The following is a 53,005-nucleotide window of genomic DNA, read 5'->3' on the forward strand; positions in this document are numbered from 1 at the left end:
ATTCTAAGGGTGAAAAAAAAAAAAAAAAAAAAAAAAAGGAAAAAGCCAACAAACCCAACCACACAAAACCAAACAACAAAACACCAAAAAAAAAATCAAAACAACCCACAAAACAAAACAGAAAAACCCCACCCACTTAAGTGAATGTCAGATAATCTGATACACTCTGAGTTAGAAGCGAACTTTTGGGATGATTTCCCCCCACCCTCCTTTTCAGGAAAGCATATAAACATATAGAAATGTTTACCGCACCCTCCGAGAGTATAATTGCTGAGTGGGTAATCTCATCTGCTGGTATAGGAAAATACATCTAATATATCAAGCGTAAATAAGATATATTTTAGAACTTGCCCTCCTAAAGACGTTACATTAACAGTTGCCCTGGTTTAAATTCAGATTATTGTCTTTTGCAGTTTTATAGATAATGGATACATGCAATAAAATTCTATTTGAATATATATTCTATCTAACAAGACACACATAGTATCGATTTATATTTTCTCCACACACACAAGCACGCACATTGCAGGCGGCTTGTAATATGTTAGAACATTTCCAGCACTTGGGTATACTGGAGTACTTATCTAAACAATCACTCATTTCCTCCTCCTATCGAATGTCTAATTTGTAAAGAGAGTTAAAACACATTTACTTACTCATTTCCAACATCACCTCTATGGAACTCTTTAACTGGGGTAATAGATAAGTTTCTCTATTTACTCTGCATGTAGAGGAAATGCGGTTACACACACAGACAGCCGCAACTGTTCAACAGCACACATTTGACAGGAAAGGGGAGACTATTTTATTTATGTTTTAAAAAAGACTCAATTAAAAAAAAATAAGGAAAACAACTGCAATCTATGTTGTAAAAGAATAAAGCTCCGATCTACACAACTGTAAAAAAATAAAAGATTGCCAAAGCCCACCACAAGCAGAAAGCAGTTTCCCGGCGTGAAGAAACACATGCATACAGACAGACACATACGTACAAATACCTGCCGGCCAGCACCAGATGAATTACACTGGGTTCTCGTAAATATTATCCTCGGCATAAGTCCTGAGACACTATGGACAGAGCACTACAGCAGGGTGCCCTGCTCCCAAACCTCGGTAAAACACAACGGAAAGTGGTGTTCCCTGTTTGAGTGCTCAGCACTATATTGGGCTAGCTGATCGTGCTCTGGTTTGTATTATTTGTGATTAGATCTCAAAGTATACTTGTCTCACTACGCCTCGCTCTACCGTGGGACTCTGGCACTTGGTTACAGCGAGAAGGATGCAATTTTTATACGACTGTAAATCTGCAAGGTGACCTGAGCTGCTCAGCTGAAGTCTGTTTTTTTGGTGTGGTTCTATTAGTCTGCGAAGATGTGCTGAGGCAGGACCTCCAAAAGGCCTGTTCCATGTCTTTGTGGTTTTGTTATCATAAACAAGAACTCAGCCAAGACCACCAAGTGTTATCTTGCACACGGCCATTTCGACATTTTACTGCAAGATTTATGACTGTAATAAACAATCTCCGAAACCTTTTTTCCCCTCGATACTTCCCTTCAACCAACTTGTGGCATCATCCTAAGATCTCAAAGAAAAGGAGAGGAAAAAATAGGCTAGATACCTTTCTTCTTCTTTTTTTTTCCCTTCCCCCCCCTCCCCCCCTTTTTTTTTTTTTTTTTTTTTAACCCCCAAAAGGACCAAAGGCTCGATTTCACTGGAGGAGACTTTAATCAGCTAATAAAGGAGCAAAAGTTTCCTGGCCGAGGCTGGCCTAGGAGGAGGAGATGGGGACCCCACAGGAATTAAGTTGAGAGGGAGTCAATTTTCATGCACCAAAGAAGAGGCAAACTCATACATACCCAAAGAGGGGAGGAAAGAGAGATTCCCCCTTTTTTCTTGTGAAATAAGCAAGCACTCCTGATAACCCTCCACATGCGCAGCTAAAACGTAATTATTCCAAAAGAAAAAAAAAAAAAATTCAAGTCAATCTTTCTCGGTGCCCGTGCATCCTCCACCGGGAGCGGTAGGAAGAAGAATCGCACTAGCAGCCTGGTTTGAATTTGATTTAAACCATTTTGAATATGTTTAGCCCCAGCTTTCTCTCTTGAATGCGAGGCTGTCCCAAGTTTCAAAGTGACCGAAAAGTGACACCGTGTGCATTTTGTTTCTTATTAATCTTACACATTGACAGTCTTTGTTAAATAACAAGGCGTGCCCTTCACCAGGCGACATTTTCATATTTGTTAGACGCGGTGACCTGAAGTTCACCTCGGCCTTGGACTTAGTTTTTCTAAAAGGTCCATAACAGTGTCTTTTAGATAGCAGGGTGCTTTGCCCAGGTCACTACTTCTGAGGGAAAATTAAGAAAAAATCGCGGGAAAATGTAAACGTTATGGAATGTATGGACTGTATTCCATCCTTTGTTCCTGGGAATGACAGAGCCTCGAGGCTGCTCCTGCCTCCGCTGGCGGGAGCGCGCTTTTCCAGCGCTCGCTGCCGGGGCACTGCTCGGGGTTTCGCCCCAAGTTCAGCGTTCAGCAAAAGTGGGGATTTCTCCGGCACCGGGCCTCCTCTCAACAACGGGATGATTGGCAGGATTTTCTCCCTCTGTCCTGGAGCGGTTAAATAAACAGATGTAACATGTGCCCGGATTTTTAAATGAATGGTCTTTCGAGCAGACCATCCACGCCAGAGAGCAGTGTGCTGGATGCAGAGAGTGTAAGGACAGAATGAGTTCGTCTTAGATTATTAACTGTTCTCTAGGTTGTGACCCTTTTTCCTTTTTTTTTTTTTGTCCCCTTTTTTTTTTTTTTTAGGAATTATTTAAACAAGAATTCGGAATGGTCAATATTTATTGAAGTCAAAATTTCAACCTTCCTGAAAACGTTTTCACTGCTGTTATTTATTTATTATTCTAAATTAGATTGAAAATATGGAATTCGAGACACTAATTGTTTTGGTGAGAAGGCAAAGGATTTTCAGGCACCTAGTCTTGAGTAAGCCAGTTACAGAAACAGCTTTCGTTCTGGGTATATGAAAGGCGCATTGTTATTCTTGGAAACAATCTACCTCCTATTCTCCTACCACGCTGGCTACGTTTTTAAGCTCGACTCTTACATCAAATAAATACTCTGGGTGTGAAAGGTTATGCACTATCTCCAGCGAGGGCAGCCTCCCCAAACGTGCAATGCCAGGTCTTGCTACAAGTGAGCAATAGGAACAGCTTTGAACAACCCCGACACCCCGAATAAACGCTTGCATCACAGGCTTCATCAGGTACTTTAAGCAAAATCTCCAATAATCGCTTTGGCTAACCTTAAATCTACCGTCTCGCATATCTGTTCTCAAGAAACAGCACTCGCTTGCTACGATCCAGCTGTGTCTCTGGCAAATAATTCACACGTACCAGCTACACAGAGGCCAGTGTAGCCTCCTGCCTTGCGGGGTGCAATGGCAGCAATGCATAGATGGGAGTGAGGTGTGCTCTTTCATGGACTTCCTCGTAGCCTTGTCCCCTCCTCCACACATCTTACATCTGCTTATGAATATTTGAGACTATCCTTTCCCTCTTCCATTGACCTCTCATCCTCATAATTTCAGGCTGAATCCCATTTGCAGTTATGACCCCCAGAATTAAATGCCCTGAGCAGTATTGGCCAGTTCTCCCTAAACGCCTGACCCAGGAGCTAAAAATTCGGCGTGGAGACGGCACTGGGAACAAAAAATCCCAGCGATGTGGGAAGAACTGTCTGCTGAGGGGGGAGGAGGGGTGCAAATTTCCACTAAACTTTTTCTTGTGGGCAGTTGGTTTGGTGGAGGGAGGGAAACAACTCTCCCTGCTCCCCATTTCGCTGGGAACACTGCTGCCTCGGGTAATTCCAGCAGGCTGTGAGATCCTTCCAAATCACGGAGTGGTGAAGGGCGCTAGCTTCTCCGCAACATTTTCCATCGGTAGCAAAACACGTCCCTGCCACTCCGCATTTTAAAAGAGCTCCTTCTGACCAAACATATAACCCATATTATCTCCAGCATGTCCTGTTTAAGCACAGTTTACCGGTCACTACAAAAATGAGAGTAAAAACAAAGACGCGACTAGGATCGATACACGCGTTAATAGCTTCACTACTATCTTATCTTCCTGCCATTTTGCAAAGTGAGAAGGCTTAACACTAAACCTCTTAAAGCAGGTTATTATATCGTAAACAGGGATGAAGCATTTTGCTACCTGACTCTCGGAGGAGGCAGCATCCGCGGCTACTGTGGGGGTAACACTCCTGTTTACCTGCCGCGGCTGAACCCGAGATATTCAGACGCAAATGTGGCCAATAATTCAAGATGAAATACAACGTGTATTACTCTTGAAAAGAGGAATTTTCTATCCTTTCCTCGGTAATTGAGGTCATTCAGCCAGCAGGGTTCACCTGGAGTCCATACTGTGATACACACGTAACTCAAAGCTATTTTATCTTTTGTGCTGATAGTCAAGATCTCGGCTATAACATTGACATCAAACTCTGTCTAGGCGAATGACTAAGAGTGGTGCAAAACGTAAACTTTTGACCCTCAACTTTTTGACCTGCAGTTGTAACGCCCTTAACCACAAAGATATACAAAAGCTATGCAGCTTCTTTTAGGAGTAAGAGACTCGCACTGTTTGTTTCAATAGTTCTGCCGTTTCCCCCAGCTATTTCTAAGGCTTTTTTTTTTTCCCCCCCTTTATTTTGTTTTCATTGAGAAATCGGATCCTTTTGCATTTTTAATTATTGCCTTATTTTCCCCCCTTTCTTTCTTTTTTCTTTTTTTTTTTTCTTTAATCTTGCAGCATTGTAAAGTGCTGTTAGATCAGTTCGCACAGCCTTTCAGCAGCGTTGGAGGAAAGCCTGTTACTCAAAGGCGCTATATGGTTACAAATGCAGGTGAAATGTTGGGTAAGTTCTGGGCGTGAGGCTGGAAGGAATGCAGCAATGAGCGTTGGGGGGGAAGCTGCAGCTCTCTGTTGCGAGGGTCTTAGTCATTTCTCCTTGATTTAGGCATAAAGAAAGAACTCTAATTGTTTGCGAAGCCTTGCCTAGGCAAACGAGTTGACTGTGAACTTGGTCTAAAGCGAGCTCTGCTGGTGATTCCTAGGGTGTGCAGATTTATCTTTTCTGCATTTACTTAACCTGGCAGTGAACTGCACGGGCTGCCATTTGTTATCCAGAGACAGACTTCACCTCAAGCAAGGACTGTTCCACAAAATTGCAATAATTACCCAATAACCTTCATAGCAAATATTATTATTGAAAAGACATTTTTTTGGGGAGGGGATATAGGAAGGATTCCTTATGTGTGCTATAAAACGAAATCCTTGCAAATTTTACACGCTCTTTGTGTTGGATTTGATATTGTTGGTGCGTGTAGCTACTGGAACATGTGACTACGATGGTCCATGAGTATTTGCCTTCCAGAGACACATTAGTGAGGTGCTTTAATTTGAAAGGGATAATATTTTCAAAGATGACCAGGCGGCTGTGGGAGCTGTGGTTTTGCGCTCTAGCTAGCAACTCTAGCAACAAAATCAGGGAGATTTTAAGGGCAGTTGAGAGAGAGAGATGAGAAAGCAAAGGTATTTCTTAACTTGTTCAGAAGATTTACTTATCTCTGCGATTAATGCGTTAAATGTGTATTGGCGAGGAGGGAAAAGGAATTGCTCCAGTTTGAAATCAGAACCTCCTGATCCGCCCCTCCTGATCTGTTCCATTCAATTTCCCATGCAGCAGATTGTAAACCCCTCTATTGTCACCCTTCCACAAATACACACTTTGTAAATGTAAGGGAATGGCAGAATAATAATTTCCCCTTAATGTTCTGCAATTAGGGTTTTTGGAGGTTTCAGACAAGACGGCAGAATTGTAATTTACGGATGACTTTCCACTGGATTGTTATACTTCTGGTTTAGAGAAAGTTATGCCTTGCAAAGTGACTAGTTACATGCATTAAGAGAGTTGCCTAATCTTTAATTGGCCTTACGCTTAGGCATGACACACTACACTCAAGTATTTCTTTCAAAGGATTAGGTAAACTGTATTTCAAACTGCAGAACGCCACTTGCCGTGCCTGAAGTAAAACAAACTCGTATGCATTAATCCCCCTAATACAGCAGGGAAAAAAAAAAAAAGCTCGCAGATACGACCTCTCTCCTGATTCCCAGCGATTAACATCTATGACAATTTCCCTCGGAAAACAATTAGGACCTGGAAATATTTTGGTAGAGTTCGGCAGACCCGGGTTGCATGAATTTCAAATTTCAAAGCGGATTAGAGAATTATAATGCGTTTCCGGATTTAAATGGCTTCAACTGTCCTACTCAGGACAAGGCAGGGCCAGAAATATGGAGAAGTTGTCATTTCTAGCTAGCGGGTTTTTTTGGTTGTTGTTAGAAAGTTTCTTGAAGTACAGGCAGGTTTATGTGCTTGTGGACTTGGGGATGTTTTTCTTTCCTGTAGTTCTTGAATCTCCTGAATACTGCTTTAGGTGGAATATGCTCCAGAAGCCTCATTTAAAAATGTGGAAATAAGCGGTAGCAAATCTTTTCCCTCTAGACAATGAAAAATTACAGTTCATGACGATATCCAGGTATGTGTCTGTGTATTCACCAGATAACTCAAATAATGCAGTGTTGTTGAATGCTGAGTAATATCAAACTCTTTGTGTCTGGTACCATTCCGGTTTTCAAGCACAGGATTTTCCTTGGGAAAGGACCCTTATATAAATGAAGCCCAAACTTTCAAAGGCTTTTCATGCCTTTGCCTCAGACTATAAAATTTTATGGCACGGAGTATAATACACGCCTATCATATATAACTTTCTGCTATTCCAATTGACAAAAATGTGACAGCTAGTGGACTCTAAAATCCCCAGCTGTTTATTATGGAAATTATTTTCAAATGTGTATATGAATATGCACTTTTAACACCTTTCCTCCTTTTTTTTTTTTTTAATTAATGTGAAATAAATGCATATGTGTTTGCTTAGTGTTCCTAGGAAGGGTACACAGACACAAAGGCTTCAGACTCCATTTATCTTATGCAGCAGGCTGACTCTAAATATTAAATATTTGTAAAACTCTGAGATCTTTGAACTGGGTCAACCTTATATACTAACGTTTCTTTAACACTGAAGGCACGTAAATACAAAATAGGAATCAGTCAGCAATGCAAAGACCTTGCAGAGGTATACAACAACCTCACCCTCCTGTAAGCCTCTGCCTTTCTCTCCTTTTGGCTTGCAGCAGCAGATATAGTCTAAACTGCAGGATTCAGGGATAGCACTAGCACAGTAAAATAAAGCTCATCTCCCATTTCACATCCAACCACCATATTCTTTTGCAAACCTGATTTTATGATACATGAAGGAAAACAATACAATCTGCTGAAGCCCTGCTGTTCCAAACCTGAGCAGAGTAAGAGATAGTCACACCTGATTAGGAGAAAAATATCTATCTAGATTATATAGATGTTTAGGTATATTTTGCATGTGATTCTCATATCTCTTCTCTAGCCTGTGCCTGGGTCTTGGTCTACACTCCCCTGAGATCCATCGCCTAAGTTACAGCTCTGAGGATAAGGATCAGGCCTTAATGCAACCTAGAGAAAGTCAGAGTTCCTTTCACCCTTTCATTCAAGTCCTGGAAATTCAAAGACTAAAGTTAAATCCGGCCATAAAGTTTATTGCTGAGTAATCACACTCTAGTGAGAACAGTCCACTTAAAGAAAAAGAATGTTGAAGTAAACACGCAGCTGGGGCCTACCCCACAATGGCAGCCAGCAATATAAGGCAGAGAAAGAGAGCAGAGCTAGGGGGATATTTACAATCTTCAATAAACCAAGCTAGTATTTCATAATTTGCAGCACTCTAATGACCTGTAGTCCCTCGTATTAATGCTACAAGTTACAGTCAATTGGTTCGCTTAAAAAAAAAAGAAGAAGAAGAAGAAAACAAAAGTCACAAGAACATAGAGATGTATACACACATACACACCCTTTGTATACATAAACATACCACTATTAGACACACTTATGCACGTGTACAGCTCTCCACAGGCACATTGATTGATTTTTACATGCATGCACACGCGTACGTAACTGAAATGCCTTTATCTTTCTGTAATTGCATATAGGAACCGAAAGAAGTTACAGCAGCATTATCGATGCGCATACCCAAAGCACGCCACACGCACTCACAGATGGACATACACATAGCTAAACTTTATCAACAACCCAAGGCAGAAAATAGGAACCTTAAGCCTTCCAGTGCAGTTTGTGCCATTTTAATACTGGCTCTGATGTGCAACATATTTCACCAACCCAAAGATTATTGCCATATCAGCACACCTCCAACTCGATATCATGCCTACAGAAGACACTGCCCAGATAGTATCTATCCCTATCTATTTTGTTTTCCCCCTTTTTTAAATCGCCTGCAGTAACTACTCTGCTAAACAAAACCTCTCCAAACTTGGAGAGTCTATTGGAGCAAAGGAAGTAATTATTTTCTGCGGTAGTCAAAGTGATTAAAGCTAGGCCCCAAAATCCATCTCTGCCAAAGTCGCTTATTGTGGTTTACTTTGATTTGATCGTTAAAATAGAGAGCTATCTGCTGCGAGTGAAGGGATTGGGGGGATTTGCAGCGCAACCTGGATCATGTGTGGTTGATCCTGCTTCTCGGGCTCGGTGAGACCGTCCTGAAAAGCCCCAGGCAGAGAGGAAGGGAAAAAGAAAGAGAAGAAAGGGAAAGAGAAAGAGAAAGAGAAAGAGAAAGAGAAAGAGAAAGAGAAAGAGAAAGAGAAAGAGAAAGAGAAAGAGAAAGAGAAAGAGAAAGAGAAAGAGAAAGAGAAAGAGAAAGAGAAAGAGAAAGAGAGAATGAAAGAGAGAGAGTCGAGAGGCAGCAAGAGCGAGCGGGAGCCTCGGCTTTCCCACTGTACAAATAAACTTTAAGGAACTTGTGCACGAAACTTACCTTTGACTTGCAAGGAGTCATTTTTCATACAATATTGAGAACTTGTGGTTTGGATACTTCTGTCCCTAAACCTGACAATTTGAATGGCCAGGAGGCACACGTAGCCTGCAAAAGAGTCAAATGAAGTCCAGCGTCAGTGAGATTATATGTTATGTGGTATATAATGTTGGATGTCAACTCCCCAAAACCATAAAACTTACTTTAATGGCACCACGTGACTTTTTATAGCCAGTGAGCCTATCTGTCTGTGCTATGGATGATTTTACGATCTAATTCATAGACAAAACCCTATTCATTTGGCACCCAAATGTCATATAGCCGGAACTGAGGCTTATAAAGTTTACTGTTTTATAACTTTTAAGGGAAGGCATCAATGTAACCAGTCAGTAAATGTGCAAATCTCTAGTTGCTCTTAGAAGCTCAGAAGAGTTAACCATTCAAGCTCTGATGGGGTAAGTAACATTACGTTTATAGAAAACTAGTTGTAGCAAAGAAAACCAAAAATCTGTAAAGGGTGAAAAGTGGGAATGTGGCTAGCGAGATTTACTAAAAGACGCAGAGGGCTCGGACGTGGCTGTCCTGCAAATATACTTAATGAAACCACAGGAGAAATTCTAGAGCGATGCAAACACCTCTTGGAGTTAGCCGAGTGTTTTAACAAAGCACATGTTTTGTTTTGGTTTATTTTGTTCTTCAACCATCAGCAAACAACTAACAGTTGATTCACCCACAAAGGGTGTTAATTGTGGTTCCTGCGATGCAGCTTTTCACCTAGCGAGAAACCACTAAGGAGGAACTTATGGTCAAACTTCCAATTAAAAATACTGGTAGTGAACCATCGCAGCATCTACCACTTGCAACGTGCAGCAGGAGCCAGGTAAAATATTATTAAACACATTCTGCACGGGGTTTTTTTGTTTGTTTTATTTTGGTTTTGTTTTGATTTTTTTTTTTTCCCCAAAGGCAAATCAGGAAGCACAACTTCTTGCTTTGCACAAACCAGATCACGAATACTTTACAATAGAAAGTTTATTTTTTTTTTCTTGTTGATTTCCAGTCAGTTTAAAAAAAAAAATAATTAAAAAAAAAAATGATCACAGTTTGCTCAAACAGCCAGACTTTGACTATATTTGTAACTTTGTTCACAAAAAAACATACATCACAGAAGCTGCGCTTAATAAGAGCCACTTCTAAGAGTTCGTGCAAAGAGTCATATACAAAGGCACAGCAAGGACATACTGCTTGGAATCACAGTTTTCGTCACAGATCCACTATTCACTACACGTAGGACAAGTTCAGTTGATTTCATCATTTCACTTCTACAACAGCATTAATTACACAGGAATTATATAGGTAGTTTGAATAAAAATATTTTTAACAGCTTGGAGCTATACAGACATTAACACTTGACCACACATGCACAGTTAAGCAGGTTGAGTGCAACACATAACATTTGTACTAAACCGGGGGAGGGTTTCTTTCTCTCTCTCCTTTTTTTTTAACCTTTTTTTTTTTTTTTGTTATTTTTCCTTAGTTTTGTTTTGTTTTAACAGTTACTTCAAGTAACACAGCTCGCTTCATATAAATAAGTTAAAACATCTATTATTTTTTCAAGACAAAGCCATTCAAGACAAAGAAATGTACGATAAAAGCAGATCTACTTATACACGCGAGAGAATGGTAATAAACAGGCTCATGATTAAAAGATGAATAAGGGCGACAAGAACAGGGTTTCTTCACAGAAGTAACACAAGGAAGTTTTAGAAAGTCAACTTAGTACTGACATGAGACGCAGGGTCAGCTAATACTGCTCAGTACTTTTAATTGATCAAACGCTTAGGGACGGAAAGCCCCTCCTGCAGCTGCCATGCTCATACTTTTCAGCTTATTATCCTTTTTCCATTTCATTCTCCTGTTTTGGAACCAGATCTTTATTTGTCTCTCTGAGAGGCAAAGAGCATGTGCTATTTCAATCCTTCTTCTGCGGGTCAGGTATCTATTGAAGTGAAATTCCTTTTCCAGCTCCAGGGTCTGATAGCGGGTGTAAGCAGTCCGAGCCCTTTTCCCTTCTGGTCCCCCTATGTTGTCTGGAAGAGAAAAGTACATTATTTAGACTCTCAGCAGCCACTTGGTGCCCTCGTGTCTTACTGCAGCTACCAGCGACCAAGACCGTTATTCTCAGTCCTGCCTGGTTTTGTTTCTGATTTGGATAAGCGCTCAACAAGTTTCCCCTCCCAGCCCCTTTTAGGAAAGGCTTGGGAGAGGAGAATTTGGTGGTCTCGGTAAGTTTTCACTTGGATTTGGCGACAGATTTTTTTAAATTGAATTTTATTTTATTTTTTCTGAAGGCTAATCCTCCCACCACCACCCTCCCCCGCCTTCCTCAGATAAGCTGTTTTGGAGGATGCCTCAGCTGCTGGCTGGGTTTTCAGTGCTGGGAGAGCAAAGCCGAAGCGTGCAGCCGTTTCCCACGGCAGATCTGGGGAAAGCTCTGGGAGGCAGCGACCCTCCGTCTGCTCCCCCAGCACAGAGAGCTGGGCAGGTACCCGGGGCTAAAAGTTGCTCCGCTTTCCCGCGTCCCTCAAGCCCTCTCGCCGGAGTTTGGGGCGACTCTCCTCCCCTCCCCCACGGCTTCTCAGCAGTGCAAACTGCCCTCCTCGCCCTCTCCTATTCTCTTTTTAATATGGCTCGGCAAAATAAATGGGGTCAGCCGCGCCGTTCCCACTGGAGGATCCCCCTTCCAGAAGAGAGCCGGGAGCAGCCTCTGCTGCCGATTCCCCTTCGGGAAGCCTCTTTCTGCTCTCCTGCTGCCCGTCTGGAACTGGGCCGGCTGCCTTTTTTTTTTTTTCCCTCCTCTCTTTTTCTTTTCCTTTTTTAAATTATTTTTTCTTTCTTTTTTATTTTTTTTCCCGGGGGTTGCCTTTTTTTTTCTTTTTTTTTTTTTCTGCTCTGTTTTGGGGGAGCACTCTCCCACAGAAGGCACAGTGCTTCCCTGCGAGCAGAGTTGTGCTGTGCACGGAAGCTGCCTGCTCTCACGCCCTCTTCTCCCCCTCTGCCCGACCTTGGTCGGCGCAACCACCCGGTTTACATTAAATCCTCCTTTTCCTCCAGAGAAATAAAGAAAGAACAGGGTATTTGCTTTACCATGACTTATGTGCAGTTTTCGCATCCAGGGGTAGATCTGGGGCTGTGAAGGCTGGGCTGTGCTTTGGTCGGTCGGGGCACTTGCCTGCTCGCTGCTTGCTGGAGTGTCTTCCTCAGTCCCAGACGAGGTGCCAACCCCGTCTCTGCTGATGTGCGTGTTGCTGCTGGAATTGGACGAAGTGCTGGTGGAGTTGGCGAGGGAGTTTTTCACTCCGTGGTGACTCTCGCTGACAGGCGAACCGGCCACGGCGGTGCAGGGCAGAGGGTCAGGGGGAGGCGAGTGGGAAGACGTCGCGGGCTGGTTGTACCTGGGCTCTGTCGAAGCAGAGGTGGTGTTGGCCGGGTAACTGCGGGGTCTTTCATTGGCACCAAAGTGGGTGGAAGCAGAGCGCCCGACGCTGAGATCCATGCCATTGTAGCCGTATCCGTACCTGCCGGAGTGCATGCTGGCGGAGTCCCTGTATTGCTCGCTCACCGAGCTGTGATCTCCATAATTATGTAACTGGTAGTCCGGGCCATTTGGATAGCGACCGCAAAATGAGTTTACAAAATAAGAGCTCATTTGTTTTTTGATATGTGTGCTTGATTTGTGGCTCTTGGTCGTTTTGTGCGTCTATAGCACCCTTGCACAATTTATGATGAATTATGGAAATGACTGGGACATGTACTTGGTTCCCTCCTACGTAGGCACCCAAATATGGGGTACGGCTTCACATCACGTGCTTTTGTTGTCCAGTCGTAAATCCTGCCTGATGACCTCTAGAGGTAAACTCGTGCACTGGTGGGGGAGCTGGGAGGGCGCGGGCGGCCCGGGGCGCGCCGCCGCTGCGCGCCGCCGCCGCCACCGCCCGCCCGTCCGCCGGCCTCCAGCGCCACCCGCTGGCGGCGCGGGGGATGGCGGCGGCTCGGCGGGGTCGACCCGGGGTGACGGCCCCCGACGGCGGCGCGGAGCGGCGCGGAGGAGCGCGGAGCTGAGTTGGGCGCGCCTCCACCACGCCCGCATCCGCCAGCGGCACGGAGCCGCCGGGGAAGCGGCGGGACCGGCGGGGCGGGCTCCCGCACCACGGCCGCTGGAGAGCTTCGCATGCAGGAAGTGTTCTGCTTTGTGCCTGTTTTGTCCTCTCAGCGAGGCTTATTTGCACCAGTTCACAAATCCTGTACGATCCATCCTCGGGCGCTGGCAGCGACTGTGTCCTTTTCATATATAGATATATATGTAGAGAGAGGTTTGGTTTTTTTTCCTCTCCCTTTTTCTCGTGCTGGAGGTTTCGACAAGCACCCGGGTGCTGCCGATGTGAAATGGCAGGTACCTATGAAAGATAAATACCGTGCAGCGGTTTCCCAACTAAGGGGTCAAATTCCAGGCTGCTTTATGGCCGCCGTTATTTTTCTGCCTCTCGGGATAAAAAAATAATAATAAATCAAAACAAACAAAGAAACACAAACTCTTAATGCGGCAGTAGCCATTTTGCGTTAGTATCTTCCATACTTGGCTTTTCAAATACTTAGAGGGGTAGTCCAAAATGCGCTGCTTTCCAAAGAGAAGAGCCTCGATGCGTATACAAGTGTATTTACACACAGCTTCATACATACACACTAATGCACACACAATATAATATAGAGAGATATAATGTATATATTAATCAATATTTTTGCTGCGCTTTTTTTGCTTAAACAGAACTCGAAGTGGAAGCATTTTATGGCAGCTACTTTTCCTTAGAGTATCTATTTTTGTTCTAGTGCTAAGAAATATGAGTGTGAGTTAAGATAACATAAAAGCAGTGAAGAAGATCCCCGAGTTAATGCGACAGACACTTTTCTTTTACCGAAGCAATTTAAAAAAAAAAAATAATTAAATAAATAGAGATCGACCCAAGCCCACAAGTCCCAAGAAATGTAGTTCATAATTCAAAGCCCCTTCAGTGTAGAACTGAGCTCATTGAAATCTCCGTGTAAGCTCAACAGAACCACAGAAATTCACTCTCCACAAAACCTCTTCCCTCGCTTCCCTGGAAGTTTAAGGTGGAGTTTCTATTTTAATGCTAGTAGTGCAGAATAGGCAGTTTAGCGGCATTTAAAAATTCTCCCTGCAGTTCATCTTCGTTTGAACTGTAAGTTTATGCCCATGGCTTTATACAGGAATAATTTTCTTTAATAATTTTTCTTTTTCAGATTGCTATTCAAATAACTTACACATGCGGGAAACTCCCCCCCCCCCCCCCCCCCCCCCGTACACGATATGCTCCCAAACACAGCATAACGGGACAAAACGGTGTGGTGGGAGTTAGCAAAAAAAACATAACCCCGAGATTATATAAAATTTCTCATAGTTCTACAAAATGAACATTTTGAACATTTTTAATTTAAAAGAAAATAAATAAACTTAAAAAGAAAAAAAAAAAGAAAATAAAAGACAAAACAACCTCTTGCTTATCTCTTCTTGCACAGGCACGTCAGGGACATTCACCCACACACAAATGCTCACCTCAAATATTTTGAAATCTGGACCATTTCTCTAGTACTTTAAGCAGTGCCATCTATGCTTTGGGGAGGTGGTTATACACATGCATGCCTATAGCTCGAAAGCTGGGACTTCCACATATATTAAGAGAGTCACAGATGATTGCAAATGTACATATTTTAACCAAGCCTTTTAAGAATTAATAGACTGTGACAAACCTATAGGATTTGAGTAGCAGAAGGAACACAAAGTAAATAATAACAATAATAATAATAATGAGCACTAAGGAAAGACCTGGTAGCATTTATTAAACGTGGTTCTACTCCCCTGACTTTTCCTCTGTTTCTTCGCTGCTGGGCTGTGTGGAATTTATGAATTTGTTTTCCTTTTTCCATTTCATCCGCCTGTTTTGAAACCATATTTTAATCTGGCGTTCAGTAAGGCAGAGAGCGTTTGCAATCTCAATACGTCGTCTTCGGGTTAAGTATCTGTTAAAATGAAATTCCTTCTCTAACTCTAGCGTTTGGTATCTGGTGTAAGTTTGCCTCCCTCGTCTCCCATGAGTTCCATATACTGTACCTGTAGAAGTAAAGACAAAACGATCGCATTGGACAGGGCCCAGTGACTTCAGACCAGAAACAGCGACTAGTGTATTCTGCCTCCTTTTGCAGGCACGATCAAGGGTGGGGGGAGCTGCTCTGGTTTCCTGAAGCCTTTTTTTTGGTCCCTCTTTTCCTATTCTCCGGCCTGACCAGACGTAAATGTTGATGTGCTGCGTGCATACGGTGGTGGGGAGGCTGGGATACAAAGAGGCTTTAAGGTGGATCACGAGAAAGTAGAGTAGGTAGCACTGGTGTGGTTGCTGAGCAGAGGCTGCCTCCCGCTTGTGCAGAGCCTCTGCGCGCAAACACACATACACGCATCACACACACGCGTGTGCGGTCCTGGGAGCTGCAGCCTCTGTGTGTGCGTGTGCGTGTGTGAGCGCATATGCAGCTGTCTTTACACAAACACTCTCCATTGCCATGGCTGTGACTACGGAGGGTCTGCAATTTAAGTATAATTGTAGACATCAGCTAAAGATCATAGAAGAGCCTTCCCCATTTGCTCCGGAATTTATTGCCCTCGAATGCAAAGCAGCATCATAATGGTCTTGCTAAAAGTTAAACTTTCCCCTCCCTCACAAAAAAAAAAAAAAAAAAGAAAAAGAAGGAAAAAAAAAGAGATGCGACCCAAAGTCCAGCAAACAAACTCGTGAGGAAAGCAGAGGAGGAGAGTCATTGTCAAAAACTGTAAGCAATCATATTAATAACGGATTATAAAAAATAAGTACCAGCCCAATAAAACCCTGCCCCCACGCCCAGCACCACTCCTAGATAGAATAGTTAAGTTATGTGAAATTCACTTGTAAAAACAGAGAAAATCCGCAATGCCATGGAAGTGCGCCCACGGCCCCCGAAAAGTGCTCTCAATATCCAATACTTACAGGCTAATGAGCTGGGGGGGGGGGGTGGGGGGGAGGGGAGGCGAGGCGGAATGTGCCACTAACGCATTGGATCCTCAGTACAGAGGGCATATTCCCTGCATCGCTCTCTGACAATGAAGAAGCTGAGCAGAGGCTTTGGGAGATTGCTAAAACTGCTCTGCTCCCTGTTTTATCGGTTGTTGGTTGTTGTGTGTGGTTTGGTTTTTTCTTTTCCTTTTCCATGTTTCCTATGGATTCCCCGGCAGCTTTCACCAGTGGACCCACAAGCTGAACTCACGGCCACTGTTCCCTGGGTGCCAGCGTCCCAGGTCTAAAATAACCTGGGAGGGTTTCATGTTACACATTGCCCTGCAGGAACCACCTTTCTCTGGCAGTTCGGACTTTATCTACGAATCAAGGAAGGCGGGGGGGGAAATCTTGGGGAAAGAAACTTTTCCTTCCTTCCCACTTCCCCCCCCCACAACCCCCTCCCCGATTGTACTGAAATGCCTTACCAGTGCAGGAGTTCATCCGCTGCATCCAGGGGTAAACAGGGCTCGTGTACTTCCGGTCGGTGCCTTCGTCATTTACAATTTTGGCTTGGACGCCGCTGGATTTGTACTGTTGATCGGGAGAAAGGTGCAGGTATTCCCCGTGCCCCCTCTGCTTGCCACTGCCGGAGGTGCTACTAATTTCCTTGTCCGAATAAAAACAAGAGGCTCCGTACTCATAGGAAGCCCGATTGCAAGCAATGACGGTGTTGGACTGTTGGTAGAAACAAGGTGAGGTGTAAGTCTTGTCCTGCAGGCTGCTTGCCCCGTACGAAGACGGAAAATGCCTGAGAGCATCATATCCCGACGGGTAAAGGGGGATCTGACCGAGGAAAGAGTCCTGGCCCCCGGGCAGGCTCCCTGGGAAAGTGGGATTCACGAAATAGGAACTCATTTGCTCTCCCCCTCTCCCGGACCGTGATTTGTTGTGTATTAGTACATCTGGCGATAACTATTAGGAGTCATCGAAGTGGTTTGTTTCTGGATGGCCGAGCGCCAAAAGCGACAGCAGAAAATAGGAGCAGCTGACGGCGGGGCGGCCAATGGGAGCTCGCGCGGCGCCCGCTCCCCCGGGGCCGCCGCCACCGCGCCGCCAACTTACCGGCAGCCCCGGCCCCGCCGCGCCGCCCCGCGCAGCGCAGCGTAGTGCCACTCCACCCGCGGGGACCGGCCGCGCCCCCGGGGTGGCACCGCCCCTCCGCGGGAAAAATATTCCAATAATAATAGTGGAAATAGCAGTCATAATTTCCGGCAGGAGCAGGCAGCAAGGGCAGCATGACAACGGCGAACGGGGACCCTCACCTCCGGCGGCTGGGGGTCGAGAGTAAAGGAGAGTCCTTCAAAGTTTGCGGCCCCACGACAGCGTTTCACCCCGAGAGACTCGCTTAGCCCCGCGGGCAGAGTGGACGAGCCGCCCCCAGCACTCCGGTAGAGGGAAAGTTTGGAGCGGAGGGGAGAGGAGCTCCGGGGGGGCCCCGCCCGGCCTGTCTCCATTTCCCACCGCCATGCCGCAACCATATCTAGGAGGTTTAAAGCGACTTGTTTCCTTTTCTTTTCTTTTTGGTCGGAAATCAGTTCTTCACTAAGCCTTTCTTACTGGAACTAGAGGACCCCGCCTCAGCGCCGAACATAGCTATTGAGAGAGAGGCCAACGTGTCCTGCCTGGAAGAGGTTTTCTATCTTAACGAACACCCCCACAATTAATGCGGAGGTTGTTGTCGCTAAGACAGGAAATGGTGGCCTTCTGAAGAGGTGGAATTTTGTTCACAACAAGAGCCCTAGAAGGCCCCAGGAAGGGCTGGGCGGGCTCCTGGCACCCCCCGAGCAGCCCAGATAAAGTTCCATGTGTCTCTTCTCCCCACATTCCCCCGGCCAAAATCGAGCCGAGGGAATCAAACATTCAAATTCTAATTAATACACCCTCGCTAATGAGTCAGCAGAAGCCAATCGGTTTCGTTGTTGTTCAGAATAATTTGATTAAACGCCGATGTGTGTCTTTAGGAGGGAGGGAATAGTATATAAACCGAACATTTCCAGCTTCATTTTTCAACATGGCTGTTATCCCATTGAGAAAATATAATTCTTGGCCCAGGGCAGGGACAGTAACAGTGCTGATGAAATTCGCTGAGGCGCTTTAAATTCAGCCGTAACCCTGCAGTTCCTGGAGATAACATGAGGTTGTTCATTCCAAACTGTGTTTACTCATAATCCATGCCCATTACAACAAATTGAATAGCCTAATTTTAAACGCACTCTGACCGAAAGTGACATTCGTGCGAGCCCCTTTTCCTAAAGTAGCTTTCAAAGGAGAATTTTGTTGTTGTTAGAAGACTATTTGTCTCATTTCCGGAGGTAGATTACGATACCTATAAAACAGTGGCGAGTTAAAACATCGCTCAACAATAGTTTGTATTGTTCACAGTCTCAGCTGGACTTTCACATTCAGATGTTGATTGCCTCCAATTTTATTCCCCCCCCCACCCCAACTTCCTCAACTGCTTCAACCCTGTTAATCCATAAACACACCTGGTAGAATTACAGATCACTAGCTGCAAGTGATGGGAAGTTATGTATTTCCTGAAAGCCAGCTTTCTCCAGATGAAAGTGTTCTTTATTCAATGCCAACAGAGTTTTAAAAAGGAGGGAACACCACAAAACAAGGACACAGCATGCTAAATGCAAGGAGATTTTTAAAAGAGGAGATTTTAATCAACGTGGGTCAGAACGAAAACGCACCTTAAAAGAATGAATACTCGGGGCAAGCAAAACCCACCAATTGTACTTCAAAAAGTTGTGGCCAGACTGTCTTCGCTTTTAATCCATCACACAGACACCAAAATAATGATAATTTTAAAATGCACCAAACTTAGTTGTATTTGCATTTTATAGCATCGGTTACACACTGATGCATTTTTCTTTCTTCTCTCTCCCCCCCCCACCCCTCGCTTTTTTGTTTCTTTCCTTTTTATCCAAGCTACTGGTTGCGTCCAAACCAAACCGTCGAAAGCTCAACCGCAGGCAGCGAAAACATTTCTTCGTTAATTCCATAGCATAGAAAGGAACTAAACGAGCACGTTTGCCTTACTGGGTAGTGTTGGAAGTAGTTACAGTGACAGCTAAACAATCTGCACTGCAATCTCCGCTTCAGTCATTCAGGCGTCCTCTCCGCTCCTCCCCCTACCCCAGAAAAACACGAATTACAATAATCTATTGCCCCCCAGCTCTGCCGGGGAAATGCCCTGCCCGGACACATTTCGCAGCAGTTTCCTTTCACCATTTCCCCCCCTTTGGAAAACAGAAAGTCAGCAGCTGCATTTTGCCACCGCAACAAAGTCACACTTTGCGATACCCGTGTATTTAATCCGCCTTTTATTTGTTTTCGGAATTCCCTACACCCCAGCACCTCCTCCACCAAATTCTTCGCCTTCCTCCTCCCGTCGAAAGCTCGTCTGCAGCTCCAGCCACCCTCGGATACAGGTGCGGGGGCAGTTATCCTCTTGAGCTTAAAAGCCTCTTTCTCCTCACACAGAAAACCACTTACAAACCCTTCTCATGCTCGGCAACTTCACCAAAACCGACCTCTAACTAATAGCTCTTAATCCAAACAGTTTGAACAAGGCGAACCGTTGTTTAGACTGGCGGGGTACCGGCAGCCTGGCCGAGGGGACACGGGTGAGTCCTCCCCAGCCAGATCCTATCGTGATATTTTACTGTTGACACACAGCGAGGTGCAGAGGAAAGGGAGGGGGCAGAGCAAGTCCTGCCGGAATACCTTGCCCGGGGGTGAGCTCAAATCCTCCCGTATAAAAAGGTAGGCCAGATTTTATTCCCACCCCCCCTTCTTCTTCCCTTGTCTTTCATTTCTATTTCTCGCGAGCAGAGCAGTTTCCCAGGGCTGTCCTTCCCAAGGGCTGCGGGAGCTCCGGCGCTCCCGCCTCCGCCTCTCGGCCACGTCGTGGCAGCACTGAGCACCAACGGGCCCGCAATAAATAATCCGGCGGAGGCTGCAGCTCCAGTCCGACGGATACCGCAGTGCAATGCAAATGCCGTGCTTTATCAGTCCGGCAGCACAACCAGAGCCGCGGCCAGAGCTCAAAGCGCTCCGAGCCGCTCGTTCGCCCTGAAGAGGCAACAGAGGAGCCGGACGGCAGCGGCCGTCTTGGAGGCGCGGTCCCCGGGGCCCCGCTCCTTCCCCGCCGGCACACACGGCGGGGTACCGTGCCGCCAGCCGCCGCTCCCCCCGCTGTAGCGCCGCACTGTAACAGTCACAACAAGGAGAGAAAAGGAGGGGAAAAAAATGCTCCATCTCTGGCGCTGAAATTGGTTTAGTCGCTGCAAAGCCCGCTCCGCGTTGCCGGGGCGCGTAAAATACCCACGCCGGCAGCGCCGGGAACGCGGCTCCAACGGACCCGCGGCCGGGCACGGGGATTCTGCAGACAGCGCTCGATCTGATAAAGAAATCAAAGACACACTAGCGCTGTTTCCCCCCATCTAGAAACAACCTTTCTTCTCGACATGCCAGGGGACACAGAAGACACTGTGCTGACTGCTGGGTTGTAGGAAATTTTTTTGGCTTATTTTTTTGGTTTCTAGTATTTTTATTTTGTGTCTTTTTTTTCCCCTCCTTAAAATGCTAAAAATTAAATTACATCTAAATTGCAACTAGAGCAATTTTAATTTAATGCTGCGAAATAATACTTTTTAAAAGGACAAAAAAAGCCAAAACAAACGTTCGAGGTTTTTAATCCCCCCCCCCTCATATGCTAGGAAAAAAAAAATCTCCTCGGATTTATGCTGCAAACCAGAATTATTATAAAATAGCCAAAATGTTGCAGCAAGTCCCTGGCAAACACAAACAGAAACAAACTGCATTCAAAAATTTTTAAAATTAGAAATCCACGTCTTCATTGCTAAATAATAGAAATAAGACATTTTGTTTAGGCATATTTTTGCATGCACTAGTTAAATCGGAATCAACTGAGCTGCAGCCACTTCTGTTTTCTTCCGGTAACATTTCCATTTGGTTTAATTGCACATGTCTAATATTTAAACGTATTAAACAATGCTTCCCTGCTTACAGTAGTGTCATATACATTTCTCACCTTTTAGGTTCTGGCTCAGAGGAGCCCCTGCGACTTTGACAGCTGTCGCTTTGGCTGCACAGGAGACGAATCGCCCTCCTTTTGGTGCCAGAAGAAGCAGGAAATTAGCCAGGTTGCGAGTTGAAAATCTGCCACGCCAGTGCTTTGAATCCAATATGCCACACCTTCCAGCGGGGGAACTGGAAATTGCCATCCCGGATCTGTGTTCTAGGCGGCTGCTTATGCCGAACCTCCGCACACTTTGTTCACTATTGCCTTACAAAGAACAAATGAAATGGGGATTGAAAGCCAGAGAGATCCGAAGCAGGACAGAGCTCAGCAAAAGAATGCGGCTCTATTCTCGCAAGGGAAATTATAAAAAAGTTCATGTTCACGGTTACCATCCACATGACCGACAACGACCAATGGAAAAACCGAACAACTCATAAAGTTGTATTGCAAAGTTGTAAATTTTCATAAACAACAACGGATTTATGGCCTTTTCCTCATCACTAAGAAGAGGCAGGTCTTAGAGAGGCGCCATCTTACCACAGAGGCAGCCCTGGAGTTTTTTTAAAGACCAGGAGTTTGTACAAATTTTATTAAAATTACAATTACTATGTTGACCAGGAATGGAGCACAGTAGGAAAAGGGAACTTCTGCGCACATGGTGCTTTGGTTCTACCTGTATTTGCTCGGCCGAATAAACGCACTTTTAGGGGCGAGCTTTTTTATTATTATTCGTGGAGGGTTTTTTTAATGATTATTTTCATTTAAAAATTGGAAAAAATATTAGATCTCTCTGGCATTAGCAGTACCTGGCAAAAATTATATGTTTTCTTAAGCGGGGTGATTTTTCTCCTTTTTAATGCCACCCTGATACCCCTCGCCTCCCGAAAACTGCACACACACAAACCATACGTGTACCCGACCATATCATTCACACTTGAAAGTTTCTCAGCGCACTTTCTGTTTGTTACTAATTATTATTTCCCTGCGTGAGATTTCGGCTGTATTGACGGCTGCCAGGACTGGGGTTGCGACTGCAAGAGGACACGGGAATACAGCGGAAGAAAACCCTCCAATAAAGCTTTCTGCTTTATTAATCAACTGCGCTAAAGACAGGGGTGGGGGGAGAGAAATCATGAAGTTGAGATAGAGAAATTGACTGATTCGTATCAATTTATCACCTTGGATTTATTTTTTCTCTGGCCGGGGAGTGTGTGTGTGGAAAAATTATATATATATATATAAAAAAAATTATTATAGGATCTAATTTTTTAATTTGTCTGTGTAAATTATTATTTGATGCTTCCCTAATAAAGAAACACGGTTCATTGTCGACAAGCATATTTATTTTCTGTGTAACATAAAACACATTTATCATGGGAGATACGTGTACACGATATCACTTCCAAAGAGAGTTCACAGACATTATTTTTTTTCCACTTCCAATACTTACACGGCATATCCAAATGTGCACAGCGAACACATTGAAACACATTGTAACATACAGTTATTGTTATTTCTTTTTTTTGAATAAACTTCAGCCAAACCTTCAAGACGGATTTATACAGAGTTCTTAACAATACATCACGCTACAAAGTTTCCAAATTAATTACATACTTTCCGATTGACATGATCTTACAAATGAACTCCAAGACGAATATAAATGACCAAGAAAACAAAAAAATCGGTCAAATATACAGTATCTGCTAGTGTAGGAAAAATCCGTGGTATTACATATTAACACGTTTGGACACAAAAAGGTGGTGTTTTTTTAAAGGTGGTTACGTGGTATTTTAAATTCATGTCTCAAATAATGCTTTCCGCTATATTAAGTAAGATCAGCCTAGAAAATGGGCTTTAGCAGAGGCAGCCGAAGGTAGTGGCCAATGGGAGATATTAAACCGCTTTGTACAATATTGGTGTGTGTTTGCTTCCTCACTCGGAATAGTACAGAATCGAGGACAAGGATATATTGCAGCATATGGTTTTCATTTATAATTGCTTTGGAATAAATATATTATTTTAAATTTAAATATATTCAGCCTTTTCGGTACCAAATTCAATACCAAAGCTATTGATGCGTGCTCTTTGAACGACTACATTTACATTTCTAAAAGCATTTTGCGATTCACATTAGTATTGTTATCTTCTTTTGACTACTAAAAATACAGTATACTTTCGAAGATAGGTAGGCGGAGCAAGATATATAGGTAGTCTGGCAAATAGGTAGTACAAATAATTGCTGTAGATTGTAGTGGTTTGTGGGAGATATTTTCTTTCCCTTTACTTGCTGTTTAACCTTTTGTTAGTGTAGCTGTTAGTCATGGTACTTTTTTAATAATAACTTTAAAAAAAACAACAAGACATCTCCCCTCCAACACCCCACCCCCCCCACAAAAAAAAAAAAGAAAGAAAGAAAGAAAGAGAAGTGCAGAGTTACTTATTCTAAATTAGGTAGTTTTTCTTAATGTGAGTCTAACGCATTTTTCCCCTTACACATGATTTGAACTATAGAGTCAGGTAGTTACTTCGGACGGTCATGGTTTACTATCTCTGCAAGCAGCAGTTCTCCCACTGAAATGTCCCCTGGAGAAACCCACCCAAGTCTGGGTAAACAAAAGAATAAATTATTGTAGGATGCTCTTAGGAAATATTACCAAAAGAATCGGCAAAGGGCAGGTTTGGGGAGTACGGGAGAGTGGAGAGAAGGCTGGAAAAACCACCTCAAGAAACGTTTTCATGTTTGCAAACGCTCGCTTGCAAGATGGCTATTAAAGGGAACTGATTTTTTTGTTTGTTTGTTTTTAATAAAAAGTGAGACTCTCTCTTTTTTTTCCTTTTTCTTTCCTTTAAAGGGAGATTTTCCAACTGTCATGTGCATACATTATACTAAGATCGCTTCCTCGAGTGGGACTCCTTAGTCCTCCTCCTCCTCTTCGTCGTCTTCCACTTTCTCAACAGAGGCTGCTGCTGACGTGGGCTCGTTGGGAGCCGGAGTGCTGGAACTCTCTTCCTTGTGCTCCTTCTTCCACTTCATCCTCCGGTTTTGGAACCAGATTTTGATCTGCCTTTCCGTCAAGCAGAGGGCATGGGCGATCTCTATCCTCCGTCGCCGAGTCAGATAACGATTGAAGTGGAATTCCTTCTCCAGCTCCAGGGTCTGGTATCGAGTGTAGGTCTGGCGCCCTCGCTTCCTATCTGGACCTAAAAGCAGGCACACATGGCCAGGAGTAAGGCAAGAAGAGAGGTGGAAAGTTTTGTCTTATTTAGTATGTTGTGGTGTTTGGTTTTTTTTTTAAATTATTATTATTTTCTATAAGTAAGTAAGTAAATAAATAAATATGCAAAAAGCGACCAAGCGAGAGTGAATGATCCCTTTTTCTCACTTCCACCCGCCCCCCACCCCCTTGCCCTAACAAAGACATTTCAGCTACACGACCTGCCCTGCTTAGGCAGGGCAAAAATTAAGTTGATCGAGACCTAGAAAAAGTGGAGATAAAGCATTCAGGAGAGGAGGTGGGAAAGGAAATTGCATCTGGGAGGAGGAACTTTTCCCCCAGGCAATGTATTTCCCTAAAACCTTCCAGCCTTTCACATTTCGCAAGGGGAAATAAAAAAATGGAAGGCTGGGCTGTATTTATTTGATTGTAATGTCGGGGTCTCCCTCCACACCCCACACACCACCACCCCCCCGCCTGCATCGTAAACAATACATCGCATTTAGCTCCAGAAGAGAGCTCTCCTTTTCTACACACTCTCGCCCCCAGCCCCCTCACACCCCCGCCCCGTTTTCCTGTTTAGTACATTTCTATAGATCCTTATCTCCGTGGAAAGGGCAGGGGGGGACGAGAGTGGCACGTCTCGGCAACGTGGGTTGGCAGCCCGTCCCCCGCTCCTGAACGCCCCTCTCCCCTCCGCCTTCCGTAGCGAGCGGGATTTTCTTGCCCAACTTCGGCAGAGGGCAGGGGAGACGCTTACCCGAGGGGGCTCTGGGAGCCCGAAGCCAAATGTCCACATTTCTATAGCAAACAGCGCAAATCAGCTCAATGCTAAAATTCCATAGCAAATGGAGTTAAATAAATTTACGAGGCTAGAACCCATTAATTGGGCAATAAAAAGTTTTATGATACTCATTTACATACAATGCCACGGGCTTTCTACGCAATGGCGCCTCGGCTATAATTAAAACCATAGAGGCTGTGCTGACAGTAATTCTGGCGACGCGCTTTGCCTGGCTGCCACGGCTCCGAGCCCTATCCGCTTGCCCCTACCTGAAGACCTCATCCAGGGGTATATCCGGAAATTAGGCTCAGCCTGGTTGTGCAGGTTGCTTTCCTCCGCTTTCTCACAGCTGGGTTTGGTTAGCTCATTGCAGAGGACGGGAATGTTCTGATCAAAAGAGGAACAATGCAGGTTGTAGGCATCAGAGCCCAGGCTGTATCCGGAAGAAAACGGGCTTTGATATATGGTACTGTTCACATTGTACAAGCCGGGCATGGAGGAGGCAAAGGCACCCGCGCCTGGTCCATAGCCGCTTCTCTGGGAGTTGCTTGCAAAGGAGCAAGAAGTAGGCTCTGCATTTTGGAAAAGAGAAGCCCCCGCCGTATATTTGCTAAAAAGCGCATTCACATAATACGAAGAGCTCATAATTTTGACCTGTGATTTGTTGTCCGGCAGGCTTCAGTGTCGGTTTTACGAGGTAGCGTGATATATGATAACATTACACCCCCAGATTTACACCAAACCCCATTTTCTTTTGGACTGAGCTGCCTCGAGCACGTGACCAGTCATATGACGCCTCCCGCCAATCCCCGCCCGCCTCACAGGTGGTGCCGGCCGCGGCCCGCCGGTGCCCGGCCATGGACGGGCCGGGGTTGCCCGGCAGGGCCCCTGCAGCCGCCGCCGCCCCCTCGCTCCCCGCCGCCGCCGCCGCCAAGGGAGGGGGAGCTCTCCCCACAGGGACGACGCGCGCACCATGTGGTCCTTCAGACCGACCGGGGAGCGGGGGGGGGGGGGAAGAATGTTGTGAAAAATCAGATCATGAAATATAAAGTTTAAAGGAGGTTGCTCGTCACCCTCAAGTTGTTTTTCCCCATGGAAGAATAAGAGATCTCTGCGGGTCTCCCCTCGACCACCAGACTCCACCATTCTCGGCCCTTGCTGCAATGCCACTGGCCCTGAAGAGCTGCCCGAGCCCTGAAAATCAAGACACCCCTCTTGAGTGCGCCCCATCGGTTTCCTTTCTAAGAAAAAAAGCCATGATCACCTGTCCCGGGGGGAAAAAAAAAGAAGGGGGGGGGGGGGGGGGGGGGGGAAGCTACGAGTGGACTCAACTTTCTGAATGTCTCAACAAGAAAGAAAAATATAAATAAATAAAAAATCCCGAGGACTGAAGAAATTGCCTACAAATGGCTTAATGGCTTCAAATCTCAGTCGCCTGTTTAATACCCCTTTTACCTTTCCGTCCTTCCTACCTTACAGTCCTAAGCGTGAGGCGGCAGCGGTACACCGAGATGCCAAGGAGCGTTGCTGCTTTTCTAAACACTGGGCTCTCCAACAATGCGAATGGCTCTCCATTGAGAATGCTGCACCGTGCCCTTCCTTTAAACGGATCGTAAAATGAGTTTCCTTCCCTCAGACAGGGAGTCCTGGTAAAGACAGCTTTTACTGCCTGCCTGTATTGCACATCATAAACTGGAAGGAGCACAATAGAATTGCCCCGGAAATTCTCCTTTCAATTATAGTTTGGTGCCCCATGTACAAAGACTTTCTCACCAGCTAAAATTGTTCTTGGCGATATTTCGCACGGATCCTAAACTTTACATTTTGTAAACGTGGGACACCCTCTCCCCCCATCACACACCTCTCCAACACACTTATGGACACACACACGCACCCTTTAGGACTCCATGCACGGTTATTGAAGCCCCATGATTATAGGTTACTGACAGAAGCAAGTAAATTCTCTAAAGCCAGATGCCTGAGATATTGGCGCTTCAGAATATGCAAATGTGGCGGCTCTACGTAGATATTTGCCAGTGTTAATAACGTGATAACGCAGTTATTAATCGCTGGCAGAAGAGAGTACTGGAAAGAAATAAAGGCCCAAGAAGTTAAACGAATGCGATGCAAACAAGACGACGACCAAGAAGATCAAAGAGGCTGAAGGAGATGACATTAGACCAATAAATTGCTCCTCTGGCGACAACATACCAAGATGCAAGAAGAAAGAAACGGCAAATATAACCAATGTCTAGACTTAAATATGGACAGTGTAGGACTGAATAGATTAACCGGCTGTTTGTATTTCGGGCTCCCTGATTTTGTACATTTTGCAGGTTTATATATTTCAATTTGTATGAGAGTGTGTGTGTGTGTTTACTGCTCATACCCTTTTTATACACATATACATTTTTACTTGCCTTTATTTTTGTTTTCCTGCCAACCCCTAAGCTTTCTAAAAAAAAATAAAAAAGAAAAAAAGATTTAAAAAAATCACTGAATACGTTTTAAAAGGACCCCCAGACACGAGTGCCCGCCACCTTATTTGTTTCCCCCGTCCTCTCCTTGTTAGGCACTTCCACCGAAACAGCCTTTGAAATGTCTGATTTTGCTGTTTATCAATCCAGGCAGTATCATCGTGCATGAAAATGTACTTTTCTTTTGATTGGGTTTTTTTTTCCCCCAGTCGAGGAAACGGTGAACGGGTGCAGATTGCGAGGTTTCAGTCACCGCAATATTCTCACGCGCTTTAAAAATAATCCTCCAGGCGGATTAACTGTGTTTATTGTTTTCATGTGAGCTCTGGACTGCCGCTCTTCGCCTTCTGAGCTTTTCCGGGAAGTAAAAGGTAGTGATAGAGCAGTGCTTAGAAGTTATAAGCGACCTGGGAGCACTACATGATTATGGCTTTTGTATTAAGCAGTATCTTGATGTGGTTCATACTAGAGAAGATTTTGTTGTTTTGGAATCTGTTCTCGCTGTAATTTATTCACGTTTATAATGGAGCATACTGTGCCAAGTTATTACTTAGTATGACAACGCATAAACACTTGTTTAAATTTCAAAATAATTTTACTGCCTAAGGAAAAAAAAATAATCATAATAAATTTGGCAATCCCATTGTAGACAAACATTTGATAGGGAGGCTTTTGTTAGAAAGCAGGGAGTAGCTGTTGCACTTTATTCCTGGAAAGAATTAAATCTTTGAAACAGTGCAGGGGGAAAGTAGCTCGGCATTTACATTCTTTCCCGATGCTGAATTTCGATATAAAGGGATTGGCTTTGATTTAAGGAAATGTAAATAAAACGCAGAGAAAGTAGCTCTGTCATTAAATACTGTGCAGAGATTTGTTTCCTTGCCTAGCTTAAACTTGAAAAAGACTACGTTCATACTTCAACCCATATTTTATGCTTCCTTCCCTCCTGCTTTTATTTTCCTTACAATTACTTTCCTCCACCTCTCTTCTGGCAACTGCTATCTGAAAATACTCCACATTTCCCCCCTAAGCCTCATTCTCAAGCCGCGACAGCAAACACAAGCAAAATGGGGGGAAGAAATACCAAAACGATTTAAGGAAATCAAAATAGACGGCAAAGAGAAGTTAGAAATGACTTTGAGAAACACGTCAAGTTTGCAGAGCATCATCCTGCCCGCATCTGTATCTTATCATTAAAACGGGTCTCACAGAGATGAAACTGCTGGGGACAGAAGAAGGGCTTTTTATTTATATCAAAGGCAGCTGTTGAGGAATTTTACTCGCCGGTACATAATTTCCAAACGAGAGATTTGCGGCGCTGCCGTTTTCCCGCATGCTGTGCCTCCAGCTACGTGAAACGGAGGACATTGGAAAATACGTTGATTCGCCCCCCGCTACGAGGGTGAAGCTCTTCGTGGGGTTTCCTCCCGTACTGATACGGGGGAAGCCTCTTCCACCTTGTCCGAACCCTTCAATCGCCTCTTTCTCCAGATATTTAATTTCTCACCAGCCCTTCGGGAGGTCAAGACAGCTTGTTTGCAGGCTCAGAGCTTCACCAGAGAAGGGTGAAGAATGAGGCAAGGGAAAGAGAAGCTGGCAGTTCAGTGCCCGGGCTCCACCCGTCTCTATTAGCTAAGAGGAAATGCCTCGGTGTTTGGAGAACAATAAATACAATGTATGTCCTTGGTGCAGCGCAAGCTTTACTTGTGCCATGAGAGCACCGAACCCACGGTCGGCGGCCAGACAGTAAATACCACCCTGTCCGCGCCCGCTGGCAGCGGGGCATCCCTCACCGTACTCCCAGGATAAGGGACATCCCCCAGCCAACTCCCCCCAAATCTATCAGTCTTTGTTAAAACCAAAGCAGCGGTTCCAACGTCAGTTATGCTCTCATAAAGTCGACATTTTAGGAGCTTTCGGGAGGTGGGTGAGCGCTTGATGGCGGGCGAGCTCTCTTTCGCGAGCTCATAGCGCCACCTGCCGCCGTAAGGCCGCCACCGCTGCCCCGCCACTGCCGCCACGCTGGCCCCGCGGAACCAGCGCCTCTGCCCGCCAGCGCTCGGGAAGATAAATGTCCACCTCCCAGCCTGGATTTAAGCAGGGGAAGGCCAATAAAAGGTTGTTATTTCCGCTCGCCCGCTTTATCTAAAACAGCCAGACAAAACAAATGAAAAGGCTTTTGTAGAAAATCTTAATTGTGGCTGGACAGTTGTAAACTCATTAAGAGCCGAATTCCAGACAGTTTGCAGACCCGTCATTTATTACACACTCTTAATGCTGATTCTTTGAAGTTTCCTCTGTCTGCAACAACAGAGGGCGTCCCAGCATCCCCAAATACTGGCTCAGGGATCAATTAGGGGCTTTTTGTGTGTGTGCGCAAACCAGAACGAGCTCACTTTTGCTAATTAGAACTCATCAAATCTTACCCCGGATTTTTTTTTTTTCCCTTTAAGGTAAAGCCGAAAGCATGGATTGATGTTTTTCTGATTTTTATTTCTCCAGCAGTTCTGCACATCTGTAAACTTCTTACCGGTTCCCTAAGTTTTGTCCTCAGCCCTGCAGCGTTTTACACCCCATAAACGGTTACAGCAGTCATTTTCTTTTATTGCGCTCTATGGCTCTGAATTTTCCTAACAACAACTTCTGCCAAGACCATAAGTGTGTTCCGTCTTATTTTGCTTTAAATATATATATGCGTGTGTGTAAGTGTACCTCCCAAAAACCAGAAGGGGTTTTATTGTTATTCTACATATTTGCAAACGAGGCTCGGTGTGGCGCAGAAGTGTGCTGCGGCTCATATTATGGAGAATGTCTACTCAGAGCAGTAAGATGTCTGCCCCTCCAAGAGGGTAAATTTCAGCAAGCTCTCAGACTTGGCTATTTTCTTTTGTTTCTGAGCTTGGTTTGGCTTCGGGCGGCGGGGGATGGGTGCGTACAGCAGGGGTGTGTGTGAAAATCTTCCACTCCAAATAAACCATCTTTTTGTTTTTAAATATAAATCCTATTTTGTCTTCTCCGCGCCAGCCTGCTGCCAGCCCGGCTAAATCAGCGAGCAAAATTCACACTATAAATTCTACCTTCATCGTAAGGAAAATTTTCTCTGTATCTGTATCTATCTATGCGTACATATATATACACGCCAGTAAAATGCGACGCTTTGTTTTAATTTGCCGCGAGACATTTAAAAAGGAGGACGAAAAATGCCAAACGTGAAGGCAAGGGAAGGGGAAAAAAAGGTGACGTTTGGAATAACATATTTTACACTCGCAATTATCTCTAAAAGGGAATTCAAGACGAAGGCACTGGTGAACCTTCTCACTGGGCTCGTTGAAGTACACATAGTACTGGATATTTTCTGGTGGAGGCTAATTAAGCATCTCAGCTTAAATGTCGCTGCCTGAGCTGATTTACATTATTGTCCGCACCAAAGATTGTCAGACATTTTGGTTTGGTCCTAAATCCTCCCACATTGCCAGGCAAACTTTTTTAAACCTCGTTAACTTGAGGCTGTGCCCCCGCTGCTATCCAAAGGGGCTCCCTCCTCGCACTGCTGAGCTCCAGTTTATCAAACTGTATCCGAGAGGGGGAAGCTGAGCCTCCCCCTCTCGAAAGCAATGGTATTTAGTACCTGAATCTGCCCATTTAGGACGAAAATAAGCCCAAATTTTCATTACCTGGCGTATACATATATAGCACCGTGAGTTTGCCTTGGCTCCAAAACAATACAATAATACTGCTGCTTGCCTCTGCAGCTGCCCTAGCACTGCCACAGATTTGATGTGCCATGGAAGAACCCCTCCTTAATAATGTTAAACCATCACAAGATGTAAAAGAATCAATATCTTTTATTCGGCAAAAAAAGGTTAAATATAATTTCAAAACAAGGATTTGGTCAGTAGGCCATGAGGTAACTATTTCAAAACAGACAGTGTACGTTCTGCATCAAGACAACCTCCCCGATTTTTGTTGTTGTTGTTTTAAACCAATACAAATTTACAGTAACCAAATGTAGGGTTTTATAGTGTATAATTTATTATCAATAAAATTCACCTTCATTACAATAACCATCAAATAACTCAATTAAAATTAAAATGTAAACCATAGGTAGTTACCTTTTTCACATATACGTATAGCTCCGAAATCTGATAACTGCTCACTGGTGCAAAAACAATATTTAAGCTATTCTGTTTATTTACTTTTTTTTTTTTTTCCCCTTTTTTTAATATATAGATTATATATACAACAGACAAAGACAGTACTCTCTCTCTCTCTATACATATATATCAACTGTGCATACTAAAATGACTTGCTTCAATATTTTGAGAACCATAATTCCCAGACATCCCAGATGAACTTTTTTCCCTATTTTTTTTTTTCTCCTTTCTTTCTTTCCATTGGGATATATATATAATATATATTTTACAATCAAAGGTTAACTGTCTAATTATACAGAAAAGACTTAATACACTACAGAGCTATACTCTATGCAATTTTTATAATAAACAACCTGAGTTCAAATTGAATTCTAGCTTACACCATTACATCCGGTACAGCACCCAAGCACATAAATTGAGTCACAAACATAATTACCACAATAAAACACAGTGTTCAAGTATTAGAGCAGAGAACTCTCTGCCGTTGAAGAGCGAATAAAATTAACTATGTAGACTAAACTATACAGTCCGTAAATAGTTGTGCATGATGAAAAGGTAGTTTTTTCTTCTTGTTTTTTTTTTTTTTATATATATATTTATTATTATTTCCATAAGTGAAGAAACAGGTAGATTTATATAAGCCAGCTAAACAGCCTTTTCGTGCTAATGCCCCCTTTTTCTTTCCTATTAGAATATTAAAAGTTTTACTGTACCTGTCCTGGGAAACTGGCCTCTGTGACAACCAAAGTACAGTCATAATCAGAATTTATCAAGGGGAAAATAAGAGGCCTGGACCCAGACGTATTGTGTGACAGGGCTTGAGGAGAGGAATTTTTGTGTTTGGTTTTTGTTTTGTTTTGGGGTGGGTTTTGATTGTTTGTTTGTTTGGGTTTGGGTTTTTTTGTGGTGGTGGGGTTTTTGTTTGTTCAGTATTTAACTTTCTTTTTCTTTATGCATGTTCAGTGTAGCCCGCTTGTCACCATCATTCGTCCTTTGCTCGATCTTTGTTGATTTTCTTCATTTTCATCCTTCTGTTCTGAAACCAAATTTTCACTTGTCTCTCAGTTAAATTAAGGAGTCTGGCCACCTCGTATCTACGGTCCCTAGTGAGATACATATTGAACAGAAACTCCTTCTCCAGCTCCAGGGTCTGATGCTTGGTGTAAGGGCATCGCTTTTTCCTGGTGGACCTTGCGTGGAGCCAGTTTGCAGCAGGGTTATCTACAATGAAAACAACAGAAGTTCAGGCTCGGGGAGGAGGGGGAGCGGGCAGCAGGGGAAAAGGGGGGTGGCTGAGGAGGGAGACCCATGCAGGACCAAGCAGCGTAGGTGTCCCGATATTGGAGTTTAGAACATGGCTCTTGCTTCCCCAGGCACAGAGGATGATGAGGCACAATGGATTCCAAAATACAGAGACATGGAGAGGTCACACGCAACCGCATGCTGCAAAGACTTGCCGCCCCCACCTTCACTTGTTATTTTGGTGTTTTTGTTTGGTCTGTAGAATGCACTTTTGAAATACTCTTTCCAGTCCTCTCTCTGTCTGCTCGCTCCCTCCCTCATCCCTGGCCTCCCCTACACACAACCCTCTCATACTGCCAGCCCGGGGAGTGACCAGCCACACCAACATGTCATCGAAATAGTTTCCCTTTTTAATTTCAACCTTCTCCCATGTCATCACTGGCAAGACCCAGGATGCTGGCGAGTCAGTCTACAGCTGGCACAATTAAAACCTCACCCACTTAGCACCCTTTTTTTTTGCGTGGCGTTAATCGCGATGGCAAGCCCGAAGTGCTCTCCCACCAGTCCCTCAGCCCTGGGAGCATCCAGCCTGGGGTTTGCCACCGAGGAGACGAAGGGGGCAGGGAGAGGACCAAGTAAATGGCGAGATTTCTGCTCTCAGCCCCTCAACATCCGCCTCGGCCTGCGAACCATCTCAAAACAAATCAGATTCATATCCAATGCTTTCTAGGCACTCTCTCATCGGCGGCTGCCCACGCTGGGGGCGCGGCGAGGCAGTAGGATGCCAGCATGTCCTGCGGAGTTGGCTGGGGCAGGGATGGGCAGCTTCTGCCCTTTTTTAAAAAAAAAAAAAAAAAAAAAAAAAAAAAAGTTGCAGTTGTAGGGTGGGGTTTTGTTTTCCTTTCATCCTGGAATGCCCGAGTCATCCTAGATTCCGTTCGAGCCTGAGAAAAGCAGCGCTGTGTCCTGCAGTCCAGAGAGCCCGGCAAGCTGGAGCAGCGTCGGCAGCAGCCGGTGCTCTGCCGCGTCATTAGCCCCAGCGCCTCCACACCGCCCCGCGGCCGCCAGCGCCCTGAAGTCATTGGACTCCCCCGCAGTCCCACTTACTTGGATCGATCTGCGGTTTCTCTCCGTTTGCCTCACTTTCTCCATTGCTTTCAGAGAATGCGCCTTCATGGCTTTGCTTATCCCTATCAACTGGAGGAGAACCACAAGCATAATCAGAGAGAGACAAAGTGTGAGTGTCAAACGTGGTACAGTCAGCCCTCCTGGCCGCCAGCGGTTCAGGTTTAATGCCGTAATGCCTGCTGGTAGGTAACCCGGGGAAAGACAAGGAGCCCGGCACAGGCTCAAGCCACGAACGCATGTACCTGCCGTCGGGCGGTGCCACGGGCGCCTGGTGGTGCGCGTAGGGGTGGTAGACGGCGGGGACGCCGCTGGCGCCGGCGGGGTGCGCGGGGCTCCAGGGCGGGCCGAAGACGGGCGCCTTGGGCTGGAAGCTGCAGGGGGCCAGCTCGGGGTGCTCGGCCAGTGCCGCCGGCCGCGGCGGCGGCCCCAGCGGAGCGGGGGCGTAGCGGGGCGCCGCCAGCTCGTCCCCCTCCGGCACCAGGAAGGAGTCCACGTAGTAATTGCTGAGTGTCCCGGGAGCGGACATGGCGGGCGGGCAGGCGCGGGCGGCGGACCAGCCGCGGTTCGGGGCTGCGGGTTTCACGTAACAACTTGGTGCTGGTGGGGAAGTAGAGTCAGTAATAAGTTGAGGGCAGCCCGGGAGCCCATTGGCTGCCCCGGTCACGTGGCGAGGGAGCAGAACAATAAAGTATAAATCAGTCCGCGGGCTATTAATGGGTCAGTGTTTTCCAGCCATAATTTTTATAGCAAGGCCATATGTTTTTATGCAAAGGGATATTGGAGTTATACAGCGGGGTTTGTTTTAATTGCGGCCAACTGAGATTAAAAGATCAGATCCGTATTACAGCGTGTGTGTGTGTCCCTTTCCTCTTCCTCTCTCTTTCTTTTTATTTTTTATTAATTTAAGCGGACTATTTTATATCATAATTAATCATCTTATCAGTGAGTCGTGTTCCCCACCAACAAAAAAAAAAAACAACAAACACCAAAAAAACACCAACCAAAACAAACCCAACCCACCACCCGTGTGATCGCAGACCTTCATATAAAATTATACAATAATTGAAGCAGTAAAAAAGGCAAAATAGCAATCGCGGAATAGTGTATTTAAATATATATTTATTATATTTCATAAGGAGTTATTGTTTCGGGAGCCACGGGGTTGTTATTGAGTCAGTAACTATGAGCGCGCTCATTTGCATCGCTGTGTTTCACAGCAGTAAAAATTTACGAGTGCTTGGAAAGGTTAAATTATACTATTGTGTTTAGTTTGGGAACTCACTGTAAATAATACCCTTCCTTTCGTCTCAGAGCCGACAGCGGAAAGTCAGATCCAACGTATCCCCTTTCCGAAACCGCACTGCCGAGATGGACCTCCCCGTCCGGACGGAGGAGGATCGGGGCAGTCTATGGCTTAATATTTAGTCTGGCCCACATGAAACTGCACTTCACCACACCACGCCACTCCACTCAGCCACAAAGAGCTCGGCAGTGACCGAAACGCCCTCCTCGTCCTCCCCGCCGCACCGCTGCGACCACAAGCCCCTGCCCTTGGACGGGGCCGCGGCGACCGGGGACTCACTCGCCAGGCCGGGAAGAGGAGCCGAGGCTGGGCGGCGCTGCGGCGGACGGAGCGAAGTGGAGAGTCCTGGTCAGGAGGGAAGGAGCGCGGGCAGAGCCGTGCTGCGGTATTTATCGCGACGATTAATTCTCTAACTATGTAGAGAAGCAGCAGGGGGAAAGGGGAGAAAAAGGCCCTTCTCCCCGCTGCCGAAAGGCACCCTGCCTCTTAGGGCGGCTGTCAAAGGGGCACTGACAGTCGGCCGTCCCGCATTCTGCTGCATCAAATTTATGTGCAAATATAGTTATTTATTTGCTGGCACCTCCTTTGACTGCAGGACACACGCTAGCGGCATCGGAAACCCAGCGGAGGGTTACGGTCCTCCGCAGAAGGAGGGGAGGGCGAGCGGGGGGAAAGTAAGGGGCGGCCAGATCCAAGTCCAGTGTTAGGAATTAAAGTCGTGTCTGAGCGCTTTGCAAATATGCCTGTGACTCCCGGGTTTTTGTCCGGCGGATGCTAAGGGTGTCACTGTGGCTGGCAAAAGAGCTGAGTCAGTGGTATTCAGGGGACATTTAAAAGTCACCAAAAGAGGCTCAATTTACTCGAAATAGCCTTTATTTATTTATTTATAGTTGAAAATAGAGCCCAGCAAATGGCAGGGGCGGCTGAGTAATAATTAAAATCACGTGTAAATATTGTGCATGCGAAAGTGTGGTTCTAATTAGTTTTACATTGCTATGTGGGCTCTCTCCTTCCCATTTCTTCTCTCTTGCCTTTTCTTTTCATGTGTCCCCCACGGTTTAACCCGAAATCTTGCAGAGATCCTATTTTAACAACGCTCTCTCCCTTCATTCAGGATTACAAAGGCCCATAATGAAATCATTATCCCCCATTAGAGTTCGAAAATTATGAAACAGTTGCAATATCTCCACGAATAAGGAGCCCGTTATTTTCTAAACAAATATAAAAATGCAAATAACGCACTCCGGTGCTTTTTTGGTTTTTTTTTTTGGTGACCATTGTATAGACGCGCCGTAATAGAGAAAAATAATTGTATTTCTTTCCTGGAAAGACGGAACTCAACGTCATTTGTATTTGTTATTAAGAGTCAGCTGTGGTGAAATGTGATTGTAGAACTTCCTTTTTCCATTCACAAAAAATAATCTTAGCTGCAGGAGTCCTGCTTGTTTATATTCGAATTTGGGTTCTCAACTTGCAGCGGGTTTCATTTTTTTGGTTCCTCACCAAAAATAATAGCAAATTAATAAGAATAACACTAACTTTTATAAGAAAACATGTCTTCATTTTTATTTCCCTGTAAAATACTGCATTTGTTCCCTGCCAGCATCCCAGCGGCAGGAGAAGGTATACAGAAAACAAGACACAAAATACAGCAAATAATTACAGACATTTTTCACCCGGTCACATTCATGATAATAACACTGGAGCATTCGCCTCACTTTTTGTATTTTTATACCCAGTTTTCCCCCAAAGTACATCTTACACATGAGCCACGTACACATGGGCAGCGTGGTCTTCGTACAATTTGAGTTGCAAATTATTGTAGGTTTTGGTAGGTTCCACACTCCAATGCAAATGACTCCCTGAATATGGCAGAAACAGACGTTCACATCAAATTGCGATACGAAATCGGAGTTCTACGAACGAAGCACCGCTGAATGAAAATACTTCCTGTCTTTTATCCCGGTATAAACAAATTAGCTGAGCTTCCATTCCGCTAGCTCTTACGCCCCGCTACAACGAGCCGGTTTTAGCGAGGGCCGTTTGCAAGCCCTGCTTCATTAGCCACGCACCGCGAAGGCGCGGACAGTACGCTGGCGCGGGGCAGGAATCCGCGGGCGTTGGCGATCTCTCCTGAACGGGAAGTTCAGGATCGCCTTTCCCCAAGGTTTCCTGCCACTGCGAACCTCTCTTAACAAACGCCAGTGCCACGAATGCATGGAGGTGTTTTGGCACAGCGAAGAGAAAAAATGATTCATAATTTGGAGGAAGCAGTCTAAAATCAGGATGATGTGATTCAAGAGGGAACTAAAGGGCAGAAACAAACCCACATACAGACGCCGCACAGGCACGCACAGACATATACATTTTAAATGCACCCCCTGTACGTGTGCAGACCCCGCGGACAGCCCTTCAGGCGCACACTATGCAGAGGCAGGCACAAGCACTTAAATTTGGCTTCTACGAGCAGCTCTGCTCCTGACTCAGCCGAGGACGTCTCCTTCTCTAAGGAACCGCTTAGGATGAATCTAGCTAAAATCCGTTATCCAAATTCCACTGAGTTCCTATAGCCCAGCCTGGAGTTTCGAAACAAGCTTATAGTTTGTTGGTTTGTTTTGGTTTTAAAATATTATTCTTCTTAGGTAACAATAATCACGGGCTCGGGGGGTGGGGTGGGAGGGGTGGAAAATAGAAATACAGCCTCAAGGAGTGAGGTTTCTGCGGTTTTCCCTGCCTGCATGTCCGCTGCCGAGGGCGCCGTGACGCCGCAGGCTGCCGGGCGAAGGGCCCGGCGGGAGGCCGCCCCTGCCCGCGGTCGTTCTGCGGACACAAAAGGCGGCGGCGGTGGCGGTCCCGGAGAGGTCGCTGTTGCCTGTTCCGCCGTCGCGGAGAGCGGCCGCTCTCGCACCACAGTCGTGATCATAACCGAGGCCTTGCGGGTCGCGCATCAGCCGGCGCCCCCGGGCAGCTCCGTGGGACTGGGTCCGACGAGCGGGGGCGCGGTGTCAGCAAAACCCAACAACAGGCCCCGGCTGGCATCGACCACCACCCACGGAAGGAGAGAGCTGCCGGCGGGGCCGGGCACCCCTGCCGCGTGTGGGGTCCGCCTGGCTGCGGGCGCTGAGCTCCAGGGCTCCTTTTGTGAGGGCACGCCGAGGCGGCTGGCAGCCTTGATCTCTCCCCATCCCCTCCCCCAGGCAGGCTTTTGGGAATCTGCTTTTTAATAATTCCAGCCAGAAAAATAAAAACAGTAGCCCCCCACCCCCCGACCTCGACCCACGCCGAGCAAAATGCAAAAACGCACCTGACCTTGAATGCAGCCTACGAGATATATTAAAATCCCGCAAGCAGGCAGGAACTCGCTTAGGAGCTAGCTAACCTTGAAGAACTTGTCAAGTTTCCCCCCTCGGCTGCCTTGTTTATCTGAGGAATCAAAGGAGGCTCCGTTGCAGATGGGGAACAATGGCATTGGAACTTGACGCCTACAGATCGCTTCAGCGCTAAGATTTCTTCAGGCAGAAAGGACACTCGCACCAAGCATACCTGGTGATGATATCAACTGAAGTAATTAAGGCAGTTTCGTGCTGTAGAGAGAAAGGTGGAGCCCCAACAACATGAAACTACCTAAACCACAGAGCAGTTCTCAGGCGCTAATTATTACTTTCCCCATTGTCGTGGTCCTTAACGCAAGGATCCCGCTACGAAAATAAAACCAGAAACGTGACTAAAACATCCCTCTCGCCCGCCCGCCCCGCTGGCGCCCCTCCGTGCCCCACGGCCGGCCGCGGGTGGAGCAATGAATACAAGAGAAGAAAAAGAAAAAAAAAAAAGAAAAAAAAAAAAGAAAAAAAAAAAAAAAACAAGAAGGAAAGAAAAAAAAAATCAAAACACCACCCCCCAAAAAACAAATCCACAACCCTCCCCACACAGACAGCTTTCGTCCCTCCGTGCAAACTCATTCGGGGAGAAAAAGGCCGTGCACGACAATGTTACATCATGAAAAGCTAAAGGGCTCACAGTAAGCTCGGGTTCAAAGTCTGTCTGCCCCCCCCTACACCCTGCAAAGAAGCATTAGCCCTCCTTTGACTTCCCTTTGTGCAAGACTCTGATAGCTAAACATGCTATTTAAACATGCTATTTAAAAAAAGAAAACAAACAAAACCAAAACCCACCCCCCCCACACCCCCCCAAAACACCGGCCTGTGTGAAATAAGCTCCCCCACATGCAGCTAGATAGGGGATAGTCTTGTCTTGGAGGGGTCCACTGCCGGGGTGGCGATGATGGGGTCTCGTGTGTGTGTGTGTGTGTGTCCCCGCCATGCGCTCACCTTTGCGATTTCTTCTCATCTCTGAGATACAGCTAGAATTTTGTCACCATCCTCTGGAGTTAAAGATTTCTGCACACTTGTGGGTGTCGGATTAAAAATAATAATAATGATGATAATAAAAACAAACAAACAACAAAACCAACCAACCAACAACAGCAACAACAAAAAAAATCGTTTCCCTACCCCTAAGAAATAGTAATTTGCTTCCTCAGTCTATGCAGCTCCTCAGTCAACTGAAACCACTCGTTCAAGACAGCAACAATCCAGATATACTAGCAAGTCATAAAACTGAACAAAAGCCGACAAACCTTAGAGCACCATCGCTATATGGCCCAGACAAATTACGACCGTCTAGGTAATATTTAAATAGATTCCTAAAGTAATTGCAGGGGGTTTAGGCAACTATTCCTGTTGTAAAAGTTCTCGAAGACATAAAGTAGAACCTGAGGATAAACAGTCACAAAAAGAGGTAAAATTAAAAGGATTCATTCCACTTTTCTTTTTGTTTTTTTATTCTTCTTCTATGAGAACATAAACATCGTCTCTTTCACGCACAGCAGCATTACAATATTAATTTATTCCGATTTAAGGTAAGAACTAGATATAACTAGGACTAACATTTATAATAACGTTAGAATGCATTTGCTTAAAACAGTATCGGCATTTTTATAATAATAGACATCTATACATATCTGCATTTATAGCTTTTTCCCTCTTTTTTTTTTTTCGCTTTTTAATCTTTCCCCCCCCCCCCCCCCCTCCTATGTGTTTGACCTTTAATGCATGGAATTTCACAGTATAAAAGAAGACGAACATATTCTCCCTCGCAATCTCAGACTCTGGCTCAGAAAGTCCTTATGAAGCTCAGAATATATACTTTTTTTCAGTGAAATTAGTGAGCAATAAATGAGTACTTTCTTGTCAAGGGGGAATTTCTATGTGCTTGTCATACGTTACCAATGGTAACATAATTTATAGACAAAAAAAAAAAATCACTAATTCCACATATTTAAGCCAAACTACTTTAAGTAAATATCTACAACCAGAAAGAGCGAGAGAAATTCAGAGGTAAGCATCATAATTTAGTCCATGAGCAACACGAATTCTTTTATACCTTTAAAGAGAAAATATTCATTTTCCTGGCCAGTTTTAAAGCTGTAACTTTTAAGGTAAAGAAAAAAGAATCGCTCTCAACACACATTCCCATTAAGCCCTTTTAAAGGATGCCTGCATTTCATTATTGTAAGTCCTGCTTTTCGAAGGGAAATTGAGGGAGGGGAAGAAAAGAAAAACGGGGGGTGGGGTGGGGGAGGAAACTCCCAATATATAGAAATATGGCAAGGCTTAAATTCTTCATTCTGCAGCTACGTACAGTGCAATTTACACCGCTTATAATTGAAAAGAATGCGCCTTTAATCAAGCCTGTTTACTTTTCAGAGAGAGATATGGGGGGAAAGATATTTGCAGCTCCTGAAATGGTTTTTCTGTGTTTCAAAGCTTAAAGGAACAAATCGGCCCCGGGGAAGGTGGAAAGAAACGGTGAGGTTCACGCACGGCATTTTGTGCTTTAGCGTGGTTTTAGTCGGTCCCCCAACGCACACCCCAAGGTAGCTCTTAAGAGGTTAAGGACATATTGAGAATGTCTAAAATCGTTAATCCATACAGGTGCGGATGACTACAGCCTAGGAAAATGATACTGTCTCTTTAAACCATAAAGATGTGTTTATAGGTTCATCAAGAGAAATTAAAGTTGGCTGTGAGCTCCCGAATCCTATTCTCTCTGTTCATTTTCTTCAGTTTCATTCTGCGGTTCTGAAACCAAATTTTAACTTGTCTGTCTGTGAGGTGGACTGTGCGGCTGATCTCTAGGCGACGCTCACGAGTCAGGTACATATTGAACAGAAACTCCTTTTCCAACTCGAGAGTTTGATGCTTGGTATAGGGGCACCGTTTCTTTCTGCCACTTTTAGCCGTGAGCCAGTTTGCTGCATTTTCTCCTTTTGAATTGCCTAGTTTTGAGAAAGTAAAAAAGGGATGTTACCAGCGGGTAGAAGGCAAAGAGCTGGCGGGGAGAGGGTGGAAAGAGCATCTCTGTATATGTGTATTTGTGTGTGCACAGGACTCGCTCCACCAGCTGCAGGGAGGTGGAATGCAGGGTATCCTTGTGGGAACCGAGAACTTCAAAGTCCTGGATCTGCCCGAGAAAATTCGCCTCTGCTCAAAACGTTCAGGGCAACCTCTGGCAGGGCACCGTGCCCCGCCGTCTAGATCATCTCAACCCCCCCCCAAACAGGTTTTTACCCTTTCCACCTCGGCCGCTCCGAGCCCAGTGTTACTGGGGGGGCTGCTTGGGGCATGCCTGGAGTCTTATTTCCCCTCTCACCCGCCCGCCCGACACCTGCTTAAAAAAAAAAAAAAAAAAAAGAGAAGAAGAAGAAAAGAAAAATTCTTGCGGCTCTGGACTTTGTAAATGTGCTCTGGAGGTGGAAAACAAGGTGAGCTGAGGAGCTCACTCAGCCTCTAGCCCCTTCCCTCCCGATAGATTTCGCCCCGGGCCCTTTCTTTTCTAACCATTTTTGGGGAGAAAAATAAGAATAAGATAAAAATCCCCTGTTGCAAGGTGTTTATCCCTATCGGTGAAACTGGCAAGGAGAGAGGTAACATCGATCCCTCGATGGCTCACAGTGGTTCGCGGTTTGAGGTTGGTTCTAGTAGTTTTCCGCTTTTTTTTTTCCTTTTTTTTTTTTCTTTTTAAATCCTATTACTTTCCAACGAGATGCCTGAAGGAATAACAGGGAGTCTAAAATGCGGCCGGAGATAAGCGCCTGAACAGACTGCCGCCCAGAGAAGGGGAGGTTTTGGTGTGGGTTTTGTTTTTGGTTGGTTGATTGGGGGTTTTTTTTCCGTTTTGTATTTTTTTTTTGTGTTTGGTCTTGGAGACCCGAAAGGGAAATAAATAAGCAAATTAATAAATAACAACCCTGTTATCTAGTGAAGACGCTGAACGATATTTGCTGTGCATTCATCAGTCTAATTTGATAGCAGTTTGTAGATGGCACATTTCAGCGCGGCTGTTATTTCGAAAAGCATTCTGGATCGTAAAATATAACTTACCACGTTAATAGGTTTATTTATTGGCACCGCCTATTGCTTATTTTGGATGCTTTACAAACATCTCTGTTATCTGGTAGGCACCTCCACATCACAGGGGAAAGATTGATCTTGTTTTTCTATATGTTTAAGCAGCATGCAGGATAAAGTTGCCCAGAGCGGAGGCTCTAAGGGTTTTAAACTATAGGATGGACATTAATTTTTACGGCAACCCCATGCCCGAATATTACAAAGTTCAGAAGGTCAGGCTGAGCAGCGCTTCTTGGCAGCCCCGCGGGGCAGCTGGGATCTTCCTTTTGCATCGCGATGCCACTATGTTCCTCAGCTGCCTTTTTTTACCCTTGCCCTTTTTTTTAAAACAAAACAAAACAAAACAAAACAAAACACCACCATCACCATGGTCATCATCATTCGCTTACCTACGTGCTCTTTCTCCGGAGAGGCTTTGCTGCTCTCTGACGGAGCTGGAGAGAGCTCCTCTGCTGTGGAAGATGAAGCATGAGTCTCGTCCTCCCTCTGGGAAACACATGCCAAGGGGCTGGGAGAGCGCTCCTCGTCCTCCTTCCTCCCTGCGTCCGGGACGGAAGGCAAAGATGGAGGCGTCTGGAAGGGGCCGGGGGGCTGCGGAGGGAAAGGGGCCGCTCCGGCTGGCCCCGCGCCGTAGCTCTTGGAGGTGCCATACGCCTGGGAGAGGCGGAAGTAGCCCGGAACGGGGACCCCGCTGCCGCCGCTGCCCGGGCTGACCTCGGTACTCAGCCGGGGGAAGGAAGCGAGCTCGGTGGCGGTCGAGCCTTTGGGGCATTTCTCTGAGTCATAGAGGCAGTAGGAGCTTTCCTCTTTAATGCTTGGAGCGAAGGAGCACGATGTGGCCTGCTGGCTCTCTGGCTCTTCCATGCGACAGGACCGGGGGGGATCTAGCCAGACTTCCATCCCTGACACGTAAGGGTGCGAGCCGGGGACCATGCTTTGAGAAGTACCTTCATTGCGTTTGCTCAAAACGGGGAAAAGTCCGCAGCTTTGCAGCCCGTAGGACAGATCGGACGCTTGTGGCAGGTAGATACCACTGTTGGGATAGTAGCCGCCTCCGCCTCCGCCTCCTGATCCCGCAGCTTCCCCTCTGCCCGAGCTGATCAAAGAGTCTACCAAAAAAGAGTTTGCAGCCGGGCTCTCGGAGCATGACATTGTTGTGGAATAATTTGGCGAAGGGAGCAGATAGCCCTTTCTGGCTGACATTTCTTGTGCAAAACATGCTGAATATGATTAGAGATACCCCCGCACCACGGCAGATGCTTGCAGCCAATGGAAGCCCGGGCCTCCCAAGCAACCCCTCCCCATCTGGTTTCGTATGCACCGAGCTGCTCTCAGGTCGACCTCTGAATTTGGGAGATAGATGTATATTAATGTGTAATATAGATTTCTATACACACAGGCGCACACACTTCGTCCACATGGGCTAGTGCCCGGGATTCTGGGCAGGGGAAGCAGTGGGCTTTGCTACTACTGGCTCCAAGTTTTGCTCTCCTCTTATCACAAGAACTGCTATAAAATAGCCTGGCAGTCTTGATGTTTATTATACCTAGGCTGAAGCGGTGTCCAGATGAAGCTTTTACTATCCCTCCTCTCTCCCAGCGGTTGGGCTTTCCTGCAGCAATGCTGCTCACCTCCCTCCACAGCCTATATGTCTCACGAAATTAATAAAGCCACGACTCACACGGTGTTTTATGCTCAGGCTCTGCTCATTTTATTTGATTGTCTCGGTTTTTAAGAAACAAAAGACGTGTTATTGTTTATCACGGATCATTTGAAACCGTAAAGGGGCCTGGTGCCTCTCGAGTTAAACTACCGAGGAAGAGGGCTGCTTCCAGCCTAACATTACCACTAAGACGCCAGGCCAGACTTGAATTTCCTGGAGATAAAATGCTTGCTGCTGTGCTGAAAAAATTCTTAGGGAGCAAGGCCACTCTGGGAGGATTGATTGTGCGGTTGCAGCTCTTAATGCTTTAGTTAACACTGGATTCTTCCCGAGGTCTGATTACCATGTAAAATATAAAGCCAGACACATGCCATAGAAAGAATCCAGATGCGATCAGTTCAAATGGATCATCGCAGAATGCTGCACACCCTGTTTATTGGTATGTTTATATTTGGGTGATCGTTTTTATGTATACGCCCCTCCATATGAGTCATTCACTTTTTGCCCCTTCCAAAGCCCCATCTCTTTAATAAGCAACATACTAAATAATAGAAAGGAGAGTAAGTAGATGAATTCTGAGATACTAGACAGCTCTGTCCGGTCAATATGTAATTGTGGCGGAGGTAGCAGACAAACAGCAGGCAGACAGGGGCGCAGACAGAGAGACATTTTCTAATGAATCGCTTAATGATGGCTTGCTTTCACTTCCATCATCTCTCGCTTGTGCCATTTTGAAGTCGCCTTACTGCCTGGCTCACGGAACTGAGGGCTCTTTAGTCCAAGGTGGAGTTTGTCCGGTGCTCGCTGCCCATTCCCGAGAAGCGGGGCTCATTTCTCCCTCTTCCACGGCTCCCGGGGAAGCAGCGGCGGGAGCAGGACGGGCATCAAGGCCATCCCGGAAGAGAGCCGATGCCTGGAACCCTGCTGCTGCTCCCGGGAGTAGTGTCCCGCTGCCTGCCGGGCAGAGCGGACGCCCAGCATCCCCCGGCACCTACCCTTGGCGTTCAAACGGCCCCGGGGAGAAATGCGAGGCAGGGGCTGGGGCGGCCCCTTCCCTCCCGTCCCCACGGATCAGTCAAGCCCCATGTGGTCTGGTCCCACAGTCTGGGCCTGCCACGGGGAAATGCCTTTTCTGTGGCGTGACATTTCCCCGGAGGAGACCCCACGGGCGCGTCGAGCCAGCGGGGCCTTCCCCAGCCTCCCTCCGCGCCTGCTGCCAGCGCCGGGGCAGATAGAGACTGATACAAATTCGCAATACTCATAAAAGCTTTATGGAAACCCTCTGGTTTTCCCAGGGTTTTGGGGCGAGCCTCACAGTGCGGTTTCCTCTGACCATCCCGTGGGATGCGGTGACAGGGACATTCGAATTGGTTTCGGTGGGGTTTTTTTGTTTGTTTGTCTGGTTTTGTGTTTGCTGGGTTTGTTTTGTTGTTTGTTGTGTTGTTTTTTCCCTGGTGTTGTTTGTTTTGTTTGTTTGTTTCCCCCCACTTTTCTTCCAGTGATATTGTTTGTATTTCCCCAACCCAGCTAACCATGCGATGTGTTAATGTGCGATGGACAAACCTTTATCATATTCCTATGAGGGCCATATCACTGCTAACACAATTAATACCATATAAGGCACCGGTTTATTGGCTGGTTTACAGGAAGGCTATTATCAATAGGCTTAGCATTATAAATGCAGATCTAAATAAAATGAAACGTGAGCCCCAACGCTGCCTTCCAAATACATTTCTCTACACAAGTCAGGTATAAAAATTACTCTGGGGAAGTCCGCTCTTGTGGTATGTTTGTTTTGCATTTGCCAAATTAAATAGAAATGGATTGCAAACCTAAAAGCCATACGGAACTGAGAAGCAATATTTGAAGTACCTCCAAAGCTGTTTTTAAAATAAGCAGCTCCCTTAAAAAATTGGATTAAAGGGGCAAAAGACCTATAAAAGTGCGTTGCAATCCTCGTCAGCCAGAAAAAAATGACTCGAAACACACTGAAAGAAACACGAGTTGGCTCCTTCTCTGTCCCTGCAAGCAGGGAAATGGGACAAAAGGCACGGAGGCCAGCGACTATTCGGGAGGTTTAAAGTTTTCCTTAGCCTACCCTTCCAGGTTTTGAGGCAAAGGCCGGAGATCTGCCCCCCCCCGCCCCGTGACAGCTCCTGAGGTAGCTGCAAGGCTATGTTGTGCTGATCGCAGTGAGCGGTGCCTGTTTGATGGTCAAGGCACTTAGTCTAGATCATGAACTCAGCTCGGCGTTGCATTATCTCCGCTTTCTTTAATCGCTAACAAGGCCAAGGCAAATAGTAACCAGCATCGTCAAACCCAGTGAAGTAAAACTAATAATGTTCACTTGATTCGTAACTATAAAAGATAATGGTCAATTCTGACTAAACTGAGCTAATTTGGCATGCGTTTGCTGTAGCTACTGCATTTCCAGCGCTTAACAATACATCCCTTGGAGCTTAACCCCTATTTAAAAGAAATTTTAAAGAATATTGTGGACGCCAAGGGACAAGAAATACTTTATTTTAAATTCTACTTCTGTAAGTAAAGCTATCCGAGGGTCTATAAAACGGAGCAAATAAAATTCTGATAAATATCAAAACCTGCGAGAAGGTGCTTTAGCCGGGAATCTAAATTCACAGGGTGCATAGACAACATTATCAAAATAAAACTTTATTGATCTAAGAATATATAATAGATATATTAATAGCGTCGTTAAGCCGTTTTATTGGTCGGACTAAAATTAAAACCAAAAAGGGAATAAATAAAAAACGACAGCTCAGCCCAAGTAAACTCTGACTGGAAATCTCAAAAATGCATCGTGTTAAACTATGATTTATCTTTTTATTATTGCCCTTTATAACCCAAAAGATCAGCGCTGTTAATCCAGCGACGCATTTTGCGAGCTAATTAAAATATGCTTTTATTTGTAGACACAGGCAAACTGCAACTTGTGAAAGCGTAAATGGCCTTTCAGGCGGCTGCGGGAGTGCATGCTCTGCCTAGCCGAGACCATAGCGTTGGATTACATGTGATACAGCTCCAAAAATTAGTGCAATCAGTGTATAGTTATTTAATATTGGAATTGTCAGTTGTCAGGAACATGCGTGTGTGCCAAATTCCTCCTTTTATATAGATTTTTTTCCTTTTTTTTTTTTCTTTTTCTTTTTCTTTTCTTTTTTTTTTTTCCTCTCCTGGATTTGCTCCAAAGAAGGCGTATTTCAAACAGGAGGTTTGGGAACTGCGTCTGTGCCAAGTTAGGTGACAAATGACGGCCTCACTAATTTTATCTTTACTAGAAATTCTTTCACGCTGGTGGTGGTGGTGAGGAGGTTGGCTTGTTTTGGCGGATTATCCTGTTAAAAATTAGGCTGAGATTTAATTTTGTTCCAGCCGTCCAGAGGCTTGGTCCCCTAACTGTGTTTTACAGAATATGTGTATCGTTTTACTCATTTGGATTAGGAACATATTTTACAAGAAGTTCTGAGGAGCTCCGAATTCTAGCGTGCGGCAGGACAAAATACACCCAAACCAATTCATTAGGGCTTTATCTCCCCGTCATTTCTCCGGCACTGCGAAAAAACAACGGGGCTTTCTATTGTCCGGAGAGCCCCATGCAGGAGCAGCAACGGTATCGGGTTATGTATGTGTCGGGAAAATCCTACAGAGCCAAGTCGGTCTTTTAAGTGTACTCCTTCTATTGCGAGAGATGAGACTCACCGCTGTATTAAGGATTTGAAACTGGATTCATACACAAGTATGTTTTTTTTAGTTGCGGTATAGCTTGGCTCTAAAACGCACACGTTGATCTGAAGTTTCGATTTCAGAGCATTTAATGAAAATATTGTGACACAAAAAAGAAAAAAAAAAAAAAGACAAAAAAAAAAGACAACAAAACATAAAACCGAAGAGCCTATGAAAAAGCCTCCCAGGGGTTTGGATGTGGTATGTGAGCTGAAGTTGAGTACACGATTAATTAAACACAGTTTAGACACTGAGTTGGCTTCGCCTCTTCTCTCCAAAACATGCAAACCCCAATCATGTGAAATAATAAACAGTTATTGTAAGAAATAAGCTTGTTTTCTTAAAATATTATCCTATGACCGCGGCCGTCAGTAAACAATTGGTAACCAGAGGGCGCTTTAGCTTCTGCTGGGGTCTCTGATTTATTCAGCCCAGCATTGAACGAGGCAGGGGAACAACAAGGGGAAAAATAAATATTTGATAAAATATGCTGAGTTTATCTTGACTGGTATAAAATGAAATGTTGCAAAGGGACCCTCAAATCACCCTGCTGCTTCCCGACAAGTGGCTTCTCACGTCCTGGTGTTGTCGAGGAGGGGTCAGAGGAGATCAGCGTCCCCGAGCTTTTAATGGAGCATCTTTGACGAAATCAATAGGTTCCGATCATAATCTAAAATCTGGTCTTTCTGACTGAGCATGTGTTTTTAACTAGGCTTGCCACTGTTCCCTGGAAGAGCGATTTTAAAGGTCTCTTTCTTAAAAAATACTGCAGGCAAGTTGTATTACTTTTCATACTAGAGCAAGGACAAAATTATTTTATTTCTCTTCCCTCCCCCTCCCCCCTTCCCGGACAGATATTAAAAATTTGAAACATGTGGATTAAAATATGTAGCCAAACCAGTATCTGTTCCTTATAATACCAACTTCCTTCCTGCCCTTCTCAAATGGAGACATAACCAAAACATGTGAAACTTTTATGGGCAAGAAAAGTAACCTGGAGTTAAGGATACTCGTAGCGAGGATAGAGTTTCAAAGCTACAACCCAGAGCTAGCCTGAGCACATGAGAATGTGTGACTATTGTTTGTTTACAGCACATGTGCTGGTTTAGAAAGATTAAATAGATAGATAGATAGATAGATAGATAGATAGATAGATAGATAGATAGATAGATAGATAGGAAGAAACTCAAATCTGGTCTTGAGTGAGCACTGACTCAATATGCAATCATATGAGTAGTTTTTAGCATTAGTGTGTCAATAGTTGTTTAACACAGTCTGTGTCTGACTGCAAGGAAGCAGACTGGCCTTTAAATTACCAAACGACCCTACCTAAACTACAGTTTATGTCCAAAAAGATCGTCAGAATTTTCTGTCATTTGCAGTCTGTGTTACCATAGATCCATTTGATTGAAGACACCTACTGTTCCACACATAAATGTCAAGTTTCATAATATTTCCAGTGCCTTTTTTTTTCTTTTCTTAATAAGTAAAGGAAAGCTACAAGTTACTCTGAAAAAGTATTTCCAGATAATGTGGATTTTCCACGCGGCTGGCCAAAACTTCATGAAGAGAAAAAACAAAAGGTCAACTGCAACTTAGAAAGTCCTTTCTACGTTATTTCACATCGTAATCACCAGCTTTTTGCTACGCTTCCCCTCCCTGCAGTTCTTTTCCGCAGTGCTCAGGGATGATGTTCGGGGCCACCCCAGCTCGCTAGGTACCACTCTGATCATCGCACACTCCTCGCCCTTCTCCACGCAGGCTATGATGTATAAAACACTTACCTTCGCGCATTTCCTAATTTTTTAGGGAACTCTAACTCCATCGAGAAGCCCCAGCAGCTCCCCCAGACATCCCAAGCGGCGTTTTATAACGCGGAGCCCAGTAAGTGTAATAATTACTCGTGCTGCTCCAGAGATGCAAAATGAACAAAGGCCATGATTTTTTTTTTTCCCCTCTAGGGCTGCTCCCCTCGCCCTGGGCGGCTTTGACATTGATCTGAAGATCGCCATCTTGTGGCAAAGCATCCTCCCAACGGCCGCCACCGCCGCCACCGCCGCCTGCCCGTCGTCTTGCTGCGGGGCCCCGTCGAGGGCGGCGGCGGAGGGCAGTGGTCTCTCACCTCCCAGTGTAGGAACCTCCGTGGCGAACATCCGCAGCCTTTATAGGGGTTTATTTCGGAAAGGCGAGTGGACAAATCACAGAGGCTTTTTTTTTTTTTTTTTTTTATGGCCACATTGTCACAGGAATACAGAGGATGCAGTTTTATTGGGCTAGGAAACCAAAACGCCAATCCCAACGCCATGGCTTCACTGTTTCTAGGATTGGCTATGAATGCCAGTTAATTTTTAACCAGGAAAGGAAGCTCACTGGCTTAACTTTCATTGCCATTCAACTCTCCATCCATCCCTCTGTACCTCTCCAACTGCCCATCCATCTGTCCATCTCCTTTTAACTGATGTTCCCCCTTGCATACTAGACAAACAAATAAACAAAGTTCCCCTTTTCCCTCTTCACTTTTTAACATTTCCTTTGGGTAGACGTTGTCTGGCTGGGGGGCAGTTGTCAACAAAGGCCCAAAGTCAGTAAGTCCTTCACTTCAAGGTTATGGGTGATGTCCAAGCAATACAGAAGTTCAAAGCCAGTAAACAATGCCAAAACAGAATGTACATTCTTTTCTTGATTAGGATAAGGGTCAACATGAAAGGTTCAAACACTCGTCCCAAAACACATTCCTATCTCAGCTATTGTTTGGAATTTGGGTTTTCTGTTTCCCCTCTCCTAACTTTCTCCATGCAGCCATCCTCGCCCAATCCCACCCACCCCACTCCAACCCCTCCCAGCCTTGGAGATCAAGGACAATTTCAAGCAGTCCATTTCCACGACAATGTTATGCAGATTTTTTTTTTTTCCCTCCCCCAAACACCAACATTTTTTAGGGCTCTCACACTTCTGGCCACATCCATTGCCTGGCTTGGATCTTCCCTTATGTGCAAGGCTTATAAATCCTTCCCCAAACACTACCGACACCACAAACATTTCCCAAGCAGTTCTCCCAGACGCATGTGGCGGGGAGCAGGCAGCAATGTCACATCGGACCCTCAAGCGCAGGACCTTGCCCGACAGTGTGGGCAGGATAAGGAAAAGGCCTAAACACGTATCAAGCTACGATCACACTTCTTTTCCTTCTCCTTTGACCTGCTGAAAAGATGCTTGAACAAGCCTAGGTTCCCGTGTTAACTCCAGAGCAGAAGATTTAACGATGAAGCTCACAAAAGAGGCATAATTCGCCCCCAGTGACTGAAGGAGATCGTGAAGAATTTCAGATCCCAGAGCTATATCAATAAAGGAACACACAGTAACGTGACACCAGAGTAAAAATATAAAGTTTCTTCTTCTTCTTTTTTTTTTTTTTTAATTTTTTTTTATTTTCCTTGTGCGCTGTTCCACTGTATACATGCAACCAAATACTTCCTCATATTAAAAGAAAACTGTATATACATACAAATGATACATACTGAAAACAGTGATGTCTTAGAAAGATCTTGCATCTTTGTGAACCGTGTCAAAGAAATTACATCCATTTGGTAACTGCATCAATCAAAACACATCCTTATCACCACTGTGTTGCACAAGTAAAGGATTCTCCACACCCTTTAGCCCCAAAGGAACAAAATCAAACAGGACAAATAATAATAATAACAATAACAATTAACAAAAACAAAACAAAACAAAAGAGGCATTTGAACAAAATAAGTCTGGTTGGTTGGTTGTTTTTTTTTTTTGTTTGGTTGGGGGTTTTAAAGTATTATTTACAAGTCTCGTAAAACACCGTTCCTGTATGAAATATACATTCAGATGCTCTCAACAGCAAATTACCTTAACAATAGAACATCGTATCTTTTGTAAACTGATATAGAATTTTAAATATTTTCTTTTATTTTTTTAAATTGCTTTTTTATTTGTCTCTTTCTTTCTTTCTTTCTTTCTTTCTTTCTTTCTTTCTTTCTTTCTTTCTTTCTTTCTTTCTTTCTTTCTTTCTTTCTTTCTTTCTTTCTTTCTTTCTTTCTTTCTTTCTTTCTTTCTTTCTTTCTTTTTTTTTTTAATTGTATTTTTTTCCACGCTTTGGTTCCTGCAGGGAAATATATATAATTTTTTTTATATATATATTTAAAGATATTTAAAATAATTCCGAACCACTCTTCATTCTTTGCATATGTCGACAGGGTGACAAAGTAGAGCTCGTGTCGTTTAAAGTAGATAACAACAAATTATTGTATTTACATTGTTCGGCTTCTGTTTAAACTCCTCACTAGTCAACTTTAAATGAACATGTGATCAAGTTATTTTAATGATCCAATGTTGCTGCAGTGCACAACTCCAACTTTCAATTAAGTGTTGTGTGGTATTTGCTAAACTGTCGTTCTCCACAGGTATTTCCTGAAGAAAGTTTGTGAGCCAGAAGCCAGAAGGTTAGTTTCCTTGATGGAGTTGTTTCTTTTAAAAGGCTGCATTTCACACTCTTTTGCAGATTTATTTTTAGTATTTAAATATGATTTGTCTCAGAAAAGATGGCAACACATAGTTGTCATAAATAAACCAAGAGCTAATTAAAATTT

At 44.9% G+C, this 53,005-nt stretch overlaps 5 protein-coding genes across 6 annotated transcripts; all 5 read right to left on the reverse strand.

The window, feature by feature from the left end:
• Window positions 1-7,774: 7,774 nt before the first annotated feature.
• HOXA6 (homeobox A6) lies at window positions 7,775-17,129 on the reverse strand. 2 transcript variants are annotated; one of them, XM_054161201.1, is made up of 3 exons: window positions 16,580-17,129; window positions 8,995-9,099; window positions 7,775-7,944 (listed from the first exon to the last, which is right to left on the reverse strand). In XM_054161201.1, the coding sequence occupies exons 1-3, from the start codon at window positions 17,007-17,009 to the stop codon at window positions 7,874-7,876; spliced, it is 606 nt and encodes a 201-aa protein (XP_054017176.1). In that variant the 5' UTR covers window positions 17,010-17,129; the 3' UTR covers window positions 7,775-7,873. The 2 variants fall into 2 exon arrangements, with proteins under 2 accessions (XP_054017176.1, XP_009907011.1); XM_009908709.2 differs by lacking the exons at window positions 7,775-7,944; window positions 8,995-9,099 and adding an exon at window positions 14,567-15,178 and having other exon boundaries at window positions 16,580-17,126.
• HOXA5 (homeobox A5) lies at window positions 10,513-12,964 on the reverse strand. Its single transcript, XM_009908710.2, has 2 exons — window positions 12,139-12,964; window positions 10,513-11,081 (listed from the first exon to the last, which is right to left on the reverse strand). Exons 1-2 carry the CDS (start codon window positions 12,698-12,700, stop codon window positions 10,831-10,833), a joined length of 813 nt encoding a protein of 270 aa, XP_009907012.1. The 5' UTR covers window positions 12,701-12,964; the 3' UTR covers window positions 10,513-10,830.
• Window positions 17,130-24,020: 6,891 nt separating the features above from the next.
• HOXA7 (homeobox A7) lies at window positions 24,021-25,938 on the reverse strand. Its single transcript, XM_009908712.2, has 2 exons — window positions 25,476-25,938; window positions 24,021-24,408 (listed from the first exon to the last, which is right to left on the reverse strand). The coding sequence occupies exons 1-2, from the start codon at window positions 25,849-25,851 to the stop codon at window positions 24,122-24,124; spliced, it is 663 nt and encodes a 220-aa protein (XP_009907014.1). The 5' UTR covers window positions 25,852-25,938; the 3' UTR covers window positions 24,021-24,121.
• A 6,810-nt stretch (window positions 25,939-32,748) lies between these two features.
• Window positions 32,749-34,733, reverse strand: HOXA9 (homeobox A9). Its single transcript, XM_009908728.2, has 2 exons — window positions 34,187-34,733; window positions 32,749-33,058 (listed from the first exon to the last, which is right to left on the reverse strand). Exons 1-2 carry the CDS (start codon window positions 34,731-34,733, stop codon window positions 32,820-32,822), a joined length of 786 nt encoding a protein of 261 aa, XP_009907030.2. The 3' UTR covers window positions 32,749-32,819.
• A 6,839-nt stretch (window positions 34,734-41,572) lies between these two features.
• Window positions 41,573-44,182, reverse strand: HOXA10 (homeobox A10). Its single transcript, XM_009908713.2, has 2 exons — window positions 43,369-44,182; window positions 41,573-41,847 (listed from the first exon to the last, which is right to left on the reverse strand). Exons 1-2 carry the CDS (start codon window positions 44,180-44,182, stop codon window positions 41,573-41,575), a joined length of 1,089 nt encoding a protein of 362 aa, XP_009907015.2.
• Between the last annotated feature and the right edge of the window lie 8,823 nt (window positions 44,183-53,005).

Source organism: Dryobates pubescens, chromosome 4 (genome assembly GCF_014839835.1).
Source record: "Dryobates pubescens isolate bDryPub1 chromosome 4, bDryPub1.pri, whole genome shotgun sequence".
Classification (NCBI taxonomy): Eukaryota; Metazoa; Chordata; class Aves; order Piciformes; family Picidae; genus Dryobates; species Dryobates pubescens.

Bases quoted from the DNA above. Each gene is read 5' to 3' on its own strand.
- HOXA7 (XM_009908712.2), bottom strand. From the start codon at position 25,851: ATGAGCTCTTCGTATTATGTGAATGCGCTTTTTAGCAAATATACGGCG. The intron at 24,409-25,475 runs GTAGGGGCAAGC...GCCTGCTTTTAG, and splicing joins CCCCTGGATGAGGTCTTCAG to GTCCAGATAGGAAGCGAGGG.
- HOXA10 (XM_009908713.2), bottom strand. From the start codon at position 44,182: ATGTCAGCCAGAAAGGGCTATCTGCTCCCTTCGCCAAATTATTCCACA. The intron at 41,848-43,368 runs GTAAGCGAATGA...TCTCAAAACTAG, and splicing joins TCCGGAGAAAGAGCACGTAG to GCAATTCAAAAGGAGAAAAT.
- HOXA6 (XM_009908709.2), bottom strand. From the start codon at position 17,009: ATGAGTTCCTATTTCGTGAATCCCACTTTCCCAGGGAGCCTGCCCGGG. The intron at 15,179-16,579 runs GTAAGGCATTTC...TTACTTCTACAG, and splicing joins GCGGATGAACTCCTGCACTG to GTACAGTATATGGAACTCAT.
- HOXA5 (XM_009908710.2), bottom strand. From the start codon at position 12,700: ATGAGCTCTTATTTTGTAAACTCATTTTGCGGTCGCTATCCAAATGGC. The intron at 11,082-12,138 runs GTAAAGCAAATA...TTTCTCTTCCAG, and splicing joins AAAACTGCACATAAGTCATG to ACAACATAGGGGGACCAGAA.
- HOXA9 (XM_009908728.2), bottom strand. From the start codon at position 34,733: ATGTCCGCTCCCGGGACACTCAGCAATTACTACGTGGACTCCTTCCTG. The intron at 33,059-34,186 runs GTAAGTGGGACT...TTTTCATTGTAG, and splicing joins GAAACCGCAGATCGATCCAA to ATAACCCTGCTGCAAACTGG.